The sequence below is a fragment of the Megalops cyprinoides genome, chromosome 13, assembly GCF_013368585.1.
Source record: "Megalops cyprinoides isolate fMegCyp1 chromosome 13, fMegCyp1.pri, whole genome shotgun sequence".
Classification (NCBI taxonomy): Eukaryota; Metazoa; Chordata; class Actinopteri; order Elopiformes; family Megalopidae; genus Megalops; species Megalops cyprinoides.
In genome coordinates, this window is record NC_050595.1 from 20264990 (window position 1) to 20328200 (window position 63211).

Consider the following 63211-nt stretch of genomic DNA (forward strand, 5'->3'; position numbering starts at 1 on the left):
GTAACAAATGTTACCACCTTTTAATGCATGCAAGGTGTGTAATGATTGTAACACTTTTCCTCTTTACTCATTTTATAATCATTCAATGGTTTCAGTAAAATCTGTAGATTTATCTCATGTCTTGCTCTGTCAGATGTGTTTCCTAGAAAATAAGATAAGGCTATAATTGCACACACAGGACACTGAAATTACAGTGTATGTGTCTATAACAGAAAATAAAATACAGAAAAAACAGGAAGTCAGCAGTCATGATAAGGGAACCCCTCAGAACGAGAGCAATTTATCATCCCATTGACAGCTTTCTGTTTCATTCTCTGTCAGACCACATGCTTAATGTCTTTGCCATTTAAGGAGCCATGGGAAGGGTATTCTCACAGTAACAAACCCTCAAAATGTTTACAATATCTGGATTTCAGTGAAAAAAAAGTGATAATTTTTTGTATGTATTTATGTAACTTCTGTCTTAATTGTTGCTAATCCTTTCTCACTACTTTCAAACATGAATGCACTTCTTGATTGATTTTCTTTGAGAGCTGTCACATTTTTGGTCCAGCGGCGTCAACAAACATAGTAGCCTGAAGCCAGCCTGCTTATTCACATTCAGATTTACAGGCCATAACATCAGTTAGATAAAAAAATACAGAATGATAATATTCATTATCATCACTATCAATTATCAACATCATAATAGTCGTTATTAAACAAAAATACAGATACATTGTAAGAACATGTACGAGTAAAATTATTATTTAGGCTTCCATCACCTGTCCCTAGATAGGCTGGAGATACAAACTGAAGAAAGAAGGCATAATAATGAAAGCCTCTCTGAAGAAGTACTTCCAAAGGAAAGGTTATTGTGCAAAGGCATCGACATTAGACAGCGGGCACCATAACAGGGTCACACTGTCCTGTTAAAATAAAGCAGTGGTGAGGTGGTTTTGACCTCTGTGAAGTAAATTACTCACTCTTTGAGTCTCTTAATACCTGGTGGATGTTCTCTGACAGGCACGACAGATAACTGCAGTAATTCTGCCGGTGCTCACAGCAGGGGAAACTACGGGTAAACTCACCGCTCAGTGCCTTTCCACAGACTCTGTGTCACAGATCAAGAAAGGGCAGACCTGGCTTCAGAGATGACACTGATGTCTTCTCTCTCTCCTATTTCCTACAAACTGCACATCAGTATGCTGTCAACAAGCTACCGGCATGGCCATAGATGTTAATAGCACCCCATAAAATGAGGGCATGTGTATTCTGTGTGGTAGCTCTGATTTGATAAAGGCTGGCATAGCTTATCCCAGATTGCCATTGACCGTTAAAATGAAATTCAATTTCAGAGCCCTCTCTCCAGGATGTGTTCAGAAAAAGAAAACTGTGACCCACCTCCTGTGGGACAGCCACTCCACAGTGGTGAGCAAACAGGAACAGTGACATCACTTTTGGAATCAATGTGTTGTGACGGATTGAGCCCATGCACGTGATACTGTCAGTTCTTATGCCTTACCTCACCCGGAATGATGCTCACAAAAAAGGGTAAAATTGTGGTAAAAACGAGGCAACCTTGAAACGTCAACCTTCTGTAACCTGAGCCTACCTCACACTGTGGGTTTCACACAGATCAAAGTAAAAATTACCCTGCAATCAACCCCTGCTTTCATTTGAAATGTGTCCTTAATTTTGACTCACAAATCAGTGCATGGGTTATACTTTTTTATTCAAAGACACAATTTCATCACTTACCTAACTAATTAAAATGTGTTTATATTTAAAAACTATATTTGTTTGTGAATAAAAGTCAAGGACAAACATTAAATGAATACAGGGGAAGATGATATTACTGCTGTAAGGTGTGGATAGATGTTATCAAATTTGAGTATTGCAGAGAATCCTACGTGTGTTTATTCTTCTGTTGTATGTCTTTTTCCATGTCTTCAAACAGACAGGCTAGGCTAGATTTTGGTTGCCAGCCTATTTTCAATTCAGATAAAAAAGGCTGCTTTTCCAGAAGAGTCCTCAGATAACTTTTCCATTCATGCATTCCCAGCACTGTCCAAGTCCACCCACGTACCAGCTCAAAGGCTGACTCATGTACCAGCAAGGTGGGTGGACAAGGACAGGATATATGATGCTCCAATACCAGTCACAGGAACACACACAGGCACACTCTCTCACTTTCACTCTCTCTCTCCCTCTCTCTCGCTCTGCCTCTCTCTTGCTGTCTCTCTCTCGCTGTCTCTCTATCTCTCTCACTCACACACACACACACACACACACACACACGCACACACACGCACACACACACACACACACGCACACGCAATCACATGCACACACTCCACACAGGCAAACACATGCAAATACACGCAAACACACACACACACACACACACACACACATACATACGCATACACACCCACCCACACACTACACACCATGTGGGCTCCACAGATGGAGTGCAGTATGGAAGGAACCCTTATAAGCCACCATGCTATTAACAGTAAGCCACAAATCAGAGCACAACAGAGTTCTGTCACTCACCCAATCACAATATCTGTGTCAGACCTTCATTTGCATAAAACAGAGAGGATTTGCTTGTTCTCCTCAAGCTTCAGTATTTGTTGATGCTGTGGTACTCCAACAACAGATGGTCTTTATCCTTTTCATAATTTTCAGATTTCAGATTATTCAGACACTTTTCTGATAATTCGGATAATTTTTCTGTTTGTCATTTTACCACTTCATTTGGTTTATGCCAGTTAGAGAGTGGACGGCAGAGATACGTAGGCTGGCCTGTTATTGAACTACTGAAGAGTACTTATATGGCTTTATGCCTACACCAAAGATACTTAAACATGTTTTGTGTTGCTTTTAATTACTTTCTAATTAATCTTGCACTTGTTTTGGACACCATTTCCCAGCCAATATGTCCTCATGGTCAATATACATGTTTCATAAGTTAGGGCTGCCTCTGAAAATTATTTATCATGGTAACAGAATAGTATTACACTGCACATTTGTTGACCATGTGCAAAGAGCAAAAGTAGCGAAGTGCGAATGAATCACAGCACTGACCCACGAAGGCTGATTACCTCCCACAGTGCAATATCTGCATATTTCCCTCAGTTCCTCCCAACAATGAATCCCTCTGAAGTGTCTGGGTGCAAATATTGCAGCTGATCTCGTTGCTGGCACTCTGTCCTACATCACCGAAATTGTTGCCAAATATGGGTCTTGCATCACATGAACTCGGCCCAGCAATCTACTGTGAGTCACGACTGTAAAGCGGTTGGAGAAATGCAGATACGCTGATTGACACAACCCCAGTGGTGGCGTAAAGTGATGGCTGGGTGGGTTTTCAGCTCACTGCCCTGATGAGCTGAACATGATTCCACTAACAAATTAATAGGATTTTATGTCTTGGCATCAACAGATGAAAGACAGTGCACATATTTCAGTACATCTCTGGACTGAAGCACTTTGCGTAGTTTGCAGTCCATGTTAGAATCATAGCTAAACAGTAGGAATCACAGTCTCACACAGACATTTGACGTCCAAATAAAGAAGCGAAAATGCAACAAATGTGTAATTCAAGACACAATTTAGTGGCATCTTTTTTTAAAAATATTGCATAATTTTGTGGTGCAATGTATTGAATAAATACTGAATACCCTAGTCCTTCCCATCAATTTCCATGTACATTTCTTCACTTTAATGTAAAATGTGCACATGAGCTGAAAGGTCTGCCTTACACCAGCAGAGGAAATATTGTAAGGTGCTATTTATTTAGTAGTAAACAAAGTTTCATGGAGTGGGTTGAGTAACATGAGAGAAGTAAGACCATTAATGACATGAACAGGTGATTCAGACCACTTTAGCTGATTATTTGCAATCTGAATTGAATTGTCAACTATATCAGTGCAAAACATTACAAAATATGCAACTGGACAGGTCCCAGCAGGTGTGATCCCTCTTGGTTCAAGTGGCCAGTTTGAGTTTGCTGTTGCTGGCTGTCAAGCTTACCATGAGATATGAATGGAAAACAGAGCCAGACATATCACGTTAAAAAGCTATTTTTAGACCTTTTAAACTGATGCCTATGGTGACGGCTGTTTCATAAAGATGCAAACATATTATAATGGATTTCTCTGGCAGATGGGCTCCTTTGTCAGAGTGATTGATATTGGCCTGTTGTTAGGTTTATTGATTGATTGATGGTTGGGTTATCCTTAAGAACAGCGTAGAGAGGCTCTAGCAGGACATCATATGTTTATGATTTCTTTGTAGAAAATAAAACATTTCATGCCTTTTTGTAATGCAGCAAGGTATATGAATAAGTTACCTTTGCCCGGCATGTTGAAGAAACTCTTCTGTCCAGCAGACATTAGGCCTAACTGTAGTTTAAACATTACAAACAGTTAAGCCTAACTAGAATGGTAGGTTAGCTACTGGGGTTTCTTCTGTTAATCAAAAACTTCTAATTTCCATTTATGTTGCACATTATCCAAGTAAAATGGATGTGACATGGGCATCCTTACTTGGGTATTGGAAAATGTGACATGATATTTGACTTGAAATGAAACAGCATTTGATAATTATTATATCATTCACATTTTATTGGGCATTTTATTTCATTTGCTTCTGAGCTGTTCTTTATTAATCCATGGCAACAAGGCCAGTTATCATCCTCATAAACTTTATCTGTGCTTTGCAATGCAGAGACAAGAGATGGGCTTGGCTGTGTCTCATTTTAAGTCTCTCGCTCATTTTCATAAATTTGATACTTACGATTGTATGTTTTGCATAGTATAATTACCCTGATGGAAGAAACATTCAGCTGCATATAAGGTATCTATGTAACACATAAACAACATGAGGATCTCATTAAACTAGAGGTGTATTAATGAATAAAGTGTCTTTATTACACTACTGTAATACACTGCTTCCATCACATAGCAATATGGAAATAATGTCATACCTTGCATTTACATTTTATGTCTTTAAAGTGTTTTTCATAGGGCAGGTCTTGAAGGTCGAAGACAAATATAAGAAAGCAGCTGTTATGATGAACTCATAACAGACAAACTGGGCAGAAATGACATAATTATAATCATAACCATACAGATATATATCCTAGCCTAATGTTCTCTCATCTGATGGCCAGCTGAAATGTAACATGCTATTTATCTTACCAAGTTAAGTTACTTTGAGCATTTGTGCTCTACTCTAGGAGTTTGTGTTGTTCCTTTTTTCAAATCTTTCCTTCACATCTTCATTTTAAACTCACATTAAACTGTTCGCTTGTACTCACTCTCCAAAAGCTCTCTAAATGTGTCATCAATAGTTAGCATTAATCCTGAACAAAACCATTTCAGCGGTGACCTCAATTGTTCAACAACAATAACAATGCTATACATGTACATAGGTTACTGTAAAAAGATGAAAGCTGTCTTTGTTATCCATGGCTGTAACATAAGATAATTCTATGCTGCATAAAAGCCCACAACATTGTTCCTCCTTAACCGACAGTCACTGCAAATATTGTGCTCTGAAGCCCAAGGCTTTTCAAGTGCATCTGAATGAATGACTGCTTCAAATGCTTGCGATCGGTGTGTTGCCTGTCTTTAAACCACTGTGACGATCGATCTCTCTGCAGCCCACAAAATACAGTTTCATTTTTCATTGCATAATCAAGTTCCAACAACCTTTTTTTAAAGATGCAAAGCACAGAGCATTGCTGCTGACCCCACTCATCCGTCGCACACGCTCTTCAGTCCCCTCCCATCGGGGAGGAGATTCAGAAGCCTCCAGGCCCGTACCTCAAGGTTGAGGGACAGCTTCATCCACCAGGCTGTTAGGAAGTTGAACTCTCTTCCCTCCCTCTGCCATCTGCTCCAACACAGAACTGAACTTTGAAACCCCCCCCATACTGAAGCCTGGACTATTCTTCACCCATTCCTACTCCCAACATTAATCACACGCAAACTCACACAGATCTGCACAGTCACATTACTTATATAACAGTCTACATCATATTCCTGTGGAATCTGTATTTATATTTATATTTATATTTTTATATTTAATTCTTGTTCTTGTCTCTCAGTGTCGTCATTGTGTTATGTCGAACTGTTGTATTGTCACCGTGGGCCTGAGAGAAACGCATATTGGAGAACTGACAATAAAGTTGACTTTGACTTTGATGCTCATTCCTGTGTTACATTGTGGCCCATGTTTATGTGGGCCACTTGTGGAATGTGAGGTGTTCAACAGAGGGTACTGGCTCGCCCCTTCACCGGACAGGTCGCAGGAACTGCAGGATAGAGAGACCCCAAGGTCAGAGGCCTGTAGTAGTGTCAGGTGGCATTCTGGTCCCATTTGCTTGGTTCTGTTCTTGCATCACCCTTTGATGTAGATAAGTGGGAGAGGCTTTCAGTTCACTGCCTGTTTCAGTCAGAATTCTCTCAAACCAGACATCTTCCCCTACTGGTCTCAGGTATGTGACACAATAAATATATCAGAGTTAATCGTGAGTCATCCACAACTCTCATTGCCTAGATGTATGTTTAAGGCTTCCCATCCTAGCAGCAAAACACACTTATGTTGACTGGTATTATGGAGTGAATGGAGCATTTAGCCAGATGGTGTGTAGAAAGTTTCTGTCAGGTGAGAGTAGTAATTATCTTGGGGGAGATCTGAGAAGTTTAACAGTAGCTTGAGGCTGTCTGAGGATAGTTTGAACAGTTTTATATAAGGAATGAGCACAGCATTATCCCACCACCACATTCATTTGTTCCCATCTACGGCATTTCATTCTGGGGTATGATATCCCGTGTTAGGCTCTTGTGTTTGGTTTTGGTATTCCTACGCATTGAGGACTTCTACTCAATCTACAGCTCCCATTCATCTCCCTGCATGACATTAAGGGATGTTCAAATGTCATCAGGCCTCTTCCCTCATTAAATGTAATGAGGGAACTATTAACATGTGAATAGTTGTACATACTTGTGAAGCGAGTATGAGGTAAGCATAAGAGAAACCTTTGGACTGCAAGCTCTGCCCTTTTGTAAACTGACCTGGATTGAGCACTAGTGTGAAAAGAACACTTAGCATCTGATATTAGGAAACAGAAACAGATCAAACTCATTATTAAAGGCAGCAGTCTGAAAACCAGTCCAGCTTAGGCTAATTCATCACTGGAAAAAGGGGTGTGATGCTCTGCCTACCCAAGGCGAATGTAGCCACACATGGAATCGTTGCATTAGATAAAGGGCCTCCAGTTCTCTGTTTGACTTGGCAGACTCAGTTGGGCTCTTTCTTTGTTTTTGAAAGGCTGGCATTAACGATTCAGCCAGTTGCTGTGCTTGTGTCAGGAGCAGGGCAGACCAGTTGCCACACCGTGAGAAGTCAAAAGTGGCCAAGTCCTTTGCATAGCTGCCCCCCCCCCCCCCCCCCCACACACACACACACACACACACACACTTGACCCCTGCCCTGCCACCGCATTTAACACAAAACCAAGTCATATCCATAGAGTCAAAAAGGGTGACATGCTGTGCTGCTCACTAGTCCTTAACACACTATCCTTAGGAAAATATGTACTGTGTTACAGGCATTTTGTATTGCTGTAGTTGTCGGGGGGATGTATTTTAACTTTTAAAATATCTTATGTGGAAACAAAACCCAGGGACAGTATTTGCTTGGACATGCCAAGGGATCACAGAAATAAGGGTCACTGACATGTCATGTGTTTGTCATATTCAACTAAACATCTTCCCTTGGAATTACTCTCAAATGCTTTCTTTTCCTAGAAAACATGAAATTCATTTACATCTCAAATTCATTTCAAGCTCCTATAAGATAATTGATAATAGATAATGACTAAGAACTACTGATAATATTTTAGAGGACCACCCAATATATACTAAAACCTCTGACAGGTATATAAAAACATAAACATGAAAAAAGTCCATTTGGCCAATACCACTTTATAATGTTACAGTCCTAAAAATCTATACAAAACCATGCAAATAATAATAATAATAATAATAATAATAATAGTAATATCATCTGTTATTTATATAACCTCATATTGCACTGCAAGCATACCCAACTGAGACATTTTCACTCTTGGGTCCTGCACAGAATGCTGAACAAAGCACAACCGCATTTCAAAGTGCATGTACATTGTTGTCATAGCAGAGTGACAGGCCGCTGCAGCAGATTCTTAAACTGCAGTCTCTGTGAGGCTAGCCTTTGTTATTAATGTTTGCAGCTGAATTGCGGCATTGCTCCATGTTTAGTTATGCGACCTGTGTTCTTTGGCAACATGGATGCCATCCCTGTGCTCCCAGTAAAGGAATAGGCACTGAACTGGATGTACCTACCTAATCTGCAGAATTCTCATGTCAAGGAAACAGTCCTGTAGTTCCTGGTCCATTCTGTCATGGCCACATTTACAGAACACTCCAGTTTGTATTACCAAAGCCCAGATGCAGGCATAATTACCAGATACTTACCAAGCATAAGGCTGTGAATAACAGCCTGACTGGCTTTCTTCCAAAATATCAGACTTATCAGAGTATATTAACACCCTGCACACCCAATTTAAGGAAAGCGTCCACATTAACAGAAAACATCTGGCCCTTTTTAAATGGGTTGCCATTTAAGCTCATCTAGTGTGGAGTAGGGGAGTAAAATTTATAACATCATAAAAATCACCATACCCGTTGAGTAAACATTGTCAGTTAAAAGACAGTGTTCCTCACTGAGGGTCATGGCGTGAGACAGGGCTGCAACTTGAGTCCAGCACCGTTGAATATTTACAGTCCAATATTGTTCAATATTTGCATAAAGAAACTGGCAACAATGTTACAGCAGCCCGCAGCCCCCGGTCTCACTTTACAAGATACTAAAATTAAATTCCTGCTCTATGCAGATGACCTGGTCCTCCTGTCCCACACAGGGAGGGGCTGCTGAAGAGTCTGTGCTGTGAGAAATGCAGACTAACAGTTCATGTGGACAGGATCATAATTATGCTATTCCAGAAGACATTCTGTTCTCATGAACACATGTACAACTTTATTCCAGGTATAACATTTGGAGCCCAGCACCAGCTACAGTATAACTACCTGGATCTACCTACCAGTACATCAGGCCTCTCAGCCTGGTGATAATTACAGAGGAAAAGGCACCAAGGAAATTTCTCTGCCATAAAAACTTGATTCTGTAAAAGCAGATTCAAAAGTGTGTAATTCAGTGATAATGATTCAACATGATTCTAAATGATTCAACATGGCAGCACAGAATGGAGCCCTCCCACAACCCCCACTTTCAAGGCCTGTGACAAAAGTCCTGTAAAATAATACAATAATAATTTTGTAAATACAAGAAGCAGGTCAATATCAATGTCCCCAGTAACACATCCTGGAGTGTTAAAATGGGACTATATGCCCCTGACCTCCAAATCCAAAAAAGTACTGCCAAGTTCCAGTACCATTTAAACTAGGAAAACCAGAAACCTGACAAAAAAAAAAAAACAAACTTCAGTTGTTATCAGGCTATAAACAGGGCTGTTAAAGTGGCAGAATATGTAAAATAAAAAAAAATGATAATAAATACAAATTCTAAGAAATCCCAGACTCAGTGACTGCAGCTTGGCTTTTGAAGAGGTCAGAAACAGGAAGTTCTGGGTTAGGAGAAGAGAACAGCAGTGCAGTGTCGGGATGCCTACCCACTGCCCCTGAGGCTGACGCAGGTGCAGGTGGAGGATGGAGATTTTTCAGTGGTCAGAGAGGACATTAAATTGTGGTATCCAGTGTTTAGATCCTGGAAAATAATTAGTGTCATTTATTCTCACTCTTTCTTAGTCATTTTTCTCTTTTGTACACTTTTTCATTTTTAGTGATTTCTTGTGTCTCAGTGTGTTTATTCTTATGGTTTGTTCCTGCTCTTATGTCCATATTATATTATGTTCTGTTTATATATTGTGCAAGTTACTGTCACTGTTGTTTTTATTTGTCATATGTACCGTTTGACACGGTGTACATTGTGAAGTTTTACTGTGTGCGTGTGTGTGTGTGTGTGTGTGTGTGTGTGTGTGTGAGAGAGAGAGAGAGAGAGAGAGAGAGAGAGAGAGAGAGAGAGAGAGAGAGAGAGAGAGAGAGAGAGAGAGAGAGAGAGAGGCTGCTTTGCTGTTGAATTTTTGGTGCAGGCTACATAGCGCCGCTGTACGCGCTGTAGTGGAAACAGCACCTACCAAGCGAGGGATTTCAGTAGACACGCAGAGCCGGATAAAATGGCATGCTAACGCCGAGCACGGACGGACCCTATGGCAAGCTGCCTATCGTTTCGTTAAAATCGAAACTTCACTGGAAAAGCGGGCTTTCGGAGATTCGTCATGACCGGAAAACATGCTCTTAGCCCGAGAAACCGCTGTCCCGCACTCTGTTGTATCTACAAGAAGCCCATCGGGGAGTTCGTATGTGCCTGCGTGTCTTCGTATTCATCGTCGCGGTGGCAATGTGTAGAACTCGTCCAAGGACGCTACTTTGGAGGCAGGCTGTAAAATTACAGTCGTTGTGATTAGCTTTACGTGCGGTGGAAAAAGCCGGCGGTGAAAAAAGAATAGACGGTGGCAGACATTGAATGAGGCACGTTGCGTATAGGAAATACAGAGGCGGGTATCTTTTTTATGTTTATCTCCGTTCTGGTTCTCTCTTGGTCTTTCATTTGACACTGCTGTAGAGAGTAGCCAAAGCTTGACACGTTACAAAAGGATGCAGGTCAAAAAGCAGAGGTGTTCGGACAGGGACACTGGAGACATGCAACGTGATGACAACCAGGAAAAGTCTTCGTGTTTCTCAAATATTAAGATATTCCTGGTGTCGGAATGTGCGCTGATGTTGGCACAAGGAACCGTCGGAGCGTACCTGGTGAGTGACGCTTTATTTTTTCCCCCCCGAATGTTGTATGCGCATATATTGTGGTTTCCATGCAAATTTAAAGACACATTTGCTCTATATTTTCTTCTGCAGCAACACGTTTCTGCGCTTTGTGGCTTTGCTAGACGTAAAGTTGTATGTAGTGTGCTTTGAAGGGGCGGTGATGTCGCTATACGCCATACGCATGAAGCTGTGCGTGATAGCTACAGTTGCTGCTGAAGGAGTATTGTCATATGTAACGTGTCGTATAACTGAGAAATACTCGGTAACTATGTTGTAATGCTGCATTTGTCTCTGTAAGTTGTATCGCCACCGTATTCGCATAATTGGCTGTGCGTGAAATGACAAATGACACATCACACATCGGGGGAATTTCTGTTTAACCTTGTCAGCTTCAGCCAATGATGCACTCGTTTTGCCCTCTTTCAGACAGAATCTGCTTACATTTAATATGAACACCAAATTCGTATCGCACAACGCAGTACACTAGGCTATCAATTACAGCGGAGTATCTAAATATTTGGCGGACAACATGTGTTTTCACATGAGTGCAGCTGTGAAGAGCGAACAGGTGACTGGCCAGTCTCTGCGGCGGCTATCGTTAATGCATTCACGGGTCACACCGTTTTGCGAATGCACGTTGACAGTATTTGGTTATCTTTTGTATGTGATCTTAAAACGTAATTTCAATGATCTGGTCATTTTACATTGAGGATGCACAGTGTCAGAGATTTCTTCATAGGCTGCTGCAAACTTGGTCCGTTGCTACCTATTACGTATTATGTTCTTATAGTATAATGAAGTTACCGCTTTGCATTGTTGTAAAATGGATATGCAAATACAATTCTGTGTTTTGTCATTGACAGGGCACTTTTCTGACAATCCCTTCAGAGTCGTCATTGCGCCTACCGGTCTGAAAATTAATGCAAGGGAGACTTTTTGGGATCTTGGTGCCCCAGTATCAACCATCATATAGGCGATTTATGATTATTAAATACACGAGTCCTCATCATGAATTCTTATTATAGGGTTTTATAGTCTTAGACTTCATGTGAACTGTTTTGAACAGCATCTTGGTCAAAATTCTCAAAATAAATAAACAACAACAAAAAGATAGATCAACAACAAAATGTGTATACAGAAAACCCTACCCATTGTGAACAGTCCCAGTAGTTCTCATATTAAAGAATGTGGTTTCCAAATATGAAGCTAATCGTGCACTTTTCAATAATTGTATTATGATCAACAATATAACTATTATGTTCATGTAGTGCTCCAGGGTTCAGCAGTGAGCACAAGCTGTGTTCACATGACAAATGAATGAACAAACACTGGATGAGTGAAGGGATTAAGGTTTACTTGCTCATGTTGTATCTTTGAGCAGAAGGAGCTAGGGTAAGCCACTTCTCTGTTTTTCCCCTAGGGGAATCAGTGATGTAATACATACTGTCTGTTAACCATGCATGGAGGTATGTGTGCTGCCATGAACAGGCCAGGTATGCATAAAGATGCTGGTTACAGTGCCAACTTCACTTTGTACTGAAACACCCTCTGTAGCTGCGTTTCATCCCGGAAACATAAACTAATTACTAATTGTTGAAATGTCTTTCATTTCTTTTTGATCTAACTAAAAGTCGTTCTCATAATGTTGGTTAACATAACAATCTAAGCCAGATTTTAGTTTTGAAAAATGCGGTTTTGAGAAGTTCACTGCTGTCTTTGGTATGTTAGGAGTGAGACGTAATTTCGATTTGACTGTGAAGAGATAGATTTTGTTGATTACCTTTCTGACTGCAGCTGTAATTACGAAAAGGCACAGTCATTTGAGTTGGAAGGCAGAGACAGCGATAAATCTGGCTTAGTACTTCCTGTATCCCAGCATGCATCTCAGTGGAACAGAATAATACAGTTGAAATGTTTACCGCCATGTGGTAACATATTTAGCCATCTCTTTGGTTGATTGATGACATCATGAATCAGTTGACAGCTCATTGATGTTCTCAATGATTAGAAAAGCAGTCAATTGGGAATATAATTGCCTCCTTCTGTTTGGAGCTTGTCCCTTTTTTGGAGTATATTCTGACCACATTCCCCATTGGAAATGTCCCAAAGCTTCGCTTACAGTAGAATCATCATGTAGAGAATCTTATGGTGAAGGAAACATTTGGCCAGTGATTCCAACCATAGCAGCATCTGCATCATCAGCATGTCATTATGAAGTGAGGGGGTCATATTGATTTGCGTATTGATTAAGACCAGCAGCAGCTCAGGCATGAACTCGGGTAAAGGGTAGAATAGGGTGACATCAGTTTGAATGAGCATAGTAGCACTAAATGGCAGCCTAGTCAAGAGAGTCAGGTTTTGACATTTGACAATGATAAAAATGTAACATTTTGTAGTGATGTTACCAGAAAAGTTACCAGAAGAAACCAAACGGTTACCAGAGAAAGAACAGTGCTTGAAGGGGTAAAGGTCAAGACTATCACAGAGCCAAGATAGATTAAAGGTACTATGAACTTCTCATTCACCGCTGACTGCTCTCTCATTTTACTACATTTCTTCAAGCTTTACAAAAACCTAAAGCTGATTTTGATTTTTCTCACTGGTGAAAACTGCTGGTTCACAGCAAGCCATGGAGGCAGCTTGGATTTTAATCTGGCCATCTTCAGTGCCCCTTAGGCCAAAGCTAGACTTTATTCTTCATTGTCTACAGGCAGATGGTTCTCATTTTTTTCAGTTATCTTTTGGCTTATTTTGTTTTCGTTTCCTTAAGTACACATTTTTGATTGTTTGTCTTTTTTTTGGAGAGGCTTTTCAGAAGACTTTACAGTCCTTTGCTCAGAGCCAAATGACTTTACAGTAGATCTACAGTAGGAGACTCCACCCACCGGCTCCTACACTGACTCATTGCGATAGCAAACAGCTTTAGCCCAAACATTGCACTCATTCCTCAGTAATGTGTCATTTTGCTAAGTATAGGCTGCATTGCTCAGTGGAAGCAATTGGCCCGTCTGGATTCCACTGAGTGGAGCAATGCAGTCATGCCTTTTTTTCGTCTGGCGGAGAAGACAGTTAATGTACTGTTTGTACAGGCCGTCATGGGACATGTCACTGTGCCGTGATGGTTTCGTGCTTGTGTTCTTGTTTTGCACCATGCACATCGCTCGGAATCTTGTGGAGATCTGCATATAAAAGATCCAAACTTGTCAGACTGTAATTGTCCATGTCTGTTCTGTCATTTTTCATCTCCTGTCCTCAGTATTACATAAGGCTTAGCCTATCATTTTTCTTTCAGACAAAACACAAGATCTTTTTAACCTTTAGATTTTTTAAGTGAAATTAAATGGGTGAAATGCTTGCGAGCTTTCCACTGAGAAAGACTTGAAAACAGAGAGAAAAAGAGGGAAAGAAGGACACAAGTGATATGCAAGTAGGTGATCACTAGGAGCTCTGATGAGCACTTGTGAACTTTGACTATGCCCAGAGGGTTAGGGTTGGTTTGCAAATGCCATATTCCCTGGAACCCCAGATTGCATTTGCAAACAGTATCTGCTTACTTTGCATGTATCCGAAGCCAAGCCCTAGCCCTGGACAGCCCCAAGACACCTGTGTAAGTGGTGGCCAGTGAGCTAAAAATGGATAACTTGCCTTTATTTATTAATCCTCCTGAACCTGTTGCTTAGGGTTTTACATGATTAATATGCATGTCAGTTTACATAACGATCACCCGTTTGCAGCCAATTATTTCTTGATTGTGTCCATGGCAGCATTATCTCTATGAACTTCACTTGACATTGTTGCAGACGCCACAAAAAGAAAGCCTTACCTCAAATCTCTGATCTTTTTAACAGGCCAGAATTATTTGCTGTAAATGACATTTCTCCATCTTAATCCAAATTATTCCATGTGAAGCCCTGCAAAGGCCCCGCTGCACATTTTTTTTTGCAATTTTAAAACTGAGTAAATAAATAACTCTAAGCCCTAATTTAACATTTGATAGAACAGTGACTTGTTAATTACAGGGAATTTTCACAATCATGTTCAGGACAGAGCTGATTTCCCCAGTAAATGTTCTGGCTTAGTTATTTGTTGCTGTCGGGAGTGTCACAGGTGAACCCTTGGCCTTTGCTCTTTTGCCCTGGCATGCTGAAAGAAAAAGGATGTTACCAGACCCGCCCTTATGGCCCTGCCCAGTTCACCCTTCGTCCTTGCTCCAGTCAAATCACAGGAAGCGGTGCAGTGAGCGAATGTGCCCAACCCCATGTCAACGCACAGATTTTTCCCTGTGCATGGCGTCCTTGTGCAGCAGAGTGGGATAATTGCTTTCCTTGGTAGGACTCTTTAAATAGCGGTAGATTAGTTGTAATTGTAGGGAATGAGTATCTGCTGAAATTAAAAACAGTTTTTAATAACTCTGCTCAAAAGCAGTGCTCGACCGCCATCCTTTTTCATGCTCACTAGTTTTGCCCTTAATTTTTCTATGTTCTTCAAAGACGAGATTCAAGTAGAGTATTTAAGGTGTAGCTATTTTTTCCCCCATTTATTTCGTTTTACCCCAAGAGAACCACAATGCCACGCATACTGTTGTGAGATTCAAATGTATCACTGTATTAATCTATTAAAAGAGACATGTATTAGGTAGGACTTCATTTCAAAGTCTGAGATTTATGGAAGACAGGAGAGAGTAGCCCATCTGATCCAGATGATATCTCAAGGGATTGATATAAGATGTAAGACGATACCAAAATGTTCACACAAGCAAACAGCTTTGCTGTTCTGACAATGGTCTTGCAGTTAATGAAAATTAATTTGCTAAAACATTGAACTGCTGTTTTTAAGAGATTGGAGAGATTCATTGCTCTCCATACAGTGAGTGTGGTCAACAGAAAAAAAAAAAAAAACATGTGAATCAGCTTTTTTTTTAATGCCTTGGTATGGGTTCAGCAGTGTGATCTGCACTGATAAGCAACATTTCTACAGTGCTACTGCTTATGCTTTTGCATCAAGTGCCCCAGCTGACAGACATCTAGCCTTTCTGAAGCAAATCCTTGGGAGGGAAATATGACTGTGCTCTGTGAGCATCACGTGTACTCCACACGTTGAGTCATAGCTTTAAACTTGCAGTTCCCCGGTGTGTGTCACGGAGGAGGCTTAATGTTCTGGGACAGCTATGCCATTCCTGTACGGAGTAGCTCCCATATTTTGGTCCTGTGTGGGAGATCTGGGACATTCACGTGCAGACGTGGGGAGCTCTCACTGCTTCGGAGTCTGCTCCGTGAAGTGCCCTCCAGTCTGAATCCTGGCTGGCTCGGCAAAGCACCCTGACTGTAAATCATTAGCTGTCGGAGGTCTTAGGTAGTGCCTCAAACCTGAGGATACTTAAACCAAGTCACCTCTTTGCAGAGCTAGAAAAGGCGAGGAGGTTGCTGTAATCATTCTCAGCAGGTGATGTAATGTGGAAGGGACACGCTGTCAGCATAAACTCTTCCAAACAGGTTTAACTGGCAGCGACCTGATAAATGAAACTTAGGCAGCCAAATGTGACTTAGCTCTGGTTTTATGATGCTTGCTGTATTAACCTGTAAGCAAACCAAATCCAGTGTACACTTTTACAAGCACCTGTCAGTGTATGAAATACAGTTTCACTGCAGCTGTTGTAGTTAATAACTCACTGCAGTCTGAATGAGGTAAACGTCCTGATATTAATTTGAATGGGTGGGGTGAGGTGTTGACCTACAGGGTAGGGTGGGAGAAAGCAATGCCAGCAAACCACACTAGACACCTCAACACCTGAGCTGAGGTGCCAATTATTTGTGTGGTCTGGGCCTTGCGTAGGAGGCACGCTCTGCGACAGGCCACCGCCCACCCGGTGCTGATAGGCAGAGGCTGTGGAGCGTCTCAGCTATGCCGTCAGCAGGTTGCAGCGCCTGGCACGGCTTGTGAGGGCCGGAGCAGATGGTGATGTTCCCAGCTCCTCTCTTTGCATTCCAGGGTTAGTGGGCAGCAGCATCACGCATGGAGCCCAGACGTGCGTCTGAAATGTGGCCTCTGGCCCAGAGTGGGTGTCACTGTGGCTCAGAGGCAGGGGTGCGTGGAGCTCTTCCAGCCGCCCGTGACCTGTTTTCTGGTCACCTACGTGATCCAGCATTTTATGACAGTCTTCTGCCTTTGTCTTTATCCACGGCCATGCTGTGGTAGTATGAATGTGGTCTTATACCAGGAATAAAAAAAAAAATTGGTTGTGTCCATTTCTAATGTGGCAGGAGACTAAAAGCAGAGCCCATTCAAAAATCCTCATTAAAAATAGCTTAATAACATGATGAAAACAAAGAGCTGGAAAATGTGTGTAGAATCTGTGCTCATCTCATAATCTCCTCAGGATTTTATCGTCAAGGCTATTTCAGATGTCTGAATAATGAATGACAAGGTTATTGACTGAGGTTCATCTCTCGAATTGTAATTCATGAGGCCATGTCAAGAATATGGAAGTGCCTCAGACGTCTCACTTTGTGTAAATGACAGCATTTTATTTAACTGATTTACTACTTAGTATTTATGCCATTGTGGTGCTTAAGAAAAACATTCATCATTACTTGTAGTACTGTATATTTCTCAGAACTAATGTGCAATAACTGTTTGTACAGTGCAGGAGTACTGTAGAGAATTTTTACATGAACTGAAGAGGGATTGTATCAACTGTAATGTGTTTCCACAACCTCCACCTTGACTGAGATATGGATGTGGCATTTTCCAGTTTTATATTCATCCGTTTTTTTTTTCCAAGTGGTGCGTTGCCTTGCTTCAAGCCACTCTGTCTGTTCTGCGCCTGAAACGATGACCTTTAGCGAGATCTGCTGTAGGATATTCTGTCCATCACTGCAGACTGTTGGTTCAGTTCATCACAGGACTGAAGGCCCCTCAGGGAAAGTCCTGCAAATTACCCAGAACTGAAGCTAATGTTGGGGACCATTCTGGGAGATGAACAATCGAGAACATGTCTTAAAAATAGTTTGATGCTATTCGCAATGATGTCAGAGCAGGTGAGATATATAATGGTTCCCACATGTTAGAATGAAATTACTTGTAGAGGTTTGAGTACACAGGCAGGAAGGCAAGCAAGGACTGAGCTACAGTAGTCCAGGCGTGAGAAGACCAGGGCCTGAACTAGGAGCTGTGTAGAGCATGTACTGAGATAGGGGCGGATCCTTCGGATGTTGTACAAAAAGAATCTGCATGCCCGACTCACTGCTGCCGCCTGAGAGTTTTGGCATGACTACTGTCTTTGGAGACTCAAACTAATTCAGTTAAATTCCTCTTTTACCTTGAATTTTAGATGTACCAAAATGCTAATGTTTTTACAGACACATTACACAATATGGTCATATTGATTTCAAAGCATGAATTCACACAGTGCCTTAAGTACATTTTAAATGGAGACCTTTTATTTCTTCTCACAGCTGCTTTACTCCTCTCTTGAGTACATACATTTTTCCTCTGGGTATGTCATTTCACTGATTCTCTTTGTAAGAGGCTGTGTTTTCTTTGTGTGTATTCCTTAGTGGCTTGTGCAGTGCGTGAAAGGCTACAGTATGTAATCTAAATGCAATGAACAGAAATAGCTTGTGATCAGGTGATCTTTAAAGCAACCATATATTTTCACCACCATACTGTGGTATGAGGATTTGTGAGTTTCATGTTTTTATTTTAAAAAAATGTAGACAAGTGTAAAGATGTGTGAAGAGGTATGTATTATTGACATTTCTCTTACTCCCAACTTCAACTGCAACATTGTGGAAACCAGTTCCCTATGATACAGTTTGAAGTTCAAATTGCCACAGGTTCCATGATGAGGGGCTGGCAGTAGACAGGCAGGTCTGTCCTAAAAAGATGGCCTTGTGCAAGTGGTCCTGCTCATGGATGAGATGACAGTAATCTTATGCCAAACCTCTAACCCTTGCTAAATTTCCAGTGAAGAATGTGTCCCTCTCCAGCTTCATGTAGTATCTTCTGCAGTGTTAAATACATGCCAAATTTAACCATCATTCCTGTGTTCCAGTCTTTTCCACTGGGTTAAGCGCAGACCTGGAACACTTAAGCATTCTTTGTAGATTGGTTAATTCCTTCCCTTGTTTGTGAGTTGAATATCCTGGTTTCCTCCAACCCTTCGGCAAAAAGTGCAGCAAAATTCCCCTCTTGTTTTTTCCAAGCACCATGAATGGGAGGGTGAGGAATTTTCCTAGCTGACTAACATGTGCTCGGTTTGAATTCTTATTTTCCTATCCTTTCCCATACAAACCACTTTGTAAAATCTATGGGAAAAAAACATATCAATGCTTCCACGTTAACTGGACAGTGTTTAAGTACCTTCAACTTCAGCTCAAATCTCAATTTCCATCAAAGTGGATCCACCAAAATGCAGTTATTTTTCCATCATAGATCCCTGTTTAATTGTCTTGAGTGTATATTTTCTTACACTTTAAATTCTGAGAACAACAGTAATGTATTGGGGGGGTCTTTCTGGTTGAGACTTGGGTGTATGAGTGCTAAATAGCCTGGTGTTTGTGTTCCAGGTGAGCGTTTTGACTACCTTGGAACGGAGGTTCAACCTTCAGAGTGCAGACGTGGGTGTGATCGCCAGCAGCTTCGAGATCGGAAACCTGGCACTCATCCTCTTCGTCAGCTACTTCGGAGCCAAGGCCCACCGACCACGTCTGATTGGCTGTGGGGGAATCGTCATGGCACTGGGTGCGCTGCTGTCTGCTCTGCCAGAGTTCCTGGCCCACCAGTACGAGTACCAGATCGGAGAGTCATGGCGGGCAGAGGAGGGTCGGGACTTGTGCTCCAATGCTTCCCGGACAGAGGGGCGGGACCCAGGCTTTCTGTGTGGGAACAGGGCCAAAACCAATATGATGTACTTGCTGCTGATCGGGGCCCAGGTGCTGCTGGGGATCGGGGCCACCCCTGTTCAGCCATTGGGCGTGTCCTACATTGATGACCATGTGCGGAGGAAAGACTCCTCCCTCTATATTGGTGAGTGGATTGTTCCTTTCTGATTCGAAGGGAACTTCTGTAGGGTGCATTGGTTTATTGTGTTTTCTTGGATTTTCGTTTATTCTAAATGGAATGTAAGATTCCAGTTAGAATAGGATGAATGTTCCTTTCAGATGTTCTGGTTTTGAAACGATTGCTGTGAGGGGTCACCGGTTGCCAGATCTTTTCAGCAAGATGATGATTATACTGACCTTGCTTTCAAAGTGAGCATCACTCAAAGAAAGACTATTCATGTTCGGTAGTGAAAATGTATGACCTCATAGTAAGTGCTGTTTACTGGTCATAATGGTAGAATGGTTTATGACTGTGGACAACAAGAGAACATTAGGTTGATGGCCTAAGTGGTTTGAATTATGATTAATGGATTTGACAATACTGAGTTGAAGCATTGCTACAGTAACTGATTGGAAAAAGATTTAACTGAAGAATTATTAACCATGCATTTATCTATTAATTTTTTTTATGAATCAAATTGAAGGGGGGGTGACTATCTAACAATTTACACTGAGCAAAATACCGCATGCCCAGTGGAACTAAAGTATTATGAGATTTTAAAGGGGCCGATTATGCTTTATTAGGCAAAAAATGGATTTTTGTCAGGCTCTTATGTCCAGGTTGATTTGTGTTCACAGAAACCAGTCCGACGATGAGCGTAAACCGGCGCAGTCTGAACGCCAAATGGCATTCGCTGCTGATGTTTGCTTGTTACAGGCAGGAGGAGAGGCAGTGTTTACACAGCCGCTGGGTCAATACAACATGAATGTCAGCAATGTTGTTTGCACAATGTCAGTTTGTCTCCGAGCGTAATCCAGCCAGCACAGTTTCCAGGTGAGCGGCAGGCAGATGTTTAGCGCAGGCAGCGGTTCTTATTATCCTTATATTAGAGCAGGAGGTGGGGGGAGGCGAGGGGTGGGGGCAGCACACATTGTGTGGGTATGGATATTAAAAAAGAAGTGATTGGATTAGAGGAGGAGAGGAAAGTGTGTTTTCTCAGCCCGTTTGCTTTGACTTGCGGCCTTTTGGCCATCTGCTGACTTGGCATCAATAGACCCAGCTCTGTATTCAGAGCACTTTGTGAGCAAACCTGAAATAGCAAATGACTGTTTAGCGAATATGTTGTGAGGTGAGTGTTTAACCTGTCTGACCTTCTGTGTAATTTTTATATGCATTCGTACCCTTTTCTACATCTTATATTCTGACAGTGGGAGTTTTGAAAACCTGCCAGAATCAACTAGCTGCTTCTATGGAAAAGTGACTGTATTTATGTGGCATTTTTAAGCACACACCGTTATGTTATTAAAGTACACCCCAAACATCCTGTGATGTCATTAAAGGACTATAGTCATGACTGCATGCCAGTAAATGTATGGTGTTCATCAAGTAACTAAGCTGAAAGTATATTTCTGTGTCAGTTTATCACTGAGATTTTATCTCACAGTAGAACTGAGTCTTACTGCCAAAAGAGATTACTTATGAGAACTACACACTAGGTTGTTTGTATTATTCTTATACAATTTGTACATTTTGAACATTTTATATTTCATTATCAAGTATTATGATTGATTTCCCGTTCTGACTTCAGACGACCAGGCAGTCATTTATATCTGGGAAAAAATGGCAGCATTCAGTGTGACACAGCTCTGGTTGCAGGTAGTGCAATTGAAAAGAAATAACACTGTACTAGGTCAGCCAGGTTCAGCTCCTGCCAGTGCTAGCCTGCTTCCACCTCTATGGACCAGAATGACTGTCATTCAGGGGTTCAGAAAAGACACACAGAAGTTTCCTGGTATCCCAGAAGGTTAGAAAGAGATCTGGCGCTTGGAATCTGATTGGAGATTAAGAGGGTTGGTAAACACCAGCCATGATTACGGCCGAGTGGGACAACAAAGAAACATGGTGGCTGCGACCACCCAGTGCCGCAGTTTTTTTCCAAGGCTGGTCCAGGCTGTGTGAGTGCAGTAGGACATGTAGTAATGTTTCAGTAGGGTTTAACGTGCACCTATTACAAGGTTATCAAAGAATTTCCAGCATTAACATAACCGGTTTCATAGGTTCAGATTTATGTATGAGTTGTTGCTTCTGTTTTCTGAATAGAAATCTGTGTCTGTGGGTACTCTTCAGTCTAGCCAGCTACAATGATTTGTCACAATGATCCACCAAGGTGTCATAAAGTATTAACTAACATGTTAGTAATTAACTTACATAAATCATTTAAAAAATAAAAGGCAGCTTTCACTGTTTTAAATTTTAAGCTAACTGATGGGGAATTACCCTTTTCAACATGAATACACACGCTGTCATCATGGTTGATGCAAAATCAATAAATTCAACAGTTTCTCCCTTCTGCCCCTGACAAACTTTGGCCTTTCACCTCTTGCGGCACCTCCTATCCAGCTGTGCCTTTCTGTTCTCCATAGAGAAAGACACAAGCAGCCTTCTGCTGAGGAAAAAAAGTCGATGTGAACTCCCAGAGCACTAACCGTTCATCATTCTTGCCTCCTAGATCTGCCTCTCTCAATCTGCCGATCTAATCATCTCCCACTTTAATTGGGTAAATAAATCCTTAATTCTCAAGCTCAGCTGATCTGAGATGCGTATTCTGCTATAAAATGGCTGATGGTTGAGATGAGTCACCCCAGCTCACTGTAAAGTGCTTTGAGATAAATGAGGGGTGGTTCATAAATTATTGTTATTGTTATTCTTAGTAGTAGTAGTAGCAGTGGTGACCTGATTAGATGCACGTTTATAGTCATTTGTACATTTTGTAAATTGGTTTGGATAAGAGCATCTGCTAAGTGACAAAATGTAAAATGCACTTATAGAAGTAGTAGTGTTAGTATGTATGTATGTATGTATGTATGTATCATTAATATCAGCAGTAGCATTTAAATTACAGTGATAATAATTTGTCTGTCAGAATTAATTAGATTCTTGCCAAAACTGCTCTGATATGTTTTTCCTGTTCTCATGGTGACAGAGAGAAGCCAGGTGGCATGATTGGACATTGCCTCACTGTGTGTGGGCCTTTTCTTGTGTGTTTTTTTTTTCTGATGATAATGAGAGAGCTGTTATCTTGGGTGATTCAGCTGCCAATCTTTTTCAAAGGACAGAGGCTTCCCGATTTCAATAGAACACACAGAACATTATTAGCTGGCCGTGTATTACCTTTACTGAAAGGAGAGGCAAGTGTCAGGCCTCAGATGTTTGCCGCGTTTGATAACAGACAGCGATAGGAGGACAGGGGAACAGAAAGGAGAGTGTGCCGGGCATGGCTGAAAATGTCCAATGCCTCTGCTCATGTCAGTGACCTCTTACAGCCAGTGTCTTGGGGATTAGCAGCACCGTGTAGGAGAAGCGGCAGGAAGATTCATCTCTTCTCAAAGCCCTGCATCCCTTCATTGTGCCAGGAAAATATAGCCCAGAAACATACAGAAACCAAATCTAATTTGCCTAATCGGCGAGCGCACTGAACCCTTGATATTTTCACAGAAGGTGAGTTTGTAGAGACGACGCAGAGTGCAATCTCTGCCCTGGCTTGTGAGGGCTCAAACGTAGACTGCCCCCCACCATCCATTGCACTCTTCTTTATTTCAGCTTTCACTTACCTTCTACGTTCAGAGTCACATCTCTTCAGTTAATGTCAACTGCGATACGCTTGAAAAAAGAAAGGAGGAAAAAAAACCACTGCCACAGCAGGAGCTACTCAAGTGCGTGCTAAAGCATACCGCGGGAAATTGGCCACCATTGATTATAGTTTGGCAGGCTACAGTCTCACTGCAGAGCAGATCTGGCACTGTGCTGTTTAGATGAACGTAAGGCAGACCCAAAGGAAGGCAAGTGCCGGGAATCGGAGAACAATGCTGTATTGACCGATGCACACCTTCAGGTGGTGGCCTTAATCCACACACTGTATCGCCAGCATATCATGTGTGCTTGAGCGTGTGAATAGAAGAGATTGTTTCAACGTCTCATCAGATTTATCTTCATATTTCTGTAATATGTTGCTTTTTCTACCCTTTTAAGTGCAGAGCGGCTCCAAGTTATACACCACTATATAAAGTCCCAAGGCTTCTGTGTACAGCTTTTTGTCTCTTATTTGTGGTAATAATACTATGGCAAGCTATTGCAGTGTGCTTGAGGTCTCACCACAATACAGCACAGTGGGAGTTTGACAGAAACCAGTCAAGAATACTCCAGTTGTTCTCCATTATTTAATTTGTAACTGTACTATACAGTATATAATTCCACCTTTGTTTAGCGCTAAAGGTCACAACTGTTTGCAGGGCCTGATTTGAAGCAGCATGCATGCTAATGAACAGTTTTTGCAGATAATTTCTTCATTATTATTGTCTGTTGTCTGTGTCAAAGAAAGTAACAGCTGTGTCGATTGTGTAGAACTGTGTTGTGTTCTTGGTTGCCATGTTGCCCTCAGGCCTGCCTACCCGCCTGCCAGGGACATGAGGTATAACTTCACAAAGAAGAAAAACACCTTGATAAACTGGAATCCAAGGTGGATCAATGATTCAGGCTAAGTTTTAAACGTTACGTGTATTTCCAAGGCCTCGTATTTTGGAAGTTAAACGATTGCATCAAAATAATCATAGTGTCTCTGGACCTAAGTGATGAACTGATGAATATTTCATTTGCTAGCCTTTATGTGTGAGTTTGTTTGCTTTTCCACTGTTTTCCAGGAGTCTCTTTTTAGAATCTTTTCCTGGAGTCAGGAAATAACAAGGTTTTACCCATTGGATCTGGGCTCTGGGTTTTCAGATTTTTTCTGGTTCCTCTGGAAAGCACACTATGTTTAGTGCTTTTTGACAGTTTAATTGCAAAATGTGTTATGGTGAATAACATGTGATTGATGGATTGATGGCTGGTGTTCCCCAGTTAGAACTCTCTGTAAGCCAGTCCTAATCATGTGATTTTACTGAATGTCATGTCTTACATTCCATATGGCAGATTTCACTTAGGCTACATATTCATCACTAGTCTTGATAATGACAGCAATGACATAGATTGTGATGGTCTCCAGCATGATCAAATCCAAATATCAGCCACATCAGCGTGATCTAGCTTGCTGTGTATTGCTATATAAGGCCAAGCCACACCTGTTCATCAAACCTGTCACTCTGTGTTTCCCTGTCAGCTCTGAAGAATAGTGATGGAAGAATAGCCTCCGTCCTGTAGAACAATGGCGAGCGAGAGCTCTGGAGCCCCGAAGGGCACACCAGAAGAATGTACTGAGAGAACACAGCAGGCATAGTGGGAGTGGTGACATCATTAGGGAACCGGACAGGAATGCGCTCCAGCCGGCCGTGAGCCGGGCCTCGGTGATCCGCCTGTACGCACATACCATGCAGCCCTGTGAAAAACATGCTGGGAGTGGCCCCGTAAACACCCACTGTGGCCGGGGCGTTCTGCTCCAAAAACAGCTTCATGCATTCATACTCAAACTCTCCGTAACATAGTGATGAAAGGACATGGAGACACTGCTGAATGTCTCAGGGCATTCTCATTACCAACAGCAGTTTGGTGGCCACTGAAATTATGGAATGATATTAAATTCAGAGCTAAAACCAACACAGCACAGAGGAGAGACTGAATACCCCCTACCTTGTGTGCTGTGATTACCCAGAACTGATCACATGACTCAAGCCTTTCTGGAGCAAGGTCTCATTTTAGTTACCGGGTCTCAAAGGTTAACACAAGGTAATTTTGAGGGGGTTAAATAGCTTCAGTCAGGTCATAATGCCCAAAATAATACTGTAGATAAATCATTTATGAGATTACCCTGTTCCAGCACCAAGATGTTACCTCTGATTTGGGCCAAGAGAAAGGAAGTGTTAAGAGTATCCAGGGAACTCTGTTCTCCATGCACATTGATCTTTCACAGTCTAATGATCATCCAGCACATGCCCAGAAATCTGTGCTCAAATGCACCTTGTTTTCACAAACTAAAAGAAGCACAAGGTGTAAGATATGAGTCCGAGGACTGTGTCAGCTCCACCCAGCAAGCTGTCATAATTAAATAGCTAGACCTGTAACAAGAAGGTTGAGGATTAACATCCCAACTGGGGCACTGTCATAACAGTCTTCAACAAGCACACACAGCTGTTTAAAAGAATGACATGCAAACTATGCAAGTTGCTAAGCTAGTTCTCGATGACAGATTGAAGTAACCAGTGGCATGTACAATGGATAGTTGTGAATTTTTTTTAAATAATAAGCTTTCAATTCCGTAATTTGTTTTGGAAAACAAAATGACAGTGGAATTTCTTCATGTATACGCTGCTGGTAGTTGCAGTATGTCAGAGAAATATGATATGTCACAGGTGGTTGATTGGTGATAAAAAATCATTTTGTTTGTTCCTGAAAAATCATTGATTTAGTGACTATTAACATACAGAAATGAAGAAAAGCTCCCTGAATGCTGAACAGACCTTGTTAGTTTAAATGTACATGACATCTCTTGAAATTCATATTCCATATGGTTCCATTGAGAGATAAAAGAATTGCACTGAATTATGAGAATAGTCAAATGAAAGCCTATTTCAGGCTCTGGACTATAACAGAGATTTGAAATGGAGTTAAACAGTTTTACACTCTTTTGAAACTTTGGGGTCCAGTCTCCGCCCACAGCAGTCTGTGTGCCTAGTAATGCCAGACCTCTGGCTGGCGTTATGCCGTATGGTCACATCTGTCACAAGCCACACAGACATCTCCGGACTCCAGCTTCTCTAGCACAGGCCAGAGGCAGGCAGCTAAGCCTGGTTCAGGATGAATGGATTACACGGACAGCTCTTCAGCAGTGGGAGATCAGGTTCGCACCTCTGTGAAAAAAGACACTGAAATATGCATCAACATTGCATTTAGTACTTGTGCAGCATATACCCTTATCCAGGATAACTTACAGTACATATCTTTCATTTTGCAACTCTTGTAGACAGGTAGATATTTCCTGAGGTAATTGTGGTTAGGTACGTTACTCAGTGGTGCACTTGCAACCTTTTGTTTTTTTTCTCTAAAAACAATAATCCCTTTTTTAATGATCCCCTCATAAACTGAAATCCCAAGGAACAACTGACGTTGGTAGAAAACTTGTTTAGTTGCTGTGGCACAGCTGATTCAGAGACACGTTAACATTACTGGAAAAAAAATGCTTCCACTCGGACTCGTAGCTTCATTGGGTCATGTTATATAAGCTACTTACACTCGGGCTGCGCAAGTCATGTCATCTTTAAGGATTAGAGAAATGGGTTTGCGTTGTGGCAGCGGTAAGCTTGGTGCTGTGATAGAGAAGGCTACACTGACGGACTTTGTATCAAGAAAAGAAGAAAGACATTTGTCAATGTCCTAACAGACTGACCAGATATAGCCCTCCCATGATTCCACTGAAAATACCTGCTGGTCAGCAGAGATCATGGGTTGTTGCAACAGCATCTTGAATGTCAGTTTGTAAATGTCATAGAAACTACACAGTACAGTACAGTGTGGCCTAAACTAAAAGTAAGTATTTTTAATACTTTATATGGGGTCTCATTGGTTTTCTTGGGTCTCCGTCTGTATTAAATAAAAAGACACTTTTTTTCTACATCATTATCCTTCAGCACCTGTTAGTGCTGCTTTGACAATTTATTTGCTTAGCAGATGCAAATGAATGGACGACTTGCAGGGCTTAAGCTTTGCATATTTTCAGTTTCAACAGCTGAACATGTACAGAAGCATTTTAGGGTCAGCAAGTGCCTTTCTTTAGCATACAACAACAGTGCCCCAGCCTGGATTTGAATCTAAAACCTACAAGGTTATGAGGTCAGTCCCCTAACCTCTCCCTTAGAATTCAGAAAGGAGAGACTATGACCACAAACCTGTTTGATGGTTCTCCAAGAGATGACAGAGATTTCTGTGTGTAATTTTTTAGAGTATCTCCTCTAGACTACCCCTACTTGTGAAATGATGCCAAGGGATGTTCGCTGCATTAGATTAGAGGGATTTTCATTAATTAATACTGTACCAGCTTTGCTGCTCACCTGGTCACGGTAGGTTCATGTCAGCTCTATGCAGTGTGTGTGTGTGTGTTTATGTGTGCACATGTGTTTGTGCACAGTGTGTCTGTGTTTATTAAAATTTTCCATTCTCATGAGTCATTTTCCCCCTGCCATGTAGTCTTGGAAATGATTCAGACATGGTTTTCTTCCCAGCACAGACCTGGATCTTCTCAACAGAACTCCAGCAATGCATAACCAGGCTATACCTAATTAATCATGGGCTCCAGCTTCAGGCCCTTCATGTCCTCGCCTGGGGTTCGGCTGTCAGGACCTGCTGTCCAGCCCCGTGTGTCTGCAGTAATGTTCAGGGACATGTGTAAGGGAACATCCATCCATCCCATGTCATGGATCATGGGCAGCCAGGACATAAGGCTCTCCTGGTTACGTCTGTGACAGTATGAATAGATGACAAATGGGATGATAAATACGTCACCTGAGCAGATGCTTCTCCAGGCTCTAAGAAGATGTTGGCCTCAGATGAGACACTTCACCAACAAGTCTAATTTTTCTTCAAGTCTAATTGTCATTGTCCTCATCGTCATCGTTATTGTCATGCTCATGATCATGATAGTACAAAGTGCTCAACCTGTTGCCAGCAGAAAGCCAGAAATGTAATTATCTCTATTTTGAACACGCTCTCTGTGCTCTCTCTCTGTGTTTCCATTTTTAACCGCATGGTCCCAGCACAGTCAGGCGTGGTCTGTGTACGGTTAGAAGGGAAGGGAAAGAATAACTTTGCTGCTCCTCTGGGGAAGGGCGTTTCTCACGCCACCCGAACCCATGTGTCATGCTTTTCCATTCTGCTGCCCCAGCTGTGGGCTGGGATACACGGCCTGTGGAAGGCTAGGCTGCTGCCATTGATATGGGCATCGTCCTCTTTTTCCAGTGGGGTTAGCTTAAAGCATCCAAACTGGGAAGGAAAGAGAAATAGAAAGGGGTCATGGGAGATAATCCCATTCTAATCCAGGGTCTCCTCGTCACAGTGAAACACCCTACTCCGTCTCCCCATGACATCCGCGCAGTGAGCCGTTGCATTGCCACTACCATCCACCCGTCACTCCAGATCCCGTGGTTCTAGGAATCCTTCAGCACTAAGGCACTTGTAGAGTTTCAGATGTTGCTGCTGGTGGTAGATTAAGGATTTGTCTCGATTGGGCCACTGTCGTCTTCGATATCAATTTAATTTATCACTTTCGAGCAGCGTCAAAGATGGTTGGATTACTATTTAGTTGATTAGACACTGCCTGGGAATCCCTTTGTTTACAGCATTTAATCACGGCAGCTTGGTTCTTCATTCGAGAGGGAGAGAGACGAGGGAGAAGGAGAGAGAGGGACAGATGTAGGCAGGTCTATCTTTAGATGCTAATCCCATTATCACCGCTTGATTGGATTGTTATACTGCCTCCACTGTGAACCTTTAAACCCTGTGGTCAGTTTGGGTGTAAATGTGATTGCTGTCCTGGTGGCATAGTTTACCTGTGCTTTGTGTATGTGTCTTACACATGTAAAAGAATGAAGTGTCAGGGTTGCAAACCTTGTTGTGCGAGTATTATCATTTTAAAATGATCATGATGAACTTGACTGACACGTGGCATCATTTGGGAAGAAGGACCACAGATGCTGCTCTGGATGTCAGAGGACAGGATGGACCCCATGCTAATCATCATCTCAGAAGAGCTGCTTCTCTCCCACAATTTTTCCACGGACATTCTATATATTGACCAGATAGTGAGCTTTGTGTGATTTGCATTGAAAGTTCCACCTTTCACATTGTTGAAGCTATAAATGTTCTGATTTTCTAGCTTGTTTTGAACATTCTTGGAGGGGTGCAGTCTAAAACAGGACGTCCGCCACATAGCATAGAAGCACATATAGTACTGGAACCTCCTGTTACCAGCCGGAACCCTCTACCTAAGGAAATACAGAGGATGGAAGGAAAGCAGCAGCCATATATCTGGTCATTGTAAAGAACATCTTATCTCCATGTTCTGTTGCTCTTCTGTATGCAATATCTTCATGAGATGGTCACGTCTCCTTCAGCTCAGCGAGCAGGCCGGTGAACAGGCGAGCCAGGTTTTACCGATCTCTAAACAGGGCAGTTTCTGTGGTGAAAATGGGTCAGCATGAGATAAACGGCGCTGTCCTGGGAGCCTCTGAGTGCCACAGCATTCAGACCCCTCCGGGCTCATTACAGCGCTCTACATCAGCAGCTCCTGGTAGGGGGGGGGCTTGCACACCATCCCCACGCCATATCCCTGAAAACGAGCACCACGAAGCCTGGCTCTTTGTCTTAGAGATGATTAACCCCCACCTCCCACCCGTTCCCTCATCCTCTCACAGCCTCCCTCCGCCAGCCAGGAACGTGCCGCCGCCCATATTTCAAAGGCAATCTGGGTCAGGCCCTGTCAATGCTGATTAAAAAAGGGGATCGTTGCTGTATGAGTGGAAAAAACGCTGCACTGTGATAAACCACATCAGCCACCCACTGCCAGGGAATTGCACATCCACATTGCTGCTCGTATGATAGGGTCCATCAGAAGCAGTGTCACATGCTGTGAGCAGGTCTGACCCAGTACAAAGCCAATGGCATCATGGTCCTACCTCACAGAACCGTCCCTATCTCTTTTTGCGGCTTGAGGACACAAGCACTGCAGATGGTCTGGTTTTGGACTCTGTTGTGTGACCCCTTGGGTTTGCTTTGCTGTACCAAGCATGAATCCCAGAACACAAAGGATCAGTCACTGTAAATTGCTCTTGTTGATTCACCTCGGCGTCAAAGCAGACGTGGGTCATAAATGGATAAGGACCAATAGGGGAGGACCACTGTTACAACAAATGATCAAGCGTTCAATTGAATCTGTTTTTATCGGAAAACAGTACACTGCTGTCTCCACCCGTCTTCCTGGTGTAGCCAGGGAAACACTTACAGTTTCAGCTTTGGCTTAAAGGCTTCATTATTTGAAATGCACACAACAGTACGACAGGAAAGTGCAGTTGCCAAACACTCTATAGATATACCCTTTGATTTCTCACTGATTCTAAATCACTAGAGTGGTGGGTTGTTCATGCACATAATGTGCTGTGCTCTACAAAACCCATCCTACTGCTGAATGACATGCTCCATCACTTCAGTATAATGTATTCATATTCATAACTGAAAGCCAGAACATCCCATAGCGCATATTTTATCGCTGAGTGTTGTGAACATCAGAGATCATAACGCCTGCCAAAGTCTCTTTTGCTTGAATAAGGCTACATTAGCTTTTGGTGAATCCAAGCAATTTCCTATTTCCTCAGGATGTAACGCAATTAAGACTCGAATGTAATTTATTGTAGGCAGGCTTTTGTCCAACCAGCTCTGCTTTCAGTGGCTGCTTAATTTGAGCTCATCCGGTAAGAGTCTGCAGCCATGCTGTTGCTGTTTCCTCCCTGGTATTTGGGCCAAGCCACCTGCTGGCCAAGTAGCCCAGCTGCAGTCAGCCAACCTCAGCGTGCGCGCACACACACACACACACACACACACACATACATGCACACACGAAATTGCATTCGCACACCCTTTCGTCTCAAGCTGCCTGGAACATCTGCATGGAATCTGCCTCAACCTCCAGCCCGCAGTATCTGCAGTAATTCTCGGCTCATAGCATCACTCGCTTCTTATTTTCTTAGCAGACCCCCTTATGCAGGTCTGCTCACGCAGATTAAGTATCTCAGCTGGGAATTGAACTTGCTTGCATCCGCAGGATGAACAATGTAAACTTGGGGTGGGAGATTTGCGGTATGACTGACAGCTGTAAGTGGTGCTCTCCTCCTTCCCTCTGACCTTTTCCGAGAGGTTGAGTGTGTGGGGGGCAGACGGATGGGGCGGGGGGCATGGGGGACTGGCAGAAGACAGTTTTGATGTCTCATCAATGCCCTCCACTGTTCGCTGGCGTGTTGAGTCTGTGTAGGAAGTCTACAGTGGAGACAAGACTAGCATTATTGTTGGAAAGGACTCTGTGTGAACATTTCTGAAATAGCTAAGAGACGTGTGCATGTTCTTTTTTCCATAATTCCTCAGCAGGGCCTGGTTTTGGCTGAAACATACAGACAGCAAAGTAAGATCATTTTGGATGAGCATTATGCTTTGCTCTCAGAGCTGAATTTATGATCACACAGAAGAAGAGGACTGCTTATAAGAATCACCAGTATAAAATACGTTACTTACTGGAATCAGCTGCTGATAAGAATCAGATCACCTTGTATTAAAGGGAGTGTTACAAAAATGGTAGCCACTATAGATTTATACTGGTTAATCAGTCATCGTAAGCCGGTGTCATGGTAATGTGTCTTCTGTTATGAAATGATGTTACACTGTCATGGCCCATCAGTGAACATTCTGAAAAAGAAAAAAAAAAGCACTGTATGATCCCAATTTTCGATTACTGTGAGCATCATTGGTCTATTTTCACACTTCTGCAGCTTCAGTTCTGATGAAGTGAAACTTGAATCACAAGAATTAGCAAAAGGGAAAGCAGTCGTTTCAGGAAGGGAGTGGTATGTACCAAAGCCAAAGCGCAGTTTGGAGCTTGTTGGTTTTCTGTGACCTTGCTGCCGGCAGCACAGGAAATGAGTGCAGAGCACCACCTACAAGCATGGCTAATGGCCTAGACCCCCCCGCTCCCGAAATACCAGAACACTTCCAAATAACTCTGTCAGGAAAGATTACACATATAAGCACAGGGCGTGACTGGGCGTGGTTCAAACTCAACTGTGTTTTTATTAATGTTATTGAATGGTAACAATCAGCAGTTTGTCTCCTACCTTAAACATCTCTCTCTCATACACACACTCATACACACACACACACACACACACACACACACATACACACACATACACACACACACAAACACATACACGCAAGCACCAGACCCAGAACCATACACTTGCACACCCAATACACACACAGAAATACAGATACAACAATCAAAAAGTGCATTAAATATGTATCTGGTTTGTGTCATCCTTTTCTCAAACTATCATCCATGATCCTTTCTCTTATAGGCACCACTGGTATCCAGATTATTGGTTTTACATTTCAGCCTTATGTACCACAGAAACACACCATGTTCCTCTTAATATCAGTGAACTATTCAGTAATTTCTGTGGTCCTGGTGAAGCATCCCCAGCTCATATGGAGTTGGCTTCATTTTTGGTAAAACATCTAAGATTATCTAGCGTGATAAACTTTGCATGGCAAGTGGACCTTGAGTAAGGATAGATCAGTACCTTGTTCCATAGCTGATGTCTTTTGAGCTGTCAAGGTTTGTATGGATGAAGGATCGTTGTTTGGTACTGTGGGGTGTGGAGGACACCATCCTGCTAGCCTCTCTAACACAGGCCTCTGTGCGCCCAGGCCTGTGTTACAGCCATTGATTATATTCAACTCCGACAGTTCTAGCTCCCTGAATCCAGGAAGTATGAATCTTCCAGACAGGGCGGAAGCCATTTTCAGTCTGGAAGCCCTCACGTAGACAGGAGATATCTCTGCCCCCCAGGAGGAGCAGAGAAGCCTTAGCAATGTGCGCTCTTCTCCTTAAATGGTGCCAGACGAAGATCGAGGGCTCTGGCCTGCTTTCTGGGGTCAGACCTCATCTTTTTTCTGCAGTGGAACTGTGACACATTCGGTTGCGTGCAGGTGTGGTAGAATACCCGTGAACGGGGGAATCCTCCGGAGGCTCCACAGAGCCTTTTTGTCCCCTCTATTATCATGGAAAAGCACACCTCCATGCAGGTGTATCATTCTATAGGCAAGGTGAGTGGAGGAAAAGCCCCAGCAGTCATTAAATCAGATGAGACCACCCAAGACCACAACTTAGCTAGGAAGCTGGCTGCGAATAATGCAAACTGCTTAGAGCCACTTTTGTTTGCTTGTCTTTTGTGTCCGTCTGTGTAATTTATGCATTGTGAAGATGGACAGAATATGGTTTAACGATCTGTTAAAAGCATTCTTCTCCCTTTAAAGGCTATTCGCACAGGGCTGTTTGTACATAATGTATGGGAAGATTGAATACTGAGTGATAAGTACATATTAATAAAGATCTGTCAGCTTCAGTCTTCGAGGGTTTTTTGGTATCCATTGCCAAGAGTATGTCATACAATATTAGCATTATTTATCTGTGTAGAGCCTATTCCAGGGTGACTTACGTCATTTCGTCTTTTACATATCAATTTCTACAGCTGGACATTTGCTGAATCAATTCAGATTAATTTGCCTCCTCAAGGACACATCAGTAGGGTCCTACCCAGGATCTGAACATGTGATCTGCTGATCACAAGCCCAGGTCCTTGGTTGTGATGCTCCACCCACTGCCCGCAAGTGCAGATGTCTCAATCAAAACTGTGTGTCAATCCAACAGTGGCTCAGAGGGCCTTTCTCTTGTCTTCTTCTTTGCTGTCATTTGCCTGGACATGGGAAGTGACAGCTAAAGCTGTTGAGCCTGTTAAATAATGGAGACCGGCAGATGGAGGAACAGCTATGGGGGTATTTTAACAAAGTTGCGCTAAATAAAATATTTACAGATTTCTCTCTTCAGCGGAATTCCGACTCTACTGGTGAAGGGTTCATGATGGACCCAAACACTCATTGCCCTGCAGTGAGCAGTAGATGTCTAACTGATGTGTCTGTGGTGTTGCATCTGCATGGGCATTGAATCAATGGAGTCTCTGCCGGAGCCAGGTTTCTGGATGCATGCTTGCTAACTGAACTTAGTAACTGGAATAGATCAACTTGCAGGCATGTTTCTGGGTGCGATTGCATTGAAGCTGCTTGGACATGACTATGAAATTAAGCCCACCACATGAGGCAACAGTGATGATTTCCTCAGTCTTCCTGATGCTGCAGTAGGAGGGATCATTCCAGTGGATTACAGGTTCTCTTGTGCTCTCTTGGACTGCTGGAATGACTTCAGATTCAAAAAACAAAGCACAAAACATGCATCACCATGCATCTTGACCTACCGTCCTTAAAGTCAGTATGGTCAGCCCGACAGTAGGCTTAGAGCAGGGTTGCTGTGTTGAGTCAGGTGACCTCAGGTGACCTCACTATCCCATTCATGGAGGTTCAGGGGCAGTGCATGTCACAATCGTGTAACCGTCAGCTTCTTAGAATTGACACGGTTTTTGTGTGTGCGCGTGTGTTCATGAGATATTTAAACCGATAATTGAGACTTGACACAACACTCAGATTTGGGGCCGTGACCTTGTAAAGTCTGATTTTGAAACAGGACAGAGGTCAGCATGACCGTTCAGTTTAGGGACAGTAATAGCGGAGAGCAAGCAGCAGAAGTACCTGCCTGAAAAGACTTAGCTCTGGAGGATAAACCTAAGCTCAAAATGTAGAGCAGCAGCCAAATAGGCTTATAAAGGCTGTTAAAGAAAATATAGCCAGCAGTGCTAATTACATTATTGGTTTGGCTCATATGCTTGAATTATCACCCAGCTCAGAGTCTGCGATCCCCATGGTTTTGCTCTTATGTAGGCATATACAGTATCATGCAGGGGACTTGTGATCCTCTGTATGTTTTACACAATGCTGAAACATTAGATCACATGGCTGAAATGAGACTTGGAATACTAATGATGCAACAGGAAGTAGTGGTCTAATACACCCAGCTTCCTGTTTAGGGTCACACTAAACGTACAAATGTACCACTTTAAGGCCAGATTCGATTTGTCAGAGGGGCTCTGTATCTTTGAATTAAATGAGAATAATGTTTTCAGTAATGACTTTAATGTAGGCAGCAATGGGCGCATGTTCTCTTTGATGATTTGAATGTGACGCATGGCAACCGAGGGTACACTTTGTTCCAGGCTGCCACAGTGCCACTGGAACAGTCGGCTTCACTTCTGGAACTCCATTGTGGGATAGTCTGAGGTCTTGATTTTCACAGAGTTCCATGCTGTTTTGAAATTAATGTCCAGTTGTTTTGTTAATAACACAAGTGTTTTTGTTCGTGTCAGTTGTTAAGCTGACTGGGAGAATTTTCTTAATGAACTTAGTAAAGAGGCAGAGGAAAATCCATTCAAATGGCAAACAGCTGCATTCGAAGACAGATTGTTTTACAAGGCCACAGGTTACAAGCACATAAATCGCCTTCTACACCTCAACAGTTTGTTATGCCCTTAATTACATTTAAATATAGAGCTTGAGCTGAATTAGTCAATGCCTTCAGGCGTTTTTAAATGGACAAAAACTTTTAATGCCATGTTTGTTTTTTACTGAGCAGTGGTCTTTTACATGACACAATGTAGGTGTATTTCCTCAGTTCCTGAGGAGTTCTGGGATTTGTGAATTTGCAAAAATGGGTTCCATTTCACATTAGATTTGCATTGTGCCTAATGAAAAGATACGGGGTTCAGAAGATGCTGAGAGAGTAATCTGAAACTTGACCTCACCCGGGTGAACATTGAATGCCTGTGTGAGAAAGGGTATTTGTTCACATCCCTGGCTATTATCTGAAGCACTCGCAGAAAAACTCCGCTCACTGTGGACCCCCTCCCTTGGTGAGTTTCGTTAGATACAGAGGGAAAGCGTGGAAGCCTCACGGGGTGCCGTCATTCGCAGGAGCCCTTCTCTGCAGCTGTTTGCTTGCTATATTCCCAGGAGGCCATGAGTGTCAGTGCTGTATCCTGTCCTTAGAGGGTGAACGTCTCCAGGGGCAGCTGCATTTACACGCATTCACTAGGCAGACGCTGTAATCCCAAGTGATTTACAAAGCAAGCCCCCTAAGTGCATATAAGGTGACGTGAACAACTGTGCACACTGAAAATGTCAAAACACAAAGGTGTCAATACTGTATAGTACTGCAGTAACCTATACCTAAAATGCAATGAATGAATGTACAAACACATTGAAAATAAGGCTTGAATTTAGTCTGTAGTATTTGTCCTTAACATTGGCTACTAAACAAATGGAAGTGTTACTTTTCAGTTCTTTTCGTTCATTCTGAACTTGATGAGACACGTTTGAGAAGAATGAGAAGTAACATGTTGTGTTTATTTGTGAGCAGAGACAGACAAGCAGCACCCACACCTTCATGTGGGTTTTTCTCCTGCATGATGTGTGAATGGCAGTACGCACACCACTCTGCTAGCATTGCTCTGATGTTTGCTTCTGCGGGGACCAGGTAGAATCTTCCCCACGTGGTCCTCTCTTCCAGAATTGACCACATGCCATCACAGATTAGATTCCCGTTCATGCAGAATACAGGTTGAACCACACAACTCACATGGCCTACATTTGTCTTGTACAAATTTTCCATTTGTGCCATATGTGTAGATTTTAACTGATGCAGTCCAGATTAAGTTCCTCACCACATTAGTGTTGCGTTACCCCTGGTGCGAAGCTGCAACATTCTTGTTCAAAGCCTGCTCCCATGGATTCGAACATACAAGCATCTGGTTATGGTTCCTAACGAGCCATAAAGTACTTATTAAAACAGAATGCACAACTGACTAAAAGGAGCTCAGAGGTTGAAATGCCAGTGGGACTGGAATTCACTTCCCTATAGTGTGGGTTTGCTGCCTGGGCCCGTTTTCCTGAGCCCAGGGAGAGATGGAGAGGATGAGCAGGGCAGCGCTCGTCCTGTGCTGGCCATCACCCTCTTGTTCTGCTGATCCGATCAGATGGAGTTTGCTTGGCCCTCGCCCCACTGTCGGCCACGGTGGAAACGTTTTCATTAGGTTTTGAATTATTGCCCCCCCCTCCCTCCGGGAGCGGGAAGGCTGGTCGGAGGCTGCGGCCTGCTGCCTCAGCATGCTGGTCCTATTCATATCAGTCGTGCCCTTTTAGTTTTCCCCCCTCTTTGTTCTGGCCATCTTTGCCAAAGCAGCACAACGCATGATTAAGCTTTGGCTTACTGCAGCTCAGGCAAGAAATGATTCATTTAAGGCTTGAGAAGTGATGTAACCAGGTTAAAAAAATAGAAAAATGGCCAGCGTGCGACCTTGACATTGCAGTATTCTCCATAGGCTGTCTTCTGCTAAAAAAGGGAGACATTGCCAAAATTTCCTTTCCCCCCAAACCAATAGGAAACATGCTATTGTGCTATGCTAAGTATAACTTTATGGGGTTTTCCATGGGAGGTCATTAAGTTAATATAATCATTTTGTAGCCTACTACATTCATGCCACTTTGTTATTAATGGATGGTAAAAATGATTGAACATCAAGCAACTCTGTCTGGAATAGAAATCCATTCTCTAATAAAACCCAGCTACAAGCAGAACTTTATATTAAATTATATATCTGTAAATGATGTAATTTTGAGCTGCTTTCAAGATGTTTCCAACTTCCCATCACATAAGGAAATTCATTGAGATGAATACCCTAAAGGAAGGCTGTGTTGGCTCCAGCAGACAGAAACTGCACTAACCACTACTGTAATGATGCCTACAAGAAAACAGGGCTTTCATTTGCAGAAAATAAACTAGTTAGCTTCCAATCACTGCCTGAGCAGTGTTCTTCTGTCATTGTAACTCATAACATCACAGCCCCATTTGTTGAAATGACCTCCGCAGAACTGAATTTGGCACCTGACCCACACTCCCGCGGTTCGCACTGCCTTGCCTTACTTTGCTGCAGCAGAGCAATAATGTACTCTATTAAAGAAAAAATAATTGCTCAGCATAAGCCTGGTGGTATCCTACTTTAAAAAGTTAATCTTGCAGGGCCATTGCGTGCCAAGAAGCTATTTTTATTCGACGTGACCTCCGCGGACGGAGCGGAAAGAAAGCGCGGCGGGCAAGGCCGCGGAGCTCATTGTTTGTGACATTTGGAGGAGCACGGCTTTCTCGCGCCACGTGTGCTGTAATGCTAACGCTAACGAGGCCCCGGCCCGTTCTTACATCATCCCCAGCCACTGTAGCGCTCTTGTGCTGCAGAACTGTCAAGTTCGCTTTGTAACCTGTCTGCTCGAATATCGTGCCGTGTCAGTCTGACCTTTGGGTCACGGGAGGAAGGCGCCTTGCAGAGTCTCGCACGAGCTGCTCCATCCTTTCACTGCCATTGCCTCCCTTTTTTGTGGATCGCCTCGAATTTCCAGCAAAGGTTCCATCAAATGTATTGGAAATATGCTATGCAAATGGGTTGTCTGCACTGCCCCCTGTATCATAAGTAATATACAGTTCAGTTCTGCATTACTTTTATTTATATGTGTGTATGTACATTTATAGACATGTTTCAGGGCCTCATATGGTCTGTGCACTTCCTCATTATAGGCTTTTTGCACCAACTCCTAAACATTGAAGGATTTCTAATCATTCGCATTGCCAATGATGGTGAACGTCTTCACAATGGTTTGTCAATTTAGGGGAAACCGTTGCCCATTTTTGGGAGAGAGCCCATTTGAAAGAGGTCTCAATGCAGGTTTTAATGATAGCGTTTAGGCTGTGCTGTAGATGTGCTATTGTGTGAATGACTTCCTGTTCTACTATCTCGATAACTGTGGTTTCCTTGTGTTTGCATGTGGAGCACTGAGATGTGAAAGATAAAGGCCTCCCAAACGCTTAGCACCAGTCCATCCATTCCTCCAGGCTGTGCGAAGTTCATTTATGGGCCTCCTGTGTACACGTGCAAGCCATCCTGTGGCCTAACTTCATTAACAGTCTCCCTGTGGTACGGTTCTCAGACACCACTGGTATGTGAGATTAATTAACCCTTTAACAGATGGCACACACCATGGGAGACTTTGCCATCCTGTAACTGTCCATCAAATCAATCACAAATACTGCCTTTTATCAGTTTTAACACAAACCCTTTGATCTCTGTATACAGAGAGATAACAATCACTTAATAACACCTTAATATCAGCTCATGAGTTTGTTTCAAAACTGCCAGGGCTGTGTAGTGTACACTATTTTGTATTCTATTGTCTCTATGAGGATGACTGTGTATACTGTGTATTATAAACTAAGACACTGTGTATTATATACTAGGCTCCTTCGACAGTGAACTCAATCTGATTTTACATCAGTAGGTTTCCCTTATTAGGTGAAATTTCTTATTTTTTCTGTATTTCCGTAAATTTTGCAGAAATACAAATATTCAAAATGTATTGCCAGGGCATATAACTCTAAAATATGCCTGAAAAGAAATATTCAAGGAAAAAAGAATACAATAATTGCCAAACATAACATAATTATTTTATATACATAGATTAATATTTCCCACATTTAGATTTATAGTATTTTATCTTGTTGATGTTGATGACACAGATTGACACAGATTTGTACCCATTTGGGGCCATTGCATGGTAGGTGTATAACCAGAACAATCAGGGGCCTAGTTTTGCACCTCCATCGTAAACGAACAGACTTACTACAGGGTAGTTTCTGAGACAAAAATGAATGACTGGTACCTAAATTTTTAAATTTTTCCGTTTCTGTTGTTGTCAAAAGAAAGAAGGCTTGGCCACTGTGAAGTGCTGTGTGACATTTGTGATATTTTTCCACCAGGTTAAGTGCTCAGCAGTGCAAATGTTCACATGATGGCTTGCGCTGCATGGGACCTGGGTGCCTGGAGGTCTTCAGTAGATGAGCGTGAACTGTTTCACACATAAGGATCAGCACAATGTCATTCAAGGTCTTCTGTCGGCTGTGTTGCTGGATTCTGTCCCAGGCTTTCTATGGCTACTATAAAGGCTCTTTCTACCTCCAGAGAACAAAAAATGCCGTCTCCAGAACATATTGGTCTATTTGTTGCTGGAGAAATATCCAGCAGCCTCATACATAGATGTGGGAGATGGACTGTTATTTCAGCATTCTTTTTCTGCTGGTGTGAGGCTGCTTGCGACTCTTAAATCAGATTCTCTGTGGTGTATACAGTAAATTTAATGCCCTCTGACCCCAAGGGAACCACAATAAATAGCAAAATCAAACGCTAGGCAACAAACAATGAAGACAGGAAGTGGGGTGCAAAGTTCTATGACTTTGATGTCTGTATTTGAAAACAAACTTAATGTCCCTCTATTAGCGGATCCAGTGGTAATGATGCACAGCTCAACTAATGACAAATATGGAACTGAAGGCCCGGCTCATTTTTCTTTTTGTATGGGGCCACGGGCGGACCTGGGGGTCAATTAATATCATTTTAAGGAAGTAAGTTATTGATAACAGCCAGGGGATCCTATTCTGTCAGTCCCTAAACAAATTACAAGCAGACAAAGACAAGAGAGCCCGGCTGTATCATTGGATTACGTCCGAGGAGCTCTACAGAGAGCATAATTCACAGGATGCTTAAATGCTTTAGTGAAATGTGCCAGGAACAAATGAGTTTGTTTTGTATTCGTACAGGGCTCCTGGAAGAGGGAGATTTCAGGGGGTAATTAAGGGAAATGTGGACTGTTACCAGCAAAGCTACCGTGCTCAACTTTTGCCTTAATGAAGATTAAAGTCATAAAATGAAAAATGTTAGCAGTTGCATTTTCTCGGTGTAATGATTTTTTTTATTGAATTGCCTGCGTTGTGACGCAAGGATGGGAAAGGTACAACATTCTAATTCGGACTATAGTGCTGATGAACATCGCTCCCAAGATTTTATAGTTTGCTCTCATTTTAATTGTAAAGTATACAATTTTATGAAAGTGTCCATTATTTTAATGTGCCAGTGCTAATTTGTTTTTTTTAATGAAAACAGTAATGTCTTTAAGCTAGAAACTATCAGGCAATGGCTTATGCTTTTTTTGCAGAATACTCTCACTGTAATGTTGTGATGCATGAGAGACAGACATTGAGCTGCAGAAAATAGTCTAAAAAGCATTAACTTCCTGACACAGAGGAAACAGGGAATTTTAAAAGTCCGTTCTGACAGCCAGATCAGATTGACAGTTCATCACTTCCTGGATATCACAGACAATTTAAATATGACTAATCTCTGCAGAAATTCTAAAAGTAGTGAAGAAAAAGTGTGTGTGTGTGTGTGTGTGTCTGTGGGTGGTTGCTGTGGTACCAGCTGGTAAGGGAAAGACCCCTTGAAAATTTAATGTGGACGGGGGGAGATTTCTGAAATGACCTTTGTGAATCACCTCCTCAAAAGCCTGCTTTACTGTTAATAGACCAATCAATCAAGCAGTCAATCCAAATGTGTTTGTCATAGCCCGTTTTACAATGTCATGATCAAAAAGCACATTTTCCAGAAAGAACTGAACAACCATAAAACCCAAAGAAAACTATGGAAAGCTGGAAAATGACTTCACAGTCACAGGGAAATGGCAGTTGAGAGAAGCTCCACAGTACCATTGATAAAAGTAATGCAGTAATACAGGCCACAGTAAAGCAGGGGAAATGTGTCATGTCTGTTAAGACTAAGAGGTCAAAGATAGCATTGCGGTGCCTGCTCGTCTCCAGAAAGACCTGCCATTTAGCCATCTCTAAAAATAGTCTTCCACGCCTGTACCTGAGGGCTTGCTTCCCTTGTGCCCTGTCTGGACAGTGACCTGCGCTTTTATTGTGGACAGGAGACAAATTCTCACTTGCCCTTGGAGGGATGAACACTGTGAAAGAGGAATGTAAGGAGTGTTTCTGCCTCAGGGGTGGGAGGCGCTCGGAGTGCTTTGCTAGGTGGAGTGACTTGTTCGTTCCTACACATGTCTGCCACAGCAATGGAACATTTTCACCAGGGTTCAGAAAATACAGTTGCTCTTCAGTGCAGTCACTGGTGTCTTCTACACCTCCCCTGCTGTTGATTTGAAACTTTCTCCTATCTGCATGATCACCAAGACTGGTGCGATTTCTGTCCTGTTACGTATTGATCTCGGCTCACACATAAGTAGACCCTAGGACTACCCACCCCGATATAGTGCGAGCTGCACTGTTCTAGTGTGGTGGCACAACAGTTCAACAGTGTGGCTGTCTTAAATGAAGGAATGAACTGCCACATCTGAACTTGCAGGGGCCGTGTTGATGTTGCTGTGTTGCTGTAGATCCAGACTTCAAATCGCAGAACAGAGATCTCTAGAGCAGTGGAATCTTTCATTTTAGTTCTTTCAAACCTGAGTCCTCAGGAATTCCATAAGGAAGATGGTCCGTGACCCCACCTCCAGCTGTACACAGAACTTCCTTTTCTCTGGTCAAATGCCATGGAATCCTCACACAGGGTAGTGGTGCACTGGTAAGGAGCAGGGCCTATGACCAACGGTTGCCATTTTAATTCACAGGTGGAGCACTGCTGTTGTACCTTTGAACAAGGTACTTCTCTGGAGTTTGAGTTAAATACCCAGCTACATAAAACACGTAGAAAGTTCAGCTGTGTAAGTTGTCTGAATAAGAGTTTTGAAAAAGCAAATGTGATGTGAAGACTAATCAGGATGGAAGAGTCCCACCTGAGTCTCCAGAATAATGAGATTCAGCCTGTCCTTGAGATTTCATTTCTCCCTCCCATCCAAGCCGCTCTGCAAGGCCTGAGAGAGCTCGCTGCAAAAGCCATTTTTAATTCACTTTTCAGAGTGAAACATACTACAGTGGTGTTCACTAAAATAGAATACAATAGAATAGAAAAATCCCAACCCAAATCATTTAGTCACCTTTTTGGGGACAGTGAGATCATAGATTATAGTGCAGAAAGAATGAAAATAGTGAGACTTTTTTCCGATAATACTGGCTAAGTGAGATAATTGTCTGTAATGCAAACAATGGCTCTGAACTCAAGAAGCCTGATGAGAAGTTTTCTGATCTCAGTGTCTGTGGTTTTGGCCTCGCCCTGTCTCACCATAAGGTGACTACACAAGCTGCTCTTCCTTTTTGAGCTTCGCTGCGGGGCTGTACATTGTGGCATCGTTGCTATGAGTAGTCAACAGCACTTGTCTCTAAGGAAATGAATGAGATGCATCAACAGTTATGTACAAATTTGGTGTTTGACTGGCCAGCTAACAAGTGTGCCTTGGATAGAGATTGTGCAGCTGTTTCTCCTGGCTGCAGAGGCTTCTGTCAGGCTGCAAAAACTTAATTTATTGGTGGCGGCCTGCAAACTGGTTGCTTTCTTTTTGTAATAACCGTGCTTACTGTTTTGGGCTGCCGTTCTGTTGAAGGGTAGTTGAGAAGCATAATTTAGAATCATTCGACTTTAGCCCACTGTGAATATGTTATGCGGTTATAATATTTGGAGATTACTTTTGTCCAATTTTGGCTTATTACGTAGGCAGTGTCTGCCCTCGATTAAATTGTCAACTTGACTAGGCTGCTTTAATTTCAGTCAAGTCAATTACAGTATGGCAACACAGAGTCATCCCTGAATATAAACAGAAGGCAAATGCTGCTCACAGACAGAGGCATAGGTCCTGTTTGTAATGAAAATGACTGTATTATTATTTTTCACTGTTGTAGGCCAAAATCAAAGACCACATCATATCCCCACTGGCATGGCCTTTCTCCCGGAGCTGAGATCCTTTTATAGTGTACTGCCAGCCACTCAAGGCCCAACAGTAATCTTTCCTGTTCCCTGGTGACTTGGTATAAGCCTTCGGAAAAGGGAGGAAACCACATGTCACTGTGAATGAGGTCTTCTTTTTCAGTGCATTTCTTGAAGAGAGCTTTAAGTGAAACATCTCTGCTGCCGTGCCCCGGCTTTTCTCCTCAGTAAAAGTGGTACAGTGTGTACTATGTAAGTAGTACTGTTTTTTCCTCAAAGATCCCAGTTCATTGGGGCATTTTCAAGGGGACGTGCTGTATCCCTTCCGTGATGCTGGTGTTTTACACAAGAGTTGCTGTCCTTCACAGTGTCATGGAATGTGAGGTGTGGTAGTACTGCCAAAAAACCAAATCGACCATAACGTAGCTGTAAGTGTTAAGACCACCTTGGAGGACAAGGGCACGTTAAAAACAAGCTGGGAGACATTTGCTGGAGAGCCGGCCCTGCGTCGTCTGTGCTCAACAGCAGCTTTGATGCCGGGCAGCAGAAATTTGGCGAACGGTAAAGTGAGTCATTTTTTCCAGACTGGCTTGTTAATTAGCCGCTGTAGGCGCGCGCGAAACATCTGCCGCTCAGGCTGGAGATCCCTCCCCCCACGCTCAGCACAACCCCAACCCCAAGCTCGCGTGCGGCAAAACAAGGGGCCGGTGTACCGCACTGCCTGGCGGAGGCTCCAGGAGCCGCACTTTTTCGCGCATCGTTTTCAGTAATTTGCTCTTCGCTGGCCACATCCTCTTTGAAGCCCAGCCCTCCCTTTTAAATGGCTCCAGCCTGTCTGGAGAGCTGATTTTCATTTGTTTTGACAACACCAATATTCAGGATAAAAGATGACATTGTTTTTTTTTATTTTTCTATTTTAATAATAGGGTCTGTTCTTTTCTCTCTGTTAAACATGTTCCTGAACTGCCTGTTTTTTTTGAACATGCTTGGGGGCCTCAGCTGCTGAAGGACTGCAGTAAGTTAACCAGTGTGTACATGTTAAGAACATAATGATATCCATGGTCAAATCTTGGAAAAGACAGCGTCATATACCAGTTACTTACTTTTAGACTGCAGCAGTGCTGTTTATTGTTTTCCTGTAAGCTGGTGAAAGCTACTGTGATTTAACAGTGATAGTCCCCTTTCCATGGGCCAAGCACCGTGGAGCATCCTGCCAAAGACAGAAGAGAGACTTCCATGTGTTGCACACACTGTGTCATTAGCGTGCAGTTTTAGACAGTCCGGCTTCCAGAGGAGATAACAGAGAGCGTTCAGATCTCAGCATGGGAGCTGAATACTGGGGCTCTCTGTCTCTACCGGCTTGGCCTTTGAGAGCAGCGCTGCTGCTGCAGCTGCTGCTGCCCAGCGTCATGCCAGGAATGGCGCTGGAGTGGGTGGGCAGCCGGCGTCGCTGTGAACCGAGTCAAAGGGAGACGCGAGCCGGCCTGGTGGCGTGCCACTGGCGTGGGGGAATCCGCCAGGAAGTGACCGCGTGGTCGGCCTGTGCGCCGGACGGTCCACGCCAACGGCTCCGTTCCGACGCTCCTAATCCTATTGGCTCGAGGTCAGGGAGGGACTCGAACGGGGGACGCAGATGAATGAAAGAAAGAACTCCGACAGAGGATGTGCAGTGGACTGAGTGGGCAATTAGTGCAAACTGATGTGTCCAGGCAAAAAAAAAAAAAAAAAGAGGCCCTCTGGAGTTCCGTGATTGCAGTGACGCAATGTCTCCCCCCTGTGAATGCGTTCAAATGTCAGGCTTGTACCATTTTACTGAGGCTCTGTGACATCTACCCTGTTCTTTCATGCTAATAAATTTAATCATCGAGGATTTATCACAATGTTGGAGTGTTTGATTTCTCCCTGCCTGAGCTGGGGCAGGGGTTTTATGTGAGCTGCTTTCTTTCTCAGAATGAATTGTGAAAAAATAAGAATAGTCATCTTTTTCTTTACATTGAAACTGTGGTGAAAAATGAGCACAAATAAGGATGAGTACAAATAAATGAGCACAAATAAGGACGATGTCATTTTATTCAGATTTCCCTAGTTTGATCATAGTGGCAGAATGAAATGACAAAGCGTGTTGAGCCGTTCTGTGCTGCAACTGCTCTCAAGGCCAGCAGCAGTGTTTGCGGTTATTAATAAGGTTAACAACATGGAAACCATCTTCTCCTACGCGCCGGCAGGGCTACCCAGAACCTCTTCTCCATTAGCGTGCGGTGGCATGGAACCGCGAAAAGCCATTCCCATTTAGCACAGGGCACATCTCCACCATAGGATGGGGGGAGAGCTGCTACTTAGTGAAATGAGGATGCAGAAGTGCCTCTCTGTGGTGCATCAGCAGAAAACGGGCAATATGTGACATATCCCTGATGCAAGCCCAACATCGCTGGTTTTAATGCGGGCCATCTTTTCATCTTTTGAGCGAGGGCCTCACAGCCCATCTCCATATTTCAGCGCTCTTCTCTGCCCTGCAATTAAGTCAGCGAGTAGGACCCACAGACCCGATCCAACAGTTTGCGTGTGTGACAGCCGTTTGTCCCCTTGGCATGAGTCTTAATTGCACGGTTAGGGGAAAAGCGCGGCGTAAAACAGGATTAATGCCTAAATGACGATGACTTGTATTCCCCCTCTGTTCCAGTGAAAGCTGACGTCGCAAGTAAAGCCTCTGTGCTAATGCCTTGAGCTGCCCAAGCTTAATGTGCTCATCTTTTAGGCCTTTCGGTTTTTCACCATCAGAATTTCTAACGTATGTTATCTTAAGATGATAAAGACTGCCACCGACATGTGAAATATGCATTAACATGAGGATGTTTTCAATAATCGTTTCTTCCTTGCATTGCATTTTTGGTAAGCTGTAAATGCTGTTCCGGTGCTTACAGAGAAGGTGAAGTATTTCACTGGGCTTAAGGCATCCTCTTGTGGTTGAAAGCTGGAACTGCTAAAACTGAGATAATTGATGCTCTGTTATAACCGAAACCATTTAAGAAAACTTTACATTGTTGGCTGTGTTCAAGATTTTTTTGTCTGTTTGAGCCTATTTGATTCTGATTTATTGCTGTTTTCAGTCTGACAGATAAAGGTAACTGTCCATGTATCAGAAACATTATTTTGCTATGCTTATTTGAGGCCATCTTTATCAGTTGTCATTTTAGGTTTCACAAAATCTCACATTATTGAACATTTGTTGAAACTGGTATCTCCTTTCCTCAAATCCAGATAAAATAAGCCCATGTCTGGTTTGTGTCAGTTTGTTTCAAATACCTCACAACACATAGAGCAGTTTACCAATTCAGACCAGAAGAGGGCAGCAACGTTCCAACTCAGAAACATCACACACTGTGGTCTCATGAATTATTCGCTTCCTTTGACAGAATCCAATAGTCTGCGTGCGGTGTATCTCAGACCACTTCATAATACAGGAATAACATGGACTTCTGAAGGCAGATAAAGGGCTTGTAATCAATAGGACTCTACACAGTTGACAGTGAGATATGCTCCTCACTGAACTCATCCAACCCCCGGCGTCAAGCATAAGCTACTAGGTCACACGCTATTGGGTCCCCCCGGGAGTGAAATTAATTTGGCAACACGCGCCCATTTGTCAGCCTGGATCTTGCTCAGCACGTTCATCTGTGCAGTGGTGGAGACTAGTTGCAGTGTATGCTGGTCCGGATGTGCAGTGAACGTGGGCCTGTCCATACATTCAGCAGAGTTATCTCTGAGAGGATGGGGATTTACCGGGGAAAAAAATGATTGCATTCTCGTTTTGCAGTGAAACACGGGTTCACAGTTTGAAAGGTGGTGTCAGTTAGCTGCTGGGCTTGAGTCACACGCAGTGCTTTGTAGGAGGGGGTCAAGAATGTCATGCTTGTTGCTTTATGCGACCTGATTACATTTTTCAGCTAGTGGGTTATTTTTATATTAGATGAAAAAAAACTTATGTTATATGTACAGTTTTACCATGGAAACTACAAAAGCACACTTTTCCACTGCTGGGTGGTGCATACTTTGAAACTGAGATTTTCTGCTTCGCTGGTGGGATCTAGCCTGTGGTACAACACCAGACAATGCTTTAATAAGATCCTGATACGAGTTCCAGAAGCAGTTCCGTTTTTTCCATTTTCCATAGTTTTACACCCTTCTATCAATAAATATAGAGACACACCAGTTTCCATCCAAGTTTTCTGTCTTTTTTAAAACCTAATTCATTTAAATGAAACAAAAGAAATATTCTTATATAGGATGTGGTCTTAGAGAAATTCAATGCAGGATTTTGAAAATGATCCAATTTTGTGATATACTGTTTGCAGTATTTAGGTGTATAGGTGCAATACGCTCTAAAGCTTTGAAATAAATGAAAATGTAGAGCCTGGATGCCTAGGCCAATGTTGTACAGATATACACCTCCCTGCTGAGATTATTCATATGACACATAAATGTGTTCGGAAATTTAGAGGATTCATGTCATGTGGGTTTTACAGCAGAAAAGCTCCACTGCTATCTAACACTATACCTCAAAATAGAAAGAGAGGGCTACTTGATTTGCACCAGACACTTATCAAATGAAAGCACACACTTCACTCGGTGCACAGACTAAAGAAGACATGTTGGAGTATGTTGCCTGAGCCCATACAAGAAGATCCTAATAATAGGTTGGTTCTCTTTAAAGTTTTTAAGTTAAGTGCATCATTTGCTCCAATCAGTGTCTTTTGCAGATCAAAGGTTGGTCTCCCTTTGTATCTTTTGATCATCTCAGACTGTCTTTTTCAGCACCTGGGTATTGTACTGTGTTTTCCTACATTCATTTAACTTATTTCTGACCTTGCATTTGTCTGCCTTATGTTTTCAGGGATCTTGTTCTCTACTCTGGTGTTTGGTCCAGCCTGTGGGTTTATCCTGGGGTCCCTATGTACCAAAGTCTACGTGGACGCTGTCTTCATCGACACCAGTGAGTCATCAGCCATGTACAGAGACCAAAACCAGCAGTGCGCTGACCTCCACCTCACCATTACAGCAGTCTGCTAGAAATGCCATTGCAGCTCCTCACCCACCCAAGCATTGCCCTGGTCACACTTTTCCACCTGCTGCATTAGGAGACCAGAGGACGCATGCTCTCTGACCTCTGACCTTTGCCCAAGTCTGGACAGTGTCACAGAAATAAATGCATCCTTCTGCAAGCATTTAATCAATAGATTGCTGTAGTGTCAGTTTGTAGCTTGTACGTGGATTTCAATTACATGTCCCGTTTTCATTTCTATTCTATATTCTGTATACGTACATTATTTTATCAGTGATGGGTTTTACATTTTACATTTATGTAGCACACTGTATCTGTTTTATCAGGAAGAGGGTTGCAAACCAAATCCTTTGGTTACTGGTCTAGGGCACTGCTAGTCTTCATGCTGTTGCCATGCAATGAATGGGTTCCTTTGTAGGGCCAGCTGACTCAGGTGTGTGTGTGTGTGTGTGTGCATGCGTGCGTGTTTGTGTGTGTGTGCGTGCATGCGTTTTTATGTGTGTTTGTGTGTGTGTGTGTGTGTGTGTGTGTGTGTGTGTGTGTGTGTGCGTGCATGTGTGTATGTGTCTGTCATTCTGCAGGTAAGCTGGACATCACCCCTGAGGACCCGCGCTGGATCGGAGCTTGGTGGGGAGGCTTCCTGCTGTGCGGTGCCTTACTCTTTTTCTCAGCTCTCTTCATGTTTGGCTTCCCTCAGTCCCTGTCAGACCGCGAGGGGGAGGGAGGGGGCGAGAGCCGGCAGGCCATGCTCCCTGCCAACAGCACCCTGCCCCAGGACTATGAGGGCTCCAAACCCAGCAACGGGGTCCTCCCTCACCCCGAACCTAACAGCACCCTGTCCTGCTGTGAACAGCTCAGAGGTGAGCCGTGGTGGGAGACAGGATTTCAGGCCTCTGCTGAGGCTCCAACAGGGCTGCAGGCTTTCAATCACTTTCATTGGCTCCCATTAACCAATCAAATGAAATGTAGCAAAAGAATTAATTTCAGCCAATCACAAGGCCACTCAATTCCAAATCACTGTGATTGGTTCAGATTGCTGAATCTTTTATAGTACATTAAAGCTCTGCCAGTTTTTGCTGTCAGTGAAGCCTGGGTCTGCCATCACTGCATGGAGGTCTGTCATTCCCAGGAGAGCTCTCTGATATCATTGAAATGTCACAGCAATAGAGCCTACATTAAAATGAGACACACATACACAGGGAGGCACTCACGCACAGCTGTAATGTTGCCTAAATTAAGTGTATCATTTATTCAAGTTCACGGACTGATGTAAACAACTACTAAGCCTTGATCGGTGCGCTACCTGACTAGATAAGTATTTCATATAAGGAGCTTTGAGGCTGCAACTGAGGACACGGTTGGCGTTTCTCATTTTTTTGTGAACGCCTCGTGATTTGGTAAATGATTTTGGCATTTGTACTCGGAGAAGACTTCAGAGAAGACAAATTAAAATTCCTGCATAGTGCACTTTAATTAATTCCCATTTGTGCAATCGGAGCAAGGAACGAGTGTGGGGGGGCAGGGGCAGCAGCGGGGCAGCGAGGTCCAGTCTGGACATTATAAGCTTTATAAGAGTCTTTATGACTACTTTGTTACAGTAATTAGTGGAATTAGAGCTACCAATCCGATGGAGTAAAGCATAGCCTTGTTTTGCCTGGACAGCACCCTGTAGTGAGGAGACGTGGACTGAGGCACGTGTTTGAAGGGAAAGGGTTTTTAGATGAGAAAAATCAATAGCGGTCTTTTGTCTCAAAGCCCTGTTTTGTCACAAAACAACCCCCCCCCCCCACCAGCTGCACAGCACAGGAGGATAACCAGAATAGAGACGTCAAGTAAAGACATATAATACCGAGGGGTCTTCAGTGCTGTTTTTCTTTCGACAAGATAACAGAAGTCTGCAGGACAGAGAACAGACAGCATAAAAGGAGTGTTACATTTTGGAATTGTGAGGAAATACTTTCAACATTTAGAGACTGGTTCAAAACGAAGTTGTTTTTGACTCCATGAGCCAAAAATCTTGCGGTTTTCCCAGAACAAAATAAAGTGTGGTAACACAGATGTATCTGGGCTTGACCAGGTGCCATTTACAGCAGCAGCTAAACAAGAGGGAACTAGTATTCTCCACCCACCATGCCATTTCCATACTAATTTTAAAATTCCACAACTGTGACATGTAATAACATTGCTATGGAAATCAATATACTGTACAGCACCACAATGCTTTATTCACAGCCACATTGCATGTGTTCATATGCATACTCTTGCTATACGATTGTGCAAATGTGTTAACAATAAAACAAGCCTGGAGTCAGGCCACAAATGACTGTGCTTCCAAGCCTTTCCTGCTGAGAGCTGGTCTGAGGGTAAATACCACTTCACTCACTTCAATACCCCATACTTCACTTGTATACCCCTATTACTTGTGATTGCTGGATTTATAGCTCTTTGTGTTAAATTAGCTGCTCCTCTGTATGTCTTCAAAGCGTTATCCGGAGCATGATAATAGAGAAGAGTCAAATATCTGTTCTCACTCAGACTCGGTTGCATTCTTTCCCCTTCTCCCCGTTTCACCTCCAGTGATTCCAAAGGTGACGAAGCACCTTCTCTCGAACCCTGTCTTCACGTGTATCATCCTGGCGGCTTGTATGGAGATCGCTGTGGTGGCCGGCTTTGCCGCCTTCCTGGGGAAGTACCTGGAGCAGCAGTTCAACCTCACCACCTCCTCAGCCAATCAGCTCCTGGGTAAGTCATGCATCTAATGTCTGACAGTAGCAGAAGGAACTTCCTCAACCAGCCAAGTTCAGACCGCCGCATATGTTACACCTCAAAAGCGGAGTGGCTACCTCCCCACCTATAAACTTCAGAGTAAGCCACATGTGTGATGTGTGAAAGAGAAAGGCCCCCCCGCCTCAGCCCATGATCTCCAGGTTAACTAAAAGAACCCATGCAACATAGCAAGAGAAGTTCCTAAAGGGAGAAATGGAGAGTCACTCACTGTGGTCAAGACTTAAGCTTCCCTGTTCATTTGTAGGAATGACCGCCATCCCTTGTGCCTGTCTGGGGATATTCCTGGGCGGGTTATTGGTGAAGAAACTGAACCTGTCTGCTCTGGGTGCCGTTCGCATGGCCATGCTGGTCAACCTGGTGTCCACTGCCTGCTACGTCACCTTCCTCTTCCTGGGCTGTGACACAGGCCCTGTCGCTGGGGTGACAGTTACCTATGGCAATGAGTAAGGACTTTTATGACAAGGCTTGGGGATACTGGGGTTTTGTAAGTGAACTGAGCACCCACCATTTATATTTGAGAGGTATCAGGGAATGATTTTATTTCAGAAGAGCAGATTTCATTAGTTAAACTTTTCTCTCATTCTTTTTTCTTCATATATTCAGACACTAACTTAGACTTCAAATGCACTTGAGCACGGTAGTAGCTAAAAGTAAAGGTTTTAAAGGTTTTTTTCTGACATTTTTTTTCTCCACTCTATCTATAATTGGGCAGCTTAAAGTGGTAAGCTGCTCTATAGGACAGCTGAAGCAGAGACTCTTATCTATGAGAGAGGTAAAAGCAACTGTTTGTACTGCCCCCTTTTCAGGATCCTGCGGGCAGGCCAGAAGCCAGAGGCCCCCTGCATTAGCCACTGTAACTGCCTCACCTCCTCCGTTAGCCCCGTGTGTGGCTCCAACGACGTCACCTACCTGTCTGCCTGCTTCGCTGGCTGCACCAGAACTGTGAGTCCAGGTGTCACCCACTCATTGCCTCAGGTCACGACCTCACACACCAATGCAAGTCAGTCTGTATCATATATTGTCATGCACAGACAGGTGTGTCAGTAAGCTAATGTTGACTTATATTCTTGAAGAAACACAAGCGTTGTTTGTGTAGCGGCTTCCATCATCTGACTGCTGTCTGTTCATTTTCAGCAGGATATCAGTTCAACATCTATATTGAAGATGCACCTATGATAAGAGACAGAATTTGTCTCTACAGAAGGACAAAATGAACTAAATGGATTCTGATTATTGTTTATTCTTCTTCTCATCCAGTAGCTTGTTGTTTCTAGCCATGAAAATGGAGTGCTGTAACGAAGAGCATTTCCGAGGAATACCCCATTAATTCAGACAGGATAATCATCACAACGCCTGAAAAACCATCAGATGTTGTAATAAAAGGGGGCTCTTGTTATTGCCAGTGGCATAGGGTTGCCTTCAGTGGGTTCAGGAGACCCAGAGACCAAAATTAATCTGGGCTCTCCAGGGGCCAGGGTTCAACAGCACCATTGCTGAGACAGCCTGCACAAATCCTGAAAGAAAACACATGACTCCATGTCTGCTGTCCTCTCCCTTCAGAACCTGACGGGGTGCACATGTATCTCCAGCGACAGTAGCAACGCCACAGCTGTCCCCGGGAGGTGTCCCAGCCCAGGCTGCCAGGAGGCCTTCCTCATCTTCCTCTGTGTCATCTGTGCCTGCAGCATGATCGGAGCCATGGCCCAGACGCCCTCCGTCATCATTCTCATCAGGTATGCCCCCCCCCCCCCCCCCCCCCACCACCTACTTACCCAGAACCCCCCGCTGCGCTCTTCTCTCCTGCCTCCCAGTCAGGGGATCTGATAATGAGCAGTCTCCTCCGAGAGCCAATCAGGGCTTTGAAGCAGCTGAAGATGGACCCTGTCAGCAGCGAGTAATCTCAGAGCTTTGAGCTCTCTCCCTCAGGGTTAAACACCTCACCGTGGATTTCATTTGAAGTGAAACCCCTGTGAGCATGCAAACTGTGCTAAATGTGTAAAACATTAGCACCTCGCTGCAGAACCTGCTTGTAACAGCTTTGCTAATGCATTCGTTCTGCTGTGGATGACACAGCTGGTTCCTTACGCAGAGGTAAAATTCCATTTTTCCTGTGCACCAATCACACCGTGGTAATTAAGTTTTTGACCCATGGACAGACAGCTTTGCCATTAGAAGCTAATGCCTCTTCTATAGGTTATCAATGGCCATCACTTCCATTGCGGTCTGGGACTGGTGCTATCTGCTGACAGCCATAGAAAGAGTATTCCTCACTGGCATCTGCCTGGCATCTGTGGCCCACTGATAGCAAAATGGCAGATATGTGTTCATTTTAATGGTTCTTCAGACATGTCAGAGATGTAAGGAAAACACCACAAGACCTCTTCCAAATACCACAAGACCACTCTACTATGCTACTGTAGTTATAGCTATACAAACAAGTGTGACAATACTGAGAATGTGTTTTTAATGTTACTGTCGATTCATGTATTGGAATCTGTTTTATTTCACATTGATATGAACTGTAGGTCATGAAGGTGATGGATCAGCTATTTTGCCAGAATCTACATTGACGCTCTGCAGGTGTTGTGATTCTGGTTAGATATCTCAAAGAGACTCCGGTGAGATGACAGAGATCTGAGAGAGGTTTTAGTGAGCTGACAGGTATAACATGAACCTGTAATTTGTTTGTGGGGAGACTGTGGCATATAATGCTGCCTTGTGGTAATGCAGTAATTCAGTAAGGCATTAACGTGGTAGTGCAGTAATACAGTAGATAATACCAGACTCTCACTGTACTTATAATTCCCTCTTTTCTCTTTCTCAAAGGACTGTGAGCCCTGAGCTGAAGTCATATGCACTGGGAGTTCTGTTTCTGCTATTGCGACTGTTGGGTAAGAGACCATACCGACCGTTAGGTTTTGGTGGGCTGTTCCTTTCTGCTCCACAATTATTTTAAAAATCACAAAACACAAAAAAGTTGGTCTTTTTTTCTTGGAAGAAAATTTTATGTAGTTTTGTGGCATGGGTTTTGAATGAATTGTAATTTGAATTCCAGGTGGGCCTTTTTTCCTCATGAGTAAGGCACTTAAGATTGCTTTAATAAATACCCAGCTGTATAGCAAACTATGACCCAGTGGATAACAAGAAATAATGTAGATATACGAGCTCTATGAGTCAGCCTGAGTGGGGGCATCTAATAGGAGAATATAGATTTCCTTATTAGGAGTTATAGGTACCAGTTGTTCTTGTCAAAAGTTAAAGTGGTTTTTAAATCCCACCTGAATTAACTAATTGTTAATTCAATGTGTGGTCTGTTGGCTCGTTTCTACGGCAGCCTCATGTGACTGGTCCACCTGTGTTGCAGGCTTCATCCCTCCGCCGCTGATCTTTGGCGCGGGGATCGATTCTACTTGTCTGTTCTGGAGCACGGTGTGTGGGGACAAGGGGGCCTGTATGCTGTACGATAACGTAGCCTACAGGCACCTATACGTCAGCATTGCCATCGTCCTCAAGCTCATCGCCTTCCTGCTCTACACCACCACGTGGCAGTGCTTACGCAAGAACTACAAGAAGTACATCAAGAACCACGAGGGGTACCTTACCCCCACCGAACTGTTCGCCTCCAACCTCACACTGGACAATGCAGGAAGGGAGATCAGTCAAAACCCGGCCAGCAGGACAAAGTTTATATACAGCCTGGAGGATCACGAGTGGTGTGAGAACATGGAGTCGGTTTTATAGTCTAAAACAACAGGAGTTCTGGCCGCTCAACAAGCGTGTAATTCTTTTGAAGGATCAGCATTGTTCCTCTCTTTTTTTTAAGGAAAGAACTTTTTTTAATACAGTTTACCCATCAGACGTCCTGTCCAGGCCCCTGAAAAGACTGTTGCTGCTCTTCGCTTCAAATACAAGGTGACCTGTATACTGTAGGGGCCATTTATTCTCAGATCTGTTTTGAGTCTGTTGTTGGTTTGTTGGTGAGTCATCTGCTCCCATGGTTCACTGTCACAAGCCCAAGTCAGATATGGATCCAGTGACTTTGCAGTAAAGGAACAGGTTTGTTGATTGTATCTTTTTTTGCCTGTTGTTGTCAAATTACATTTTATTTCTATTTTCCCCATATCCCATGTTAACGATTTATTTTGCTGTTTAAATATGCACAGACAGCTGTTTCATATATGGCACAGGAGTTTGAGCACTGACAGGGAATAAAACCTGACTTATTAAAGTCTAGTTTTAGTGGCCAAAGACCCATGGCAAGCGTTATATCTGCATTCATTGCACAAGATGTCTACAGAGAAGTTAGTATCTGCTGATTTCCACTGTAAGCGTCAGACATATTTTTAAAATGATTTGAGATGGATACTTGATAACATTTTCTGTTACTGCATTTTATTTTTTAATTTTTTTTTAAAGGTAGTCATTTATTTTATGTCCTTTGAATATACATTGTTTCATTTAAAGAACTGTACTAAGGTTTTGTTTCCTTTAAGGATATTGAAGGAGATTACTTTACATATTATTTTTATTATACAGAGCGTAATTGGTTCTTTAAAGTCTTAATTTATGGATTATTCATGCAGACATAATATTTATGTTTTCTTTCTTCTGCATCGGCACTACAGAGTCAGAGAAAAAAGTTTCATCGAGAGACAAGATTTTATGTCAATGTTGCGGTTGTTTGGGAAAATTCTATTCATTAGATGTTTTTTTTCAGAGGTGTAAATCCACAAGCAGATTAATCCAGAAAGAGATCGATATATTTTTTTAGTCATCACCTCAGAATGTTTTTACGATTCTATACTTGATTGATAATATATATCAATAATATAGAAGAAAATAATGACTATATGAATAAATTGTAATGAGCATCACACACAGTACCATAAGATCCACTGTCATCCCAGGGAAAGTCAGCCACACCTTTATGAAGCAGAATAAGCACGTAGCAGCAGCATGTAAACAGTAAAATGCAAGCTACAGGCAGTGTTTTCTTTCCTGCACGGGCCAGTTAAGAAGTCAATGTCTTACTTAAGGTCAAAAAAATTCTATTTCCCTGCCATTATTATTTGATATATATTGATCTCAATATCACCCTTCAGCTTTATAATGCACACACAGCATTGTATCTCACTAAGAGAGGTTTTTATTCAGTGAAAAGGTCACAGTGTTTCTTTCCTCACAGTTTTTTGTATTCACTCTGCCAATAAATCGTTTTTCAGAAAATCATCCATAAGCTTGGATAGCACTTGAGTTTCATCATTTTGATTTGACCATTTTGCATCTTTGTTTCAAGTGTTTGTGGAAAGTAAAAAAAAAAACAAAAAAACATTACCATCACAGTGCAATCACAGCTTCTGACTGTTGTATTGAAATGCAGCGATTATCAGCCCAAGCTCACATGGTGGTGATTTACATGTTTGTGACATGATTACAGGTTCTTGTGACTTCACTCCTAGTTCTGCACAGCATCATGGAAAGTTGGAGAAAAATACTGCAGTAGTTTGCACAAGAAATGCTCTGCGTTCAGTTCATGCAAACACAATTCCGCTTGGATTCATGGCAACATCTACAACTATTTTAATCTGGTGGGGTTGGGACAACAGCCTCTGTTCTTAATGCTACAGACTTAGAATTCCCTTATTGCTACTAACATAGCACCTGGCTTCATGGAGCCTGAACTCTCAGCCATAGCTAAAATTGCAAGTGCTTGGCTACTTGAGATGCCATTGTCACATTTTTGTAATAGCCAACTGTCTGCTGTTCTGTTAAGTTTTCATTCACCAATACAGTTCCATACAGTTTAATACATACAGTTTAATCCTGTTTTTTGTACTGTTTTACGTTCAGAATAAGCAATAGCACAAAAAAGATGATCAGTTTTTGTTTCACAGCATTGTTTCAAAACTTTTCACTGAGGTTGCTAAGTTTTCAGTATGCATACATGTAGCACTTCTCATGGGGGAATTTTGTAACTTACCTATATAAAGCTTACACTGTGACCTCTCTATATATTTTGCATCATAAAGACTTTAACAGTGAAGGGAGCTGAACACAACATGCATTTTTTGTTGGATCATATGGAAAGGTAAAATCGCCAGCTCTTGTCAGCCATTTACGAGTTTAGAAGGAAAGTATCTTTGTGAGGCTAGTCAATTTGGCAGTCAGCATGTCAGTGCACAGAATCGAAAATAAGCCTTACGCTAGCTGGTTAGCTACCTTTTTATGAGCCCTGTAAAGCAGTGTAAAACCCCCAGGCCTAGCTGTCTAGCCTTTGACTTTATTGAATGGAGTTTGCAACAAGACTGCAGGTAAATAGTCAGTCACCCTCACTTGGCAAGATCTGTTCTGACTTATTCAATCAAAAAGGACCCACCCACCTTGGTCTCCCTATTAGAATTGTGCCACACTTCCACACTGACAACTGCCTTATAACCCAAGGTAGAGGAATGTCAGTAACCTCGATATACTGTTATTGACTCTTTTATATCTGAAGCTAAAGCTGTCAATTAGTTGAGAAAAAGGCAATTTTTCTCCTTTAATTCTCACCATTTAACTGCAGGGTGAGTATATAGTAGAATTCAAGCTATAAAGATGCTTGAACCTTGACTGAAAGAAAAGCAATGCTTTACCTTGAGGGATTCTTAGCTGGGTCTTTTCTGAAGTCTCCTGTGTAGAATCTTATTAGTGTCTCATTACGGCATACTCAGAAAAAAGCCCGCAGAGAGATGCAAGCAGTCTGTCAGCTTGAGATTCCACTGACCGTCATTGTATTTGGCAGATGATGTGTGCCCACCCATAAAATCTGTTTTAGCTGTTTCTCTTTCTAGGTCAAAACATCACAACCTTATGCACCTGGACTCACTTCTGAGTGTACTATAAGTATTGCCAACCTACCAAAGGAAGAATATCCAGATCAAGCCATTTTGCCCTTAGCCAACTCGTATATTATAATCTTTCATTATTGGCTTGGAGCAGGGCTAGGCTAACACTCTGTAGGTATGACACACCAGGTTTTTGTCCAGCTCTGAAGCTGCTCTATTTTATCTAAACTAACCCTCACAGTGTGTTAAAAATAGCAAACACCAATCATTTAAGCATGCCATTTACAAGTCATCTTTGATGAACTACAAGGTATTCTCTGATTTAAATACAAGGATTTGAATGAGCATACATATGAAAAGACTTGAAGTTAAATTAACAAAACCTTGTATTTTTCTGATTGTGTATGAATTGTCTTTTTGTAGAGAAAATAGGCTGTAAAATAAACAGGTTATTTGACAAATCTCAATATGGGCCAATATAGTAACAGGTCTATGTGATAGTGTCAGAGACCCAGCATCTTGAGAACCCTGATAATGTTTTTCAAAGACCAGAATGTATCTTCTATAGTAAAGACCATGTCTAAGAATACATTCACACTATTATAGAATTCAGCTCCTCCCCAAGATTCTTGCCAACTGCATGTATATATGTTCAAATGTGTAATTTGCTTTCTCCCATATGTTTCTATCTGATCGGTTCAGCTCCTGAACAGGGTGAAACAGGCTTTCCTAACAGCAGTTAGGACAGACGTGTATACATTTGTTAAGAATTTTCCCTTTACTAAAATCAGTCAGCATGACATGAGGTGTGTCAGGGCATCAGCTTTACCATCTGATAGGTTAGTGCTGTGGTTGAACAGATGCTTGGTTGTGGTCACTTGGATGTAGGGATTTAGCCCTGGTACAGTAGGCAATAGACATCTCTTTGACTGTGGCTTTCTGTGGCTATGTGACTTTCTCACTCCTCTTACCCTCCAGAAATGTAGCATGTACTTTGTTAAGGAGCATAATAAGCCATAACTGACTCATTAGTTGCATTGTGATAATAGGGAATATTAAAATAGAAGCCTCTGCTTGTGACATGACTGCAAAGCCCTGTTTGGGGTCACTTTGATCTTCCAAAATTCAATTCCGTGTGCAAACACAGAACAGAGCTCCGTTTCATTTTCTAATGACCTGGTTGACCTCACCTCCAGAACACTGAAGCATTTAAGATACAAATAAAATGTTCTCCGTGATTATTTCCTCGTTGTTTTCGTGCTGCGAGCCTCTCTTGTTCAAAAAGTGTCACAGTAATGCAATAGAACTAGCACGGGTGAAGTGGCGTACTATACTCTGTAGTATGTAGTAATGTGCCCTGATTGTCTCCACAGAACCACATTCTGTAATTCAGTGCTCTAAAAGTGTTATCAATAAATGGTGTACATGTTGATATAGGTACTATACAATGTTATTTAGGAAGAATATAAGATCAATGTGTAGGCTTTTCATATCAGAGGTCAAATGACAATTATACAGTTCATGAATGGCAAAACTGGTGCTTTATTTGTTGTTGACTCCACAGGAGATCAGTTTTGTGCTTTGCATTAAAAGGCGTTGATGTTAAAATGTGTTAAGTGTTCATATTACAGATACCTGTTATTCAAAAGATGGGAACTTTAACCTAAAGCAGTAAGGGTCATTTTTTTGTGTTGTTACACTTCAAACATACATTTATCCAAATTCCTTTCGGAGAGGTTTTCTGTTTGCGGACTAAAATACTCTGACAGGGTTTATTGGGGTCCCTGACAGGTGGATAATTTATGATTTATAAAATATAATTTATATTAATAAGTGTTGGGGTGCTCAGCAGTGAAGTCAGCATTTGTCAAAATTAATGATGCAGCTCTCATACTAGGCAATCAACATGTTGTATATTACTTGAAGTGATTAATTTGCTAAGCAGATACTCATATACAAGGTGACTTAGCTAACTCAAGGACTGTTATTTACTGGGGGGAGGGGGATGGCAAAAATTAGCAGGGGGCATGTAATTTCCCTAGAGTGGGCCTTGTGTTTTCCCTTTGGTCATATGGGGAGGGTCCTGCATTTTTTTCTTACAGTATTAATATTTCCCAATATATCCATATGTGTACATAATTATGTGTAAGAAATGTTGTGCATACTTATTTTGAACACCATCTCTCACTTTGCAGTTGACCAGAAGCATTTGTCTAGGACCAGAACTCTACCACAATTCTAAACCAATGTAAGCCAAACAGCAAAACTCGCCTTAGACCAGTGATTACGGGCAACTGTAAAATGTTTTCCAACGGTCATAAAATTTTGGTACCAAAATGATGTCCATTAGAGTATGCTGAACTCTATATATTTGTATCTATGGCTTTCCAATTTTACATGCATCAAGACGCACAGATGTTGCTGTATTCTTACAATGAAATTTGCATAAAATAATTGTTTCTTAAGCTTCATTTACAAGTACTGTTTACTTTCTGAGGTCACAGTCATTGTGTTATATAGTATTTGTGGTAGGGTCATGCATTTTTTTTTTCATTGACACCGGAAGGATCACATAAAAACATTTGTAGCTTGATGGAGGGTTGTGAGTTTTTTATAGTTAGTCATACATTGAGCCACCCCTGCACCTGATAAATAACATATTGTCCTTTATCTTACTCTTTCATATTATCCATTCAAACAGCCATATATTTACTGAAGCAATTGGGGTTAAGAACCTTGCTCAAGGGCAAAAAAGCCATGCTCCACCTGGGAATCAAAACTGTAATCCTCTTGCCACAAGACCAGATCCCTTACAACCTTCATGGAATTCACCCCTAAGGTATGAAACAAATTTGGATAAGGATAATAAGAATACTGACATCATAGGTATCAGCACAATTGGTGGTACTGCAGAACTGTTCCTTTGTTGGTTTCACGATTCACAGTTCAGTCTAAGTTCCCATCCCCTGAACCCCTTCTTTGACCCATTGTAAAAAAAAGGGCTATATTAATGAGGCATTAGGGTGCTTGAAGCCTAACCCTAATGCTCTGTGCACACAAAGTCAGACTCTGAATGTTCTATTGCTTTAAATAAAAAACAAAACTTTCAGTGCTCACCTATGGCTCGGTATGTTGGAAAATATCAGTCTCTGATAAGGTTTTTTTTTTTTTTTTTTAAATCAATGAATGACAAATAGGTGGAGCATTAGTCTGGCAGTGGATTAGACTCCTAACCCGTTGGGTCCCCTCTCAGCAGAGAGAGATGAACGCAGCCAAGTCTGATGTGGATGAACTGCAAGGTTCTGGGCTTAAACCTTAAAACTAATCAGGCCTTGAGTCTCTCAAACCTCTCAGCCTCAACACCAACACAAGCAGAGCATGCACTCCTATAGGCCTGGTATGGATGTGGGAACACATTGTTGGAATGCTGGACCATGGGGCTCCTGACCAATCAGAGCACAGTCTCTCTCTTTGGATCGGCTCCCCTGGTGATAGTGAAGTGTGACCAGATTGTGACCATCTGTGACCATAGTGTGACCAGATTATGAGCTATGGGGTATCAACAGAGAACTCACCACCAGTTGTCACACCTGACATTTCAGTGTCTAAACCCTATGTAATGACATTTCAGTCTCCTTGGTCTTCAGTGGTGGTTAAATCAAAAGTAAAGGTAAAAATTAAATAAATATGTATACCTTTTTCCCAAGGGTATGAAAGATATTTTATATTTTCTTAGTGCCTCTCTCCTTGCCCACTTTTGGTTTATGTTCTCTTTTCTCAAAATCTATAATAAAAAAGGTATATTATGTTGTATGTGTGCTGTAAAATAAATTTCAAAATGTATTTTCTTTCCTTATTGGAGTACATGTTCTATTGTCAGACCCACCACTTCTTTCCCGCAAAGCAAATCCATTCATTTTCGTTTGTCTGTCAAAGGTGATTTGTGTAAGGAGAACAAAGGAGCTATTTCTAACCGGTTGTTACGAGAAACAAATTGTTTTTGCATTGCAATTTAGAAAGAGATTAAAATCAATGACAAATTATTGCCGCATGTTGTAGAGTTCATCTGTTTGAGACACAACAAAGAAGTACTGCATCAACATTAAACGACAGAAAGCTCTT

The 63211-nt window shown here is 42.5% G+C and overlaps 1 protein-coding gene across 1 annotated transcript; it reads left to right on the top strand.

The window, feature by feature from the left end:
- Window positions 1–10241: 10241 nt before the first annotated feature.
- On the top strand, window positions 10242–56520 carry LOC118788069 (solute carrier organic anion transporter family member 3A1-like). The gene is made up of 10 exons (XM_036543924.1): window positions 10242–10928; window positions 19508–19967; window positions 49311–49409; window positions 50060–50338; window positions 52056–52220; window positions 52510–52708; window positions 53072–53207; window positions 53826–53998; window positions 55092–55156; window positions 55630–56520. Exons 1-10 carry the CDS (start codon window positions 10773–10775, stop codon window positions 56004–56006), a joined length of 2109 nt encoding a protein of 702 aa, XP_036399817.1. The 5' UTR covers window positions 10242–10772; the 3' UTR covers window positions 56007–56520.
- The last annotated feature ends 6691 nt before the right edge of the window (window positions 56521–63211 follow it).

What these genes read in the sequence shown, in the direction of transcription:
- LOC118788069 (XM_036543924.1), top strand. Translation starts at nt 10,773, where the DNA reads ATGCAGGTCAAAAAGCAGAGGTGTTCGGACAGGGACACTGGAGACATG. An exon ending in CGCTGTCTTCATCGACACCA is followed by an intron (nt 49,410 to 50,059) that starts GTGAGTCATCAG and finishes GTCATTCTGCAG; the next exon opens with GTAAGCTGGACATCACCCCT. An exon ending in TCCGTCATCATTCTCATCAG is followed by an intron (nt 53,999 to 55,091) that starts GTATGCCCCCCC and finishes TCTTTCTCAAAG; the next exon opens with GACTGTGAGCCCTGAGCTGA.